We start from the raw sequence: 72,089 nt of genomic DNA on the forward strand, positions 1-72,089 counted from the left end.
TCCAATTAGCCGGAATAGTTTCATTTTTCTAGTTCATTGTTTACTCGTTAAATGTGAAATGTAAGAAATAAAATAGTTTCTCTCACCCAATTTATATGAAGTTTACTTATTCATTTAGTTAATAAATAGCCTGACCAAATTTGGATGCATGCAGAACCAAATTGAAGCAAACAGAAGAAGAGCACGAGTTGTTGAAGAAGTATTGTGAAAGTCTTAGCCAGGAGAATAGAAAACTGAGAAAAGAATTGCAGGAGCTCAGGTCTCTTATGTTAAAGTAAAATTTAATAGCTTATAAGGCTAGTTTAGACTTTCTCTTAAATAGTATATTTTTCTATCATTGTATTAACACTAATTTGCAATAAAAGAGCAGCCACACTTCATTTCTTTGTCTTCTCTTTTTTTGTTGAATATTTCACATGGTATCAAGAGCTTGGTTTCATCTATTGCATCAAATTGATATTTTCTCTTTGAACTTGCTTCATTTTACTATTAAAGAGTTTCATCAATTTTGAATCTTTAGGGCTTTTGTTTGATTTAACACTTGGAAGTTTTGTTGGCAATTTGGGTTCTTTGTTTGCTTTGGTATCCAGAAATTTGCTTGATTTTGCAATTTTAGGGTTTCACAATGTTGGGGTTTTAGGTTTATTTGACACTTTGAAATTTTCTTGTTAATTTTTTTGCAATGGCTAGTAATAGAGATGATTCTCTTCAATCCATTAGTGAGAGGTTAGATGGGAGAAACTATTTGTATTGGAGTTATGTGATGAAAAAATTTCTCAAAGGCAAAAAGATGTGGGGTTATGTTTCTAGAGTTGTGAATAAACTCACAAGTGATAAGACTCATTAAGCAACTCTATTTGAAAATTGGTAAGTTGATCATTCAAGAATAATCACTTGGATAAACAATTATGTTGAACATTTACCCAATTAGCCAAGTTTGAAACAGCGAAGGAAGTTTGTGACTGTCTTGCAAGACTGTATACTCAGGCTAATTTTGCAAAGTAATATCAATTGGAATCAAATATTAGAGCTCTTGAACATAAAGATATGAGTATTCAAGAGTTCTATTTAGATATGACAGATCTTTGGGATCAATTGGCACTTATCGAATCTTCAGAGCTATGAGCTTTTGCACCTTATATTGCTCGTAGGGAGAAACAACGGTTGGTTCGATTTTTAATGGCACTTTGTGGTGACTTTAAGGGACTTCGTGGCTCTATTTTGTATCGTACTCCACTTCCTTCAATTGATTAAGTAGTCAGTGAGTTGTTGGCAGATGGAATTCGTCTTAAGTCTCAAGCACGAAAAGGCATCCTCCCAGCACCCAGTCCTTCTGTTTTGGCAGTTCCTCCTGTATCTTTTACTCACCATGAGAATAAACCTCACACAAAAGTTGGGGTTGATGAATGCAGTTTTTGCAAACAAAAGGGTCACTGGAAGACTCAGTGTCCTAAGCTAGTAAACCATGCAGCTCAGCAACAAAGACATCAGTTCGACCCCCTCGTCATGGTAAACAACATCAATTCAGTAATCATCCGCCTCATTATGGTAATCAACCACATTTTGGCAACTAATCACAATCTAGACCATACCGTCTACCACAATTTAATGATGCTGCTACTGTACCTCCATTTGACTCGTATGATTTTGGATCCTCATCCTCCAACTCTGCACTTGTTGCCCTCTCAGAACAGTTTCAGAAGCTTCTTACCATGCAGCCACATGCCATGTCTTCCTCTTCTTCGATAGGTCAGCCACCTACTAGCACTTCAAGCATGATCTCCTCTACATGGATTTTAGATTCTGGAGCTTCGCACCATATGTCTCCGCATTCGAAAACTTTTGTTTCTTTGTGTCCTACATCATCTATTCCTGTCATGACTACTGATAGTACTCTCATGCCCTTATCAGGTGCTGGTTCTGTTGTCAGTCCTTATTTATGACTTCCTAATGTTTATCATATTCCTAAGCTTTCACTAAACCTTGTATCTGTAGGTCAATTGTGTGATTCTGGCTATTTAGTGTCTTTTTCTTCTACTTCTTGTCATGTACAAGATCCACAATCTCAGAAGTTGATTAGGACAGGCCATAGGCGGGGAGGTTTATATGTTTTGGATGAGATGAGATTACCAGTATTTGTAGCTCCTAGTGTTGATTTGTCTTCTTTTCGTTTGTCTCCTTCATCGTCTAATTTTTATTTGTGGCACTCTTGCCTTGGTCATGTTTCAGCTTCCCGTTTAAAGATTTTTAGTTTATACGGGAACCGTAAGGAATTTGCAAGTTCGTGATATTTCTGATTGTAATGGTTTTAAACTTGCAAAATTTTCTACTTTACCATTCAATAAAAGTACTTCTTCTTCTATTGCACCTTTTGACTTGATTCATTTTGATGTGTGGGGGGACCCTCTCCTATTGCTACAAAAGGAGGGTCTCGATATTATGTTTCATTTGTTGATGATCACACTCGTTTCTGTTGGGTTTTTCTTATGAAACATTGTTTTGATTACTTTGATATTTACAATCGTTTTCGAGCTTATGTAAAAACTCAACATGTTGTTGTTATTAAATGTTTTAGATGTGATCAAGGTGGTGAATATACTTCAAATAAATTATATGATTTGCTTGCTTTAGATGGAGTTGTGTATCAAACTTCTTGTATAGATACCCTCGAACAAAATGGTGTTGCTGAAAGAAAGCATAGACACATTGTTGAAACTGCTCGTTCTTTTTTGTTGTCATATTCTGTTCCTAGTCAGTTTTGGGGAGAGGCAGTTCTTACTATAGTCAACCTAATTAATAAGATTCTGTCTTCTATCACTTCAGGTTTGTCTCCTTTTGAAAAACTATACAGACATATTCCTGACTATTTTTCCTTAAGAGTCTTTGGTTCTACATGCTTTGTCCTTCGTCTTGGTATAGAGCGTACAAAACTATCGTCATGCTCTGCACTTTGTGTGTTTCTTGGTTATGGTAAAGGTCAAAAAGGCTATCGTTGTTTTGATCCAACTTCTCAAAAATTATATTTATCTCATCATGTTGTTTTTCTTGAGCATATACCTTTCTTTTTCTATTCCTGGCACTACTCATAATTTGACCAAATCAGATCTTATTCACATTGATCCTTTCTCTGAGCATACAAGTACCTCTTCTCATCAAGTTCCTTAAATTGTAGAGTCTGAATCTTCTACTACTCCTATAGTCCATTTTCCTCTTCATTACTCTTGCAGGTCTCGAGCTATTGATACTGGTACTTCACAGCCTGACCTTTCTGATGCACCTCCACCTACAGTTGTTCAAGATGCTCTTGAAATTGTGGATCCTCCTTGTTATCCTCTTCGTACTCGTAAGTCTACCAAACTACCCAATTTTGTTTATTCGTCTTATTCTACTTCCTTCACTTTGTTTTTCATTGTCTGCCTAAGCCTTTATCCTATAAAGAGGCAGCTACTGACCCCCTTTGGCAGCGTTCTATGAATGAAGAACTTTTAGCTTAGCAAAAGACAGATACTTGGGATTTGGTACATTTACCTTCTGGTAACGTACAATTGGTTCTCGTTGGGTCTACAAAATCAAGACCAAATCTGATGGGTCCGTTGAACGCTACAAAGCTAGATTGGTGGCTAAAGAGTTCTCTCAGCAGTATGGTGTGGACTATGAGGAAACTTTTGCTCCGGTTGTAATGCCCCGGTTTCCCTAATGTGGTTTAATGGCTGGATCAGTAGGCCGGGAGGGCCATAACTGTTTAATTATGCCATTAAATGAATATATGCATGTTTATGTGAATTATATTATAATATGATGTTATATGCATGCATGTGGGTCCACATTTGATTATTAGGGTGTTTTGGGAATTTGGCCCGTTGAGGGTATATATTTGTGTATTTGGGTGCATATTGTGATTTGTGAATGAGATCTCATTATTATGGAAATATATTCGAGCTATTCGGCATGAGACAGTCTTATATTATGAATTAGCAGTTTTTTCATAACGAGGATCTTTTATTAGGATATTGAGTTATGAGGATGTTATTTGATGATAAATTGGGAGTTATTGAGATCAGGAAGAAATTCAGGGAGTTTTGGCTATAATGTTTCCGGGGAGGTTTTTGGGGTCCCGAGCACTAGGTTTTATTTGAGGTTACTTAAGCTTAAAGTAGCTTGTCAGATAGAATAGTACGTTAGAAAACCTCTCGTTCTCCTCCTGTTAGTTCATTTTACCGTTCGAGGCATTTTCAAAGAAATCTCGAGTTCTAGGAGTCGAAATTAAGCGAGGATCAAGGCATAGCGATCCTAGGAAAGATTGGAAGCTTCTTGACTGAAGGATTTGACGAGAAACAACCCAATCAAAGATAATCTAAGTTTTAAGTTTTGATTTTTTAGCGTTTCTAAGCTTCGAATTGGATTTTGTGAATCGTTGAGTTTTTGGTTCATTTGAGCCTCGGGATTTGATGGTTTTGGATCATTGGGAAGCTTGGGAACTTTGATTTGTGGATTTGGAAGTGTTTGGGTATGTTTTTGGGGTGTTTGGGACGATGAAAACCAAGGTTGTGGATGGTTCTGGGTTGGGGGTCGCGACCCTGTTCTTGGGCGCCGCGACCCTAGCTCGAAGAAGCTGGTGGAGCGATTTTGCCTTGCTGGGCGCCGCGGCCCTGGGTGTAGGGTGCCGCGGCCCTTGCTCTTGAAGTGGCTGGGGGCCGCGGCTCAAGGTGTTAGGGGCAGCCCTTGGGCAGGTTTGCGCCCGTTTGAGTGTTTTGACCTCGAGAACTTAGGTTTAGGCCTTGGGATGGTTCCTACTACCCGGATTAGTGGGGATTGATGTCCCGGAGGCTAGATCTTGGTTTTGGAACCTTTGTTAATCATTTTATTGATGGTGTCCCATATTTGGTTATGACTAGGTGACCGCTAAAGGGCTAAAAGTCATATCGTTCTCAAGGGTCGTTCTTTTATTCATTCTCGCTCAAATCAGAGGTAAGAAAATTGCACCCTGTGTATATGACATGCATGATTGTTGTTGAGGCGTGTTGGTTGATAAATGTGGACATTTATTGCATATTAAATGCTAGAGGATGTTGTTTACTTGTGTACGGCACTGATTAGTCAGGGACGGCACTGGTCGCGTATCACTGACCTAAGAGTCAGAAACGGCATAAGCGTCCTGAACGCAGGGCCGAATGAAGATTAGATCTAATCGATATCAATGTTGAATGAATCTAAGGCATTACCACTGGACCGACCCTAAGGTCGATGAATCTTATAAGCGCTTGGCTAGTCTAGGACTAGTTACTCAGAGCCAGGGCCTAAGGCCTAGGTGACTGCTTGTCACATGGCTAGGGAACAGTGTTCCATGGTTATGACTATATGGTCATGAGGAAGGTTATGTTGGTGACTAGTCAACATGCACCTATCCTGTTTAAGCTAGTGAAAGGATCGCTTATCTCTAAAGCCCCGGTGACCCTATCGTCACATGGCTATTGGGTACTGAACCCACCTTAGTGACTTTTCAATTGTCACTCTTCTTGATAACTCTACAAAATAGAGTTATTTTACCACTTTTTATGTGCTAATTATTGCTTAATTCTTGAGTTTTTAATTGATTTATTAAGTTTTTAAGTAATTTTGAATTTATTAGGTTTATTTTGATTTTATATATTTTTGTGTGTTTTTATAGTTATTTTGTTATAAAATGTTGTAATTAATTATTTAAATTATTGTGTCTAGTTAGAAGTAAAAAAATGTGTGTTTTATTGAAACTAAATGTTAAATTAAATTAAATTTTAATTAATATTTTCAATGAATTGATATGATTTATTAGATAATTGAAAATATTTAATTTATGTTTATTTTGTTAGGAATTTTGGTGTATTTTTGCTCTTGAAAAGCAAGAATAATGAAGAAAAAATTGGCATTTCAAGGAAGAGAAAGTAAAAATGTGGCATTTTCTCAAAGGGGCCAACAACAATATCTCATTTGCCCAGGCCCATGGAGCCACTCCTGCACCTGCACCCAAAGGCCCATTCCAGCTGCTGGCCTAAACCACCTCACCAGGGCCACAGCTCCTTGCAGCCACGTCCAAACTCCTCCCAGCGTGACTCCCCCAGGCAGGTCTCCTTCAGCACACCAATCCACTCAGCCATCTTCCCTGCTGAGCCTTCCCAAGCATCTGTCAACCCAGCCGTTTGTCCCCTTCAGCCAAAAATCTCCACCCAGGCAGCCTCAACTCCATTCGGCCCAGCACTTCACAGCCACCAAAAGCCACAAAGCAATTTTTTCTTGAGCTCATAAAAATGCCACAATGTACTATTGTCCCCTATGTTCAAAAATGCCACTTTTTACCCCACTTTTTTACACATTTTACCCCAAAACATCATTATTACACCCTATAATTTACCCATATTTTCCACATTATAATTAATTAAATTAATTTAATCAATTTAATTATTTTAAATTGATTATTTTAATGCCCAATTTTTGGCTATAAATAAGAGAGTTTAGGGGCATATTTGAGGGAGGTTACTGTTATCCCCATTTCCTGGAAGGGCTTTGGGCCTTCGCCCTGGCCCGCGGTCAGAGGACCGGCCCAGCATATGGGCCTGGCCCAAGGTCCCTTGGTTTGAATATCGCCCAAGGGAACTGGTACGGACCAGGGACTCTAGACTGGGCCCGTCTGGAGGGGTCCGGGACGTCCCTCCGGGTTCATCTTCAGCTTGAACGGTCCCGGCGATGTCCAGAGCGCCCGGACCGTCGCGGCCTACGCGTCCCTATCCCGGAGCCTGGTAGGGTCCGGGCCCGAGGTAAATGAAGCGGGCCAAAGGTAAACGGACCTGGGTCACCTCCTCCCCAGTTGAAGGGCCAGGCGTCCATGATCCTGAAACCGCCTCATCTCGCGTGGGCATTGTCCCCCACTTTTCGACTGCAGAAAAGGTCGCCTCGGGATTGCCCACTGGTGTGTCAGGACTGCGCAGCCAAGTACCCTGACCGGTCTTGTCTCCTGAATCAGCCTCGTGACTCGAAGTGGTCAGAGCCAAAGCGCCGTTTTGTCGGGTGAAGGCTTGTGTCTCAGGTCAACCAATTGGGCCTTAGCTGGTTTGAATTTCGGGTATTGTATACCTTTTTGTATTGGGCCTCCACTAGAAAGGCCCCTTGTACCTATTTCTCTGATGGGCCCGGGTCGGATCCGGCCCAGACCCGGTGTTCCCCTCAGCGTATAAATATAAGCTGTAGAACAACGCACGAAAAAGGGGGAGAAAAAAGAAAAAAAAAAGGCAGAAACTCTGTTCAGATAGAGTTAGAAAACTCCATTGTAAAAGCTTCTTATAGCTCTAATATATAGACTCGTGGACTAAGGCTAGTTAACGCCCCAACCACGTAAAAACCTCGTGTCGATCTTCTACTTTCATTATTATTATCAGTAAATATTGCTCATTAATATAGTTGCCGAAAATCTCGGTTAACAGTTACCATACTACACATTCTACACTTTCAAGACTTCTCTATTTTCTTCTTCTTCTTTGTTGTAATTTTTCTATGTGTTTTTAGAGGAAAAATTTGGGGGTTCATCCTCCAAATTTTCCTATTTATGTTTGTAATTTTTTTGTTTGTATTTTTTATTCTAGTTATGAGTTTCTAATCTTTTTAAGATTATTAAGGTGATGATGAAATAATATGTAACTAAATAATGTTTATTTTGTATGTTGATTTCCCATTTTGTGCAACAAAGTTTATGGAATTTTCTTCTTTAAATATCTTCTTTCATCTTAAATATCATGTATTTTGGATTGTTAGCACATATTTACACTTTGTTCTTCATTAGTGAAAAAACATAATATTCTTTGTGTAAGATGTGTCATTAAATTGTACACATCCATGCTTAGAACAAAAATATTATGTTTTGCCTTATAAATAATGTTCATTGATTTATTTGTTATTTCATTAGATTGATTTACACTAAATGCTTTGAAATTATAATTTTGAAAAGTGAAGAAAAATCTTATCTTTTTAAAAGTAATTTGTGCTTAAAATTATAAATCTATTTGGAAAATGATAGTTTGATTTATTTTAACTATCACTAAAACTTGGGAATCAATGTACTTATAAATATTATTGAATTTATATTTTGTGGATTCTAATCCTTAATAATCTTATTTTACCATCTTGTTTACAATTATTAATTTAGTATTATATATTGTCTTTAATTTCTATATTATTGTATTTTATTTTATTTTCATTATTCAAAAGTCTCTTCAATCTTTGGAGCTAGGTTAGAATTTGTTAATTTTGGTTTAAAATAGTTTTCTTTTCGATTTTAGACAACTCATTTGGGTTCGATTTCGTGCATACATGAACACTATATTTCATATACGATTCATGCGCTTGCGAGTTATAAATATTTAAAACATACATGTTTTGGGTCCATCAAGTTTTTGGCGCCGTTGCCGAGGAGTTGCAAGAAAAGAAACGAATTTTATCTCAAGGTTAGTGAATTCTTCTACTAGTTATTTTAATTTTTGCACTAAAAATATATATATTTATATAAAATCTAAAAAAAAAGATAAAAAAAAATTTGGGACGGTTCTACCACCCATAAAAAAAATATTTATATTTCTATATTTGTTGTTTTTTTTAGTTGACGACACTTGTGCCTCCTATCTATCTTTTTAATTTTTATAGTTGACAACACTTGTGCCTCCTATCTATCCTTTTAATTTTTATAGTCGATGACACTTGTGTCTCCTAATTTTGTTATAATTTTGTTGTAATTTATCTTGTTGTTATTGTATTTTTTTTTTTATTTTTGCAAGTTACTAGTTGATTGTAATTTTGCCTCCTAGTCTTTTATCTTATGTTTTAGTTTATGACACTTGTGCCTCTTAATCTTTACCTTAATTTTGTTATGGTTGATGGCATGCTATGCCTCCCTACTCTTGCCTAATTTTTGATAATCTTACTTAATTTTATCTTATTTTTCTTTGTCTTTTATCATATTGTCGGGTAAGTGTTTAATATCTTAACCTTGTTTTTATTCTCTTAATTTTATTTTCTTGTTCTTTTTTCCTTAATTTTCATCTTAAAATATATATATATATATTTAGTTTGTCATCTAGTTTTTTCCATATGGATCATTTTAATTATAGTTGGAATTCTGAGTACAACTATTATGAACACTCAAATTTAAATTATGGAGAAACTAATGATATGCATGATTATGGCGAATCCTTTGATATCCCATTTTCCCCCACCTATAATCCAAATTTTTCATGGAGTCATACCCAATCTCAAATGAATCAAGGGCATGAATTCAACATGCCTATTCCAAGTCATGCCCAATCCGACCTATCATATCCCATTAAACAAGAAACGAGCCAATCTTTAGAGGATACCCTACAATAGTTCATGCAATCAACCTATCAAATCTTACTAGCCCAGTCTCAGTCAATCTCAAAAATTGAGACAATAGTAGGACACCTTGCAACTGTTATAGAGTCAGAAAAACAAGTTTATTCCAACCAACACATTCTCAATTCAAATAGTCAAATTGAAAATGAAAAGGAGAATGAAGTTATTGAAGAACTTGTAATATGCATCCAACCCCCTAATGAAACAAAAGAATTGGATGAAATAATTTTCGAGGCTCATGAGGAAAATGCAAAAGATATAATTACATCTCAAGAGTCCATAATTGAACAAATTTGTATATTTACTCAAAATGAAAAGGAGTCTAATATAGATATGCAATTTTCGTATTTTATTGATATTCCATTAAAATTACATATTTCTAATTTTCTTGTAGGTGTGATGTTATTAATTATTACTTATGGCATTTGCATCAAAGTCATAACTCACCCTACTAATGAAATTTTACACCATCGATTGGGTGTAGGTTAAAAGAAAAAAAAATTATAGTCGAGCTAAAGACTATAAACTAAAGCGCTTTGTGGGAGGCAACCCATACTTTTCATATTTCATTTTATATTTCACTTTTGTTGTGTGTTATGTTTCATGTTTTCCAAATTCCAAAAAGCTTGAAGGAAACTTCTTGCCCAAAAAGAAAAGAAGAGAAGAAAACAAAACAGTCAAATCAATGAAGCATTCATCAAAGGGAGTATTTCTTAATTTTTTCTATTTTATTAAACATCGAGGACAATGTTTCATTTAATTTTGGTGGTAATGTGTATGTATTTTTCTTTGTGTTTATGCATGTTTTTCATTTGTTGTAAAATTAAAAAAATATATATTTGTTTTTCTTTTTGTTTTTATGTGATTTTAATTTGTTATATATATTTTATTTGTTTTGTTTGAAAAAAAAAATATTGGTGATTTTCATTTTCCAATGATAAGAATTATGATTGAAATTATTCTTAGTTCTTAGGAAAATATAAATAATTATTAAGCTTTACTTTTAATTTTTAAGTTATTTTTGTTTAAATATATATTTTTCATAATAGGTCACTTTTCTATTCTATTCGATTTTGTGATATTTGGATATAGTTTATTTAAACATTAAATTCTTTAAATCTCTAAAAAGAAAAATTGAAAAATCCTAGAATTTACTTGATTATCTCTTGAGGTTTGATTTATTTTTGTTTGCATAAGCTTGTCTAAATGTTTGCATGATGATTTAATATTTTTGTGTTTGTATGTTAAGTATATATTTTGAAAACAATTTTAACTTTTCAAATTAATTACATAAGCTTTACTTTTATTTGTGATTTTCTTTCAACTATTTCCGTTATGTAATCTTTGACAAAAACATTAGACATCACCAATTAAAAAAAAAAATTGCGTGTGTTTTTAATTTTTCTTTTGCTCGAGGACTAGCAAATTATTAAGTTTGGGGGTGTGATAATTCTACAAAATAAAGTTATTTTACCACTTTTTATGTGCTAATTGTTGCTTAATTCTTGAGTTTTTAATTGATTTATTAAGTTTTTAAGTAATTTTGAATTTATTAGGTTTATTTTGATTTTATATATTTTTGTGTGTTTTTATAGTTATTTTGTTGTAAAATGTTGTAGTTAATTATTTAAATTATTGTGTCTAGTTAGAAGTAAAAAAATGTGTGTTTTATTGAAACTAAATGTTAAATTAAATTAAATTTTAATTAATATTTTCAATGAATTGATATGATTTATTAGATAATTGAAAATATTTAATTTTGATTTAATTTATGTTTATTTTGTTAGGAATTTTGGTGTATTTTTGCTCTTGAAAAGCAAGAATAATGAAGAAAAAAAATGGCAACAAAGTTTATGTTTGTAACTAAATTTTTGCTCCAAATTTTCCTATTTATGTTTGTAATTTTTTTTGTTTGTATTTTTTATTCTAGTTATGAGTTTCTATTCTTTTTAAGATTATTAAGGTGATGATGAAACAATATGTAACTAGATAATGTTTATTTTGTATGTTGATTTCCCATTTTGTGCAACAAAGTTTATGGAATTTTCTTCTTTAAATATCTTCTTTCATCTTAAATATCATGTATTTTGGATTGTTAGCGCATATTTACACTTTGTTCTTCATTAGTGAAAAAACATAATATTATTTGTGTAAGATGTGTCATTAAATTGTACACATCCATGCTTAGAACAAAAAATATTATGTTTTTCCTTATAAATAATGTTCATTGATTTATTTGTTATTTCATTAGATTAATTTACACTAAATGTTTTGAAATTATAATTTTGAAAAGTGAAGAAAAATCTTATCTTTTTAGAAGTAATTTGTGCTTAAAATTATAAATCTATTTGGAAAATGATAGTTTGATTTATTTTAACTATCACTAAAACTTGGGAATCAATGTACTTATAAATATTATTGAATTTATATTTTGTGGATTCTAATCCTTAATAATCTTATTTTACCATCTTGTTTACAATTATTAATTTAGTATTATATATTGTCTTTAATTTCTATATTATTGTCTTTTATTTTATTTTCATTATTCAAAAGTTTCTTCAATCTTCGGAGCTAGGTTAGAATTTGTTAATTTTGGTTTAAAATAGTTTTCTTTTCAATTTTAGACAACTCATTTGGGTTCGATCTCGTGCATACATGAACACTATATTTCATATACGATTCGTGCGCTTGCGAGTTATAAATATTTAAAACATACCCGTTTTGGGTCCATCAAAGGGCAATACTGCCCCTGGCTTCATATGCTCCTGGCTCCAAGCTGCGTATCTCAGCTTGCTGTCAGGATTTCCATCTCCTGGAGCGCGGCAACTCCGCTCATGGGAGGTCGGGGCTCGACACCTTAGGAAGCCTGATAGTCCTATACCGTGAAAGGCCAGAATATAGGTTATCTGGCCTAGTGACGTAACCGAGCTCCAGTAATGCTCGACCTCGAAAAATTCTTTCCTCGGCTGCGAGGTAGAGGGTTCCCCCATCAGTGAGAACTGAAGATCACCTGGTTTGAAGGCGATTGTGACTTTAAGCGTAAGATCGAGAGGGATCAGTCTAGGCTCGGTGTCCGGATCTGGATGAAGGGCGACCTTTAGTCTTTTCCTTTTCCCTTCTTCGATTTTGTCTATCTGACGTCGGAAGTGGTCTTGAGTGTCCTCTTGCTCACCTCTCAGTTCGTGCTCCCGGATTAAGCGTTGGTTGCAAGTGAATGCAGATTCCAGGCTCGAAGCTACTGGTGAGTAAGGAATTGCAAGCTTTGACCCCCACCACTTTCTCGAATTCTGTGGCATGTAACAAGAAAGCAAAAGGGTAAGGGCCAAGCGAGCCAGAAATAAAGAGATAAATAGTACCTAAGCTCGAATGATCGAGACTACAAGGCAAGCTCGACCCAAAGGAAGAGACCAATCTCAGAGCGTGTATTCCATCGAAAGGAAGGGAGGTGGATCAGTTATGAGAAATCCCGAAATATTAGGGAAAAAAGGTGGCGGTTGTCTAAAAGGTGATATTTTTGGGAATCGTGCATTCCTTAAAAAACCCTGATTTTTTACCCGATATCTTGGTGTGCAAGATATGGTTTCTAAAATTTGAAAACCCAGGAAATGAACCATTTTTGGACCTTCTTTCGCAGATACAGGGTTTGAGCCTAATGTCTATCAGTCGAAGCACCCTAATCCTAGTGCACTAAACTAGTATAAATCCTAGCACTCACGGTGTAACAGAGGCAAAATCATACAAAAAAAAAGTACATGTATAACGTAAAGAATCCATAAACCGAAAACTTACACAATGTGATCGGTGGAAACAGAGAAATAGATGATTGAATGAGCGGTTGCAAGTGCGATCTCATTGAATCAAAAGGTCCAACCGTGCTTTGTCTTCTCGGCTTGGAGAACATGCAAGAACTAGGCAAAGAAGTGTCTGGTTTTTTTCTCTCTGAGAAGTTGAACATGAAAAAAAGAATGGGGAAGAGGAAAGGGGGTATATTTATAGACCCTCAGGGATTGTAAAAGTTGAATTAATCTGAGTCATTAGCCAGATTCCGTATCAGATCCGACAGTCAGGGACAAATGACACGATGGTACCATAAAGCTGGCAGGCAAACGATCATGGGCAGAGTTTCAAGGCACTCGAGTACCTTGAGTAAGAAATACCCAGCTGACGCGTGTCCATACTCGAGTGTGTGACGGAACGGTTCCCGAAGGAAGTAGTTCAAAAGTTTCCTTCTCATAGGATTCGAACTAATACTTTTGAGGGGGCAAAATTTACACCCAAATTTCGAGACCCTCGAGATTGTGATCTCGAAAGCTGGACTCGTCATTGTGAGCTCGAAATATCTGAAACACATATGCATGGTGTCGAACCCTCGAATCAAGATGGCAACATCGAAGACATTTTTTAACCTCGAAGTTCTTTCTGAGCTCGAAAGAACTTAGCATCGGGATATACCCGATGTCAGGTGTCTGCGGATCAAGTAGCCCGAGCTTGGCATGAGTATAAGCTCGGAGTGTGACAGCCTCAGTGGTATTTACCTGCTCCGAGCTGGTCTTGGGGAAAGGTGCCTAGCTCATAACTTATCTATAGACCTGGACTGGCATGATGCTGATTGCCAACCTCGAACGACTTAGTGGGTCATCTGATGAGACACAGTCCATGCATTTGAAAGATACTTATTGTTGTAACATCCCAACATTAAAGGGATATTAACAAGTCTGTTATATGCCCCCTGGTCTTCAGGGGACGTTTTTTTGTATATAGAAGTTACAGAATTTAATATCATTATTTTCATTAATAAATAGGAGTATCTTCCCGAAATATGTGGGAACAAACTCTGAGAACCCTCTATAAATAGATAGGTCATGAACATTTGTAGGGGACGGATCTTTGATATCTTGAGATAATTTCTGGAGAATTCATCCCTGAAGGATTTCCTGAAATTTCCAAAGTCTTAATAAAATTGACTCGTGGACTAAGCAGAGTTAACTGCTGAACCACGTAAAATTCTTGTTGTTTTACTGTATTATTCATCTGCGTCATAGTTCCTATTGTTTATTTGCTCTACGTTTTAAGTTGACGAAAAATGGCGTCAACATAAACAATGTGCAAAAGAGTAAAAACAATGTACTAAATGTACATTCAATGTAAAAAAACAACAAATATGTTTTGTAGCTACAAATTACCAAAAGACCAAAAGTTCAATATGTACAATTACTAGAAAACCACCTACAACGTGTAACTATTCACATTAAATATTATAAAACCGGTTATATCCGGTGGCTTTCACAGTTGCATTAACTGTGCGATGGGACAAACTACACTATTTAGCTTCACTTTTTATCAGAAAGTGTTACGGATAAGTTTAAAATTAGCCAGTTTAATGAGTTCTTAATTAAAATTACCTCATAAATATTTTTAGTTTAGTTCTACCTATTTTTATTACAGACAATTCCAAAAATACCCTTGACCACATGGTTCTCTTCTAAAAATAGTATCCACAGATTATAGGGGTATAATATGTATATTGATTGAAATAGTGGGTATTATACTAAAACTTAAAAATTGTAGATAAAAAAAAAAAAAGACTTACCTAAAAGTGGCTACTGGATCTAATTTCTACATAGTGTTACAATGTAAGTCCAATAATAGTACAAATTGAGGCTCCCTTTGACTATTTTCTGACTGAACCGTTCCGTGAACGGAATATAATCCAAGGCTATATGTATGCATACTCATAATTCATAGTTTCAGTTCATACAAAAGGTTAACTAATAATACATAAAGATCGTAACATTTCGAGCTAAATTAGTTAAGACAGCTTCCAAGCTTTGCCACCTTTAAAGCTAAACTTTTTAAGTCTTCCAAAAAACATGACAATGATTAAGATAAACTTTCCTTCAGAACTCCATTTCCCAGAAAAGCCATAATACCTGTCTGTACAATCACCCTCTTGTTGGAGTCGTCGTTTACAGCTATAGCCAGTTGAGAAGCCAACGTTACCATATGCGCTGCAAATAAATATATATTAATTAATTGGTATATACATATTAAGCTTTCACACTCATTAAATATTGATACAAATTAAGTTCATATGAAAATGGTAAAAAGTAGGTAGAACAACTGACCTTACTACTTCAATGATAACGTTTAAGACGTTAAAGTTGAGGGGATCGTTCTTCATGTTTTTTCTCTCCGTTATAGAAATAAGAATGACAAAGATGGACAAATAAGAGAGTGGTGAGACTATGAAACACTCCAATAATAAAGTCTTTCTTCCATGACCAGTACTAGTATTATTGTCATCTGAGGAAACCTTCTTTTGATGATCTTTGTAATTTATGGGGAAGAAGGAAGTATATGGAGGAAGATACCTAAAACATCAAACATGGTATCATGTAAACCTAAAGTTTAATTATCAAAAAATTAAAACGAAGATCGATATATCTCTTAACTAAAATGAATTAATTTATAATGCAGTACAAGTCAATTTATTGGAACCCTGACCTAACTTTGTATACAATTTTTTTTAATTTTTTTATTTTCCAACAATATAGTGTACATGTACTTAATAAAAATCTACAGCAAGCTCCCCATATACCGCACCTTAATATATATATATATATATATATATATGTTTAGCACAATTCCTTTATCAAATTCATATACTGTTTTTATTCTAATAGTTATATTTCTTTATATTAATATTATATTTGCAGTTAGAAAACTAATCTTGATTTTTAGAGATTATTATATATTATTTAAAAACCTTTTTATTTATAGAACATATAAAAATAGCATATTATATTGTTTGTCAAAGAAAAAAAAAAGAACATGTTATATTCAAAATATAGTATTATATAGTATTTAATAACATAATAAATTTATTATAAGAATTTTATTTTTAGTTATGTTTATATGATCATATGAATATATATAAATATATATATATATACTTTTCTTAAGTCTAAAGGAATGAGAATTAAGAAAATGAAAAGATAAAAATAAAATATTTTTCTGTGTATTTTTATTTGTCCCAAAATTGAAGGGTGGTCTCTTTTTTTTCGACTTCTTCAAAGAGAGAAATAATTAAATTTTTTATATATATTTATGAGGTAAAGTGAAAAAAATTAATAATTAATGTAGAATTAATTATTGTAATATTATATTTAAATCTTAACTACATAATCTAATGGTTAGATACAGTCACTACTTAGAGGACCCTATACAATTTGTGCTAATATTATTATTGATTGATGAATCGAATGTATATATATTATTTATCAATAAAGATATTCATTTATATAAACTGACTTGGCCAAATCCTATCATACATAAAATAATATATTATGAGTAATTGACAGTACTCATCGTAGAGGCAACAAAAACTATCTAATGAATATATTCTCAGAGGTCTTAAGAAAACATATGCGCATTTTGCGTAATTATATATGTAGTGGGCACATAGGAACAGATGCTATACGACTCATATATTGGTAATGAAGTGACTAGCACTCACAAGTGATCTCCTATATGGTTTCAAACTAATTAAGATTCTCCATGAAAATTTTATGATCATGAATTATTGGATATATTTATTGGATCTGAATGTTGAAAAGCACAGTAGCGCTGTAGGAATATTTGAACAATATCTCATACATATATTTATACGAAGCTTTTTAGGTAAGAGTGTCACTTTTGTTCCTACAAGTTGGGCCATTTTTTTATTTTTGGTACTTAAAGAAAATATAACCAAATTTTTTTTTTATTATGATAGTTATAACAAATATCTCACTAATTTTTTAAAAACTTTTAATAATTTACATCTTTAATAATAAATCAGGCTATTAATATTTGGATCTTAATTTTGATACTATAAATTTTTCAGTATTTCCCAAAAATAATTAGAATATTTATACATCATTATATAAAAAATTTGGATTATAACTTCCTCACGTATCAAAAAATAAAAAATGATGCCTCTACCAAAATATATATTTATATTATTTATAGGATTTGGAATGTTATTCAATATCAATTAAGTCAATTGGCACTGGGATATAGAGGAACGAATATTTGTATGAAAAGAACAATGAAGAAGATCATATACATAACCTTTTCAATAAATAAAAGAAACTTAAATAAATGCAAGGAAAGAGAAATTAATACTTTCCTTGATGTTACCAGATAATAGTTTCCTATATAAAAAAGATGGATTTCGATCATGCATGTTCCACTTTCAAAAAGGTTAAAAGAAAAAGAAAAAGAAAATATTTTAATTTATAGGTGTAGCCCAAACCATTTTTGGGATAACTTATAATAACATTCGTCCAAAAAAAAAAAAAAAACTTATAATAGTATACCCAATATGCATGCATGTATTAATTAATTATATGTGTATATTATGGTGAAGACACCAAATTAAATACCATAATATAAAATTAATAGTAATAAGATGTAATTAATTGCACGTTGGTATATAATGAAATATACATAGTTAATTTAGTAATTAGGTATTTTGTTTTTGTGGAAGGAAGAGAAGATGCATGTGGTTTAATTAAACTGATCAGAACTACTCTCATTTATTTTAATTATTATAATTTTTCTCTTTTTTTTTTTCAATAATAAAATGTTTGTTATGGTTAACATATTTGTAGCAGATTTTGATAATTTTGGAGATTTTAAGTTGTAAATAAAAAGTAGAGGTCAATATTGTAATTATAAATTTGGTATATATTTAATGATTTAAAATTTGGATGAAATTTAAAGGGATTTTTTTCATAAATATACATAAAATATAAAATAATTACAAAAATATCTTAGCAAATTTTATTTACAAAAATACATTGTCACGTTATCAAAAAATATCAAATTTCTAAAGTAATATACTTGAAATAGAAAAAATTTCGAAGTCTTCAAAAGTAACATTTTGGTTACATATAACGTCAATAAGTTATTAATTAATTTTTTTTTATAAAGAAGTTTCATTCTTGTAATTTATATGTAAATATTAGTGGTGACTCAATAGTTTAATTATTTTTTAATTTTGACTATTTTTGGATAACCGAAATTTTATTTTGTGTTTGCCAAAGTAAAGAACAACCAAATATTAGAAAAAAAATTTATTGTAATTTATGTTCTCAAAAAATATATATTTATCATTAATTAATAAATAACACAATATTATATTAATATATAATTATTATTGTATAATTAATAGAAGATAAAAAATGATTTAAAATTATTATATATAAATAACATATAAAATGTCATTGTTGTGATGAGTTAAATCACTTTTTTGGTCATGACTTGGCACTCCTGTTTTTATTCTTGCTTAATTTGACTGAACACGAAAAAATATATATAAATATATAAATAAAGTGTCAGAGATTAGACGGTCATCATGATATATTTCATAATTAATTAATGGTAAAAAAAATATACATTAAGACCAATAATTTATGCAGCTTAGGTTTTGATAGGAATGAAATCATTTATTTTGAAAATGGTTTTTGATATCCTATATATATTTAAATAAAATATGTTACGCCAAGATTGTAAATAAGTTCTAAAAAGTAGCACTACGCGCGTGTAAATGTTCCAAATTTAAATGACCAACTTTAATTTGTACAAAAAGGAAATATATGGTCGAATATTTGGAGAACCATTGAAGACTTTATATGATCAATCAAAGTTATAGTATTATTAATATATAGTATAATTAAAAGCATACCAGAAAAGAAGATATATACAAGAGGTTTCTTATCCTTTTTTATTTTTTTTAATCATTTCTATTCCTTACAACAAATGGATCAATCTCGATCGATGGTCATATTTGATATATACTGGGGTGTGTTATTTATTTTATTATATTTAATATATTTGCGCTAAGTTTTCTAAGGTCGTAAATTGAATTAATGTTATATATTATATGTCAAAGTGAATTTGTGAAAAAAAAAATATGGTACAGCATTTTATTTATTTATTTATTTTTTGGAATTACACTTCAAATAAAGTGATGATGCAAATCGATACACAATCAATAACACATTTGCAAAGGCTTATATTTGACATAAATATCTTTGTCGTGTAGAGAATTAGTATTTTTCTTTTTCTTTTAATGACTTAAATTTTCGTGAACTCTGGCCTTTGCCTAATTATTTTTAGTTAAAACAAAAAGAACTTAAATATGTGTTTTATATTTTGGGACGCAAAAATCACATATTTTATTGATAGACAATAATAATAATAAAAAAAATGAATGTGTATGGCTTTTCATTAGAATAAGGTGCAACATCTTTATTTTTATATATATAAAGTACGTAGATAACTATATTTTTTGTTTTAACTGTTCCTTTTGTTAAAAATATTTAATGAAATACACATTTAAAACTAATCAAAAATAAATATTTATTAATTATATCTCTTTATATAAAAAATATGTAGATAATATAAATTTTTGGTTTTAAGAATTTTTTTTTTAACTTTAATGGAATATTCTAAATATTTAATATAATATACGTTTAAAACTAATTAAAAGTAAAAATATTTATTAATTATAATAATATAAATTTAAATATTATAAAATATGATTATTACAATAATATTTAATGCAAAACTACATATTTAATAGTTATATTAATGTAAATTTAAATATTATAAAATATCATTATAACACTAATAAATAATACATAATCTTAATTTTTATTAAAAAAATTATCATTTATATTTGAAAATATTATATATTTTTTAAAAAACCATAAACAACGTTTTGATTTAATTTTCCTTTTAATATATTATGTGATTCTTTTATATATAATATTCTTTATTTATTTGAAATTTATATGACAATCATACAAATTTAATAAAAATAATTAATAAATTTTATAAATAAAACTAAACAAACCTACATTATATATTGTTTGTATATAGTAATAAAAAAAAGTACAACTAAGAATAAAAGTTCGACAATAATAAAAATATTAAATATTTAATGTTTAGAAATAGACTTAATTTTCCTTTTTATATATATATATATATATATATATATATAAAAGAACTACATGTATAATCTTTCTTTATCTTTTTAAGATCCATTCATATCGTATAATATTATATGGTGGACCTCTTTAAAATCATCTATGCATTCATATATGTCCCTGAATGATAGGGTTATTTTAAATTTCAATCTTTGAACCTCCGATTGTTTAAAAAACTGAATAATTATGATTTATGCTAGTAGAATTATAACTAGTTGAAAATTTTAGAAACAAATCAGTATAATATATTAAGGATTGTGACTAAAATAATTTATTTATTTAATTGTTACTAAGGTTAAGTGATTAAAGTGTTTTTGTTATTTCAACTGTGCACTAGATAGGCTTTGAATACTACTCCATGCCATTATATAATGTATGTAGAATATAATATTATTGGGCACTTACAATAATAAGTGGGCTTGTGATGTTTCATAGTCCATATTATATATATGTTTTCCATTAGCCACGTTGGCACAGTTGCTCGCCCTAAGCTAAGTCTCAGTGGTTGAAGTGGATTTCTACAAGCATGCATGGGATGTGGACCTGCCACCACCACTGATCTATGCATCAACTAAATTCATATATATATATATATATATATATATATGGGAATTCTAGGTTCTCAGCGAGTGTTTACAACCCGTAAACAGTTTTCGACGCGATGTTTTTATGACCGTATATATTGTAGATATTTAGAGCATCCTGCAAATTTTTAGAAAATTCTGAATAGTTTACAGTACCGAAAACTAGGTTCAAACATGTTGTTGCACGCGTGACTAATTTTTTTTTATGCGCTTGGAAAACATGTTTGAACCTAGTTTTCGGTACTGTAAACTCTTAGAAATTTTCTGAAAATTTGCAGGATGCTCTAAATAGCTACAATATACACGGTCATAAAAAAAAGTCGTGCCGAAAACTGTTCACGGGTCAAGAAACACTGAGAGCCTTACCGATAGGGCTTAAAGTGAAACTCCTATAGAAGAATTGTTCTATATATATATGGGTAAACTCTAAAATGGTTACTACCCATAGATAGTTACATGAATGGTTACTTTAACATTAATTATTGGATTAAAATCAATTATCCATATTTATAGTTGTTAATTAATATTTCTAAAAATAAATTTTGATTTTTTTTAAATTTTTTGAAGGATTACGTGATGAAAAATGTGTATTTATTATGAAAATATAATATTGTAATTTTTTTCATTTTTTAAATATATATCAATTTTTAAATATAGCTAGTATTTTTTATTGGTTAAAAACACCATTAATTATGATAAAAAGAAAAATAACTAAATTAAAAATTAATATTGAAAAAATATATATAAGTGACTTGCTAGACTGAGTAACTTTGTTGTCACATATTGTTTGTACCAATCTATGGCTGTGTGTGTGCGCCTTCATTTATTTATTTTAAAAAGTCACCATCCATATTTAAATTCCATCTATATAAAAAGTTATAAAATAGTAACACGTTAAAATCTTAAAAGTGTTCAAATATACCATTATTATAGTGTTGTAATTATTTTGTCCGTACGTATGAAAACATAACTGTATATTATCAGTTTTTCACTTCTTTGCTGGATTAAATTATTGTCAGTCTAGCAAAATATATATAAAAATATGTATGTAGACAAAGAAAGGTATATATATATAAATATAAATCTATAAACTTACATCATGACGACGAAGAGCACCAAGATTGCTGAAGAAATAGTAGATATATCGACCACCGATTCCCCTGCATGCCTTGAATTGACAACCTGAAACAAAGCGGCCACGAATTTCTGATAGAATGTCATACCATCCATGGCTTCCGAATTCCACTCCAGAGAGCAGAATAGTATGAGTTGCACCAATATGAACCCAAATACAGTCAAGGCAAGAAGAGTTGACTGAACACTAGAGAGCAAATGGTCATAACCTATTTCCTTACAGTTTCTTAACAAGTAACCAAACTCTCTTCTCTTTGTTATCTTTCCCAAACTCCAAATTATTAAACGAAGGCACACCGGATACAAAGTGTTGCCTAGAAGGATTTGAGAAATAAGGATCAACAAGAGCCCTGAATTTCTCTTGAAAACAATCACGTTTTCGTTGGTGGGAACGAATCCACAGTTTGCGAAGGTAGAAACTATGGTGAACACGGAAAATGTTTGTGTTTTGATGCCTTTGGTGTTGAGTACTTCCCTTGCTGAGGAAAAAAGACTTATGTATGAAGAAAGCAAGGCTGAACCAACTAGATGAACTAATATGAGATACCCCAAAACGACATAACCCAAATACCTAACAGAATTATTTTTTAGAGATTCATTATTATTGTGGATGTCAAAGAGATTGTTGGAATACTCATCTTTCTCTGGACATGAATGTGAGATGCTATATAGCTCGATTTGCTCAAGTATTGACTTAGAATTTTTCATGTCATTAACGGTTATGGTGGTATCTGTATTTTGGTGTTTGGGAAATTTGGACCTTTCTATTTGGATTCCAAGCATGGAAATGAAGGCTTCTCCCCCCAATAACATTAAGATGGTGAGAATAATAAGCTGGGAATTGGACAAAACCTCCATTTCGATGGTTGACATGCTTGAAACAGTAGCTGCTGAGACAGAAGTGAAGAACAGATCTAACTCATTGGGGATGAAAGGGTGAGTACTACTAGAAGTTCTTGGCTTTGTGAAGACACTCAAAGCCAAATAACCCACCAGCGATAAGGTTAAGAAGTAACTAAGCTGAACGAAAAAAATGTTAGAACGAAAGAGTAGGTAGCTAAATAAGGTGCTGAGTGATCTTTTAGAGGGACTACCATAGAAAGGCTCAAGTTTCTTACTGAAAGAGGCAAAGTTGTTCTTCATCATCATATTATTAGTAACTGAAAGAGGCAAATTATGAAATTTAAGAAGGCCAAGGTATTAGTGCTACAATTTGAGAGTTGTTCTTTGGTGTTGGTATATTGGCGTTTAAATAATGGAGTAGCAGCTGATGCTGTTCATGAAGAGTTACCTTTAGGCACTATAACTCTTTAGTGGCATTTCCCTGTTTATGTTAATTTACCCGTTCTAATTAATGGCCAAGACAATGGCCACTTGTCATGATTTTCAGGGCAATAATTGTTGAGAAGAATATATATATATATATTATCAGATAAGATACGATATGGTAGAGGGAACATATACTTAAGGTACTGTCGTATCAGTATTTACACACGTGATCTATTAGCTATAGTCTGTGATGATGAGAACAATGTTTTGAATCTTATGATTATCATTTCTCACTTCGACTTTTTTATTCTTGACATGATATGTGAAATTCTGATTTTAATAATTAATCAATTAATTAGTAAATTAATTAAGACGTGTAATGGTAATTAAATGTTGAAACAGATTTCAGATCTGTCGGGACAGAATATGAACTTGTCACGATAGAAACTGAACACAATAACACTACAACAATTTTGATATTTAATTACAGTGATTAATTACATGTTAAAAAAAACGTAACGGTGTTAATAAATTCAAAACACTATATTTAGTAATATTTAGCATAAAAGAGATAAATAAGAGTCCTTCTCACAAAAACTAGTCAAACAAAATCCCTCACTACATACTCTTTCACGATCTGATTGATCTCTTAATTGATTTCTCAAACTTCTATATCTTTTTTATTTCCTTAATTTCTCTCATCTTCCAATTGATTTCTCAAACTTCCAATTGATTTCCTAAAATTAATGGCAGCCCTAGGCAGATGACAATGCTTCTCAACAATTTTGTTCTTCAACGATCAATGGGACTTTTCAGCAATTTTGTTCTCTGACGATTAGTGGAACATTTTGGAGAGTTCATTCTCTAGTATTATTTTCAGCAAGTACTAATCCTAAACATGAATGCATCTTCATATTCCATTTTCCTTCTCTCTCTACGCTCTAAGCTCTACCATCACGATCTCTCTCTCTCTTGCAATCTCAGCCAAGAAGTCGCTGCCGGCGCCGTTTCCCGCTAAGTCCAGATAATTTTATGATTTGTTTTCTTTTCTCAGGCTGTGTTTTTTGTTTCTTATCCATGGATTTATGCTACTGTGCGGTGGATTGGGAAAAATAATAGGTCAATCTCTTTCTCTCGCCACTTTCATCTCAATAACAAAGATGGCTTCTCCTTATTATTATTGTTTAAATTTATTCTTCCAATGCTCTTGAATTTAATTTATGATTTCCAATTTGAATTAGGGTAAACTTGTTCCACTTGATTGTTGTTCGTCATGTTTCATTACTTTTTTTATTTCAATTCAAAATAATAAGATTTATTGATAATTTTAGGATTAATTACATAAAACACTGTATGTTTAAAAAAAATTTGAAATATACGGTGAATATAAATAATTACATATATACGGTGCTTTCAAAAAAAATATACGGAGATTAGTAAAAGGAAATAAAACAAGAATACAATTCATTAATGTATCAATTTGGTCTCTAATAGGTAATGAATAACTTTTTTTTATGTCAGAAGAAGTGTGATGAAATTTTATTTTGTTGTTTACTCATAAAAAAAGAAACATCATTAATTGATGTAATTTAATTATGTTGATGTGATATAATAATATTCAATCATTTTCTTTTCAATTTTTGTATTTTTATTTATTTAAAATGAATGTATTATTAATATTAAATAAATATTTATGCTTGCATAAATTATAATATTTTCAATAAATATAATCTATTTCTATACTAGTAGTTATATATTTTTTTTAATATTTGTTACTTATATTATGTAATCAAACATTTTTGTATATATTAGTTACAAAATAAAATAGTATCTTTTAATAAGAAACTTAGTTTTATAAATTTTTTTACAAACATGTACTAAATTCACAAGTTAATTTTATAAATTTTTGTAACAATCATGTTAAATAAATTTTATAAATATTTATGTAAATGTTAGTTACAAAATTAAACTTTTTAGTTGTGAAATTAGTTTCGTTAATTGTTGTTATAAAATGTAAAATTTGTTTAAAAAAATATTGTATTTCACCACTATATATATTTATTAAAGTGTTTTATAAATAATGAATATCTTAAATTTATATTTTTAAGTTGTATAACATAAATATGAAGGTTCCTATAATTATTTGGTACAATATTGTAACAATATGGAAAAAATATAATATTTTTATGTATATTTTGGTTATGATTTCTTAACTATAAAATATTTTCGTAAATGTTAGTTACAAAAATATATTTCTTAGTTATAAAACTAGATTTGTAAACTATTGTTACAAAAATAAAAAATTTAGTTACAAATTTGTTTGTAAGTTTTATCTACAAAAAAACAAAAAAAAATCTACAATTCTATAACGGATTTTGTAAATACTATTTACAAACACGTAACAGATATTTACAAGTTTGTAACAGATATTTACTAGTTTGTAAACGTTGTTCACAAAAAATTGTATTTTACAGCTTTTATTTATGATTTTGCCACTCTGTATTTACAATTTTGCCATTCCGTGTTTTTATCCAAAAATTCCGTATTTTTGTAATGCACCGTATTTTTCAGATTTTTTTTAACTTTTAGTGCATTTTTGTAAATTTCCCATAATTTTATTGGTAAAATTAGGGCCTTTTTGGCATATAGTATGAAATTCAACTTTTTTATTCTATGTTTGCGCATTGTTAGTTGTATGATGATGTTTTGTTCTTTGTTTTCATATTGCTCATTCTCTTTATAAAAGTTTTTGATTAACAAATTTATCAACTGTAAAAATAGCATCTCATACATATATATAGAAGACAGTATAATCAATGTTTTAATTATACATTTTGTAACCAAAATATTATTCTTCTTATGATTTTGATTTCTAGTGAGTTTAGGCATATTTGTTGTATTTTCATGAGTTTTGATACGTGCCCACCATTCGTTTGTAATAATGTTTAATGAAAATATAAGTTTATTATTGTGGTTTTTTAATTCTATCTACATAATTTCTTTGTTCAAATTAGTTACAAGTTTGTTTTGAACATGAATATATTAATATTCTAACTCTTTTACCTCAGGCTCTTGCCAATAGAGAACAAGCCAACAAAAAATCGGACTTCTTTGTTCCGTATAATATTCTACCACTTGATCATGGAGGTATTCAGCAAGCAATAATACAAATAAATGAGGTTTGGTGCTGTTTGGATGATCCAATTTTTCTTTCTTTATTAGTTTTTTCAATTCTAATTAAAGACTCAAGTTAGAGTTTATGTACACATTGTTGGAACAGCACCATGGTGTTAGAATATTTAAGCATTATGATAAACTTGCCTAAATGACACAAATAAAGGCTGCAATTGCAATTGTTCGCAATGTCCATGGTTTACCTTCAGCCCAAGACTTTCAGAGGCATGGAGAATTCATTGACTTGTGTGATTTTCTTCAGTATTGCTTTGGATTCCAGGTACTTTAGATCAGCTACAATACGAGATGATCTGATAAGCTATGTGCTATTTCTTCTGCATTACTCATATTTTGATGCTTCTCTAAATTTTCAGAATGTGTTTTCTAACCAGGAAGGCAATCTTGCCAACCAGAGGGAACATCTGATTCTTCTCCTTGCCAATATTCACATTCGGAAAGCTAATAAGCAGTCTATCTTGAAGGTATTCTGATTGTTAATTAAGGTTGTAAAGCTTTGGCTTTAACTAATCCTCTTATATAAATTTGACTTTATGATATTTGCCATCACAATTAGAAGATGTTGTTGTGGATGAGTTAATGAGGAAGTTCCTCAAAAATTATAAAAACTGGTGTAAATTCCTGCCAAAAAAAAAGAAATATCTGGTAAAATACATTTCCATTGGTCATGTGATTTTGTTATCCTTTATGGCGTACTCTTATTTATGCTACATTAGAAAGAAAAAATATTAAGAAGAGGAGAAGTCTCCCTATGATTTAGTGTTGGTTTTGCAATGTGCAGGCTGCCTTACGTAAAACAAGAGGCTCAGCAATATAAACTTTTGTACATTGGGCTTTACCTTCTTATTTGGGGAGAGGCTGCAAACTTGCAGTTCATGCCAGAGTGTTTATGTTATATTTTTCACCATGTAAGCTGGAACTTCCTTGCTCTAACTATTTCCATGAACTGTAATTTGTTAATATCCACCATCAATTGTTGTCTTTTACAAGAAACTTTATTGAATATATTATTGTTATTTGATGATTTTTGTTTGGTTTAAGATGGCTTCTGAATTGCATGGTATGTTAACTAGAGTTTATTAATCCCAAAATATGGGAGAAAGTCATGCCAGCATATGGTGGACCAGAGTCTTTCCTTAACAACGTAGTTGCCCCCATATACACAGTTATACAAGAGGTAATTCTTGATTTCAATATGTATTCAAAATTACATGTTTATATTTTCTCTTGCTTTCACATCTCTAATTGCTTGTTCAAAATTTGTAGGAAGCCATGAAAAGTAAAAATGGGACAACTGACCATTCAATTTGGAGAAACTATGACGATCTCAATGAGTATTTTTGGTTAGAATGAATTTTGAGTCATAAGTTTGTCTACTTTCCAAACATTGCCAGGTTCTGTTAAAATGAAGTTGTAACATCTACCAATGCTTTTGCAGGTCTCCTTATTGTTTCCAAATAGGATGGTTGATGCGTCTGGTCCACAATTTCTTCTGTACTAAATTACCCAGAGATAAGGAGGCTTTAGAATCAAGTAAAGCTAAAGAGATAAGAGGAATAAGACGAAGAAGAGGACGAAGAAGAGGACGAGGACGAAGAATTTGGGGTACTACATTCACTAAATCACTTATATGATAATTGGAAATGTTCTTTCTTTGCATTTATTTTCTGCTTCTATATTCCCAAAAAAAATATATATATAAATGGAATTTTTCAATAAAGTCTCTGTTTTGCTGAAGTAGTAATTGATCTCTTTTGATGTAGTTCTTTAATTAAAAAGGCATTCTAAAATATGGCTTATTAATGAAGCAGATTAGACAAACATGCATGTATAGTAAGATTTTTTTTAATAAAAATTGTATGTATTTTTTTTTTCTTTTGTTTTGTACATAATCAATATGTGTGTACATATATATATATATTTATTTGTGTTTGAATTGTTTTAGATTGAGAGAACTCAGAGAGTGTTGTAAGTATTAGAATACAAGAAAGAGCATAGAGTTTTTATGTGTTGAGAGAAAGCTTGAGAGCACAACTATTGTGTAAGTGTTGGTTCTTGTTCAGTGTTAAAGAATATGTTTGAAGAGTTCTTGTTCTTAATTAGTTTCTGTACATACCGGCTGTTTGTTTAATTATTTTTCTTTAGTTTGAGTAATATGTTATACTTTTGTATCTCACTCGCACGTATTTAGAAACTAAGATTGATAAATATTATAATTTGGTCAACCGCTATTTTCTAAATCTAATATCTTAATTGCAGGTTTTGAGTTTGAGTGAGAAGCTTCACTCTGTGACCTCACAGTTTGATCAGCTGAGAGCCATATGCTTCCAAGAAGCCATTAGTAGAGTAACACCAAGAAGAAAATATAAGCCTATTACCAAACCAAGTTCAGAAAATTCATCTCAATTAAACAGTTTTGAGCCTAGAGAAGCTGATCAATTTCAACCAAGCCTCTAAAAGTCAAGCAATAGCTCTTAGATGATGAAACAAGTGCTCTTCAGGTTATTATTGTGATTGCTCACCAGTGGTGTAACTACCCAAATTTGCTAATAGGGCTTAGGGCCTTGATTAGCGTGCCTGGAGGGCAATAAATGAATTAATATGCTAATATGTGAATTTATGTGAACATATGATAAAGATGCATGTTTAGTTGAGTTAAATGTGCATGTGGGCCCCATTTGGATAGTAGGGGTATAACTGTGACAAATGCAATATGTATGTGATTTATCTGTGTAGCACGGCTCGAGACAGTCCTGGGGAGCGGTTAGCTAGAAAGTCACAACGGGGTGGAGAATCCGACTCAGGGCGAGTCGAGGGGTAATTTGGGTATTAGTTATTATATTGGGTTATCGGGGAATGGAAATAAATATTTGGAGATATATTTGAGGTTAGAATGTCTAGGAGGGAATACTGGGGAAATTTACCATTTTGCCCTCGGGGACGTTTTGGTACCCCGAGCCTTGAGGTAACCTTAAAGCTTAAGTTAAATAAAACAAAGTTTAGGAAGCTAGTGGAGACTTAGAAACCGACATTCACCTTTCCTTCCCAGCTGAAGATAGTTTCTCATCTCTCTCTCTTTCACTCTCTAAGACAAACTCAAGGGAATTAAGCTTTGGGTGGCCATTAGCCAAGAACTAAGGATTGAAGCTGAGCTTGGGATTTAGAGAATCTGCATAGAAGTATAGTTCATCAAGATAAGTTCTTAATATGTTGATTTGAGCAAATTTTGTAGCTGGTTTAAGGTTGTATATTGAAGTTGCATGTGGGCTAAGTTTGAATTGGGATTTGATTGTTAGGCTGAGTTTTGGGGGCTGGCTTTTGATAGGTTTCGATGTTAAAACTGGGCTAGAACCTTTGTGATGATTATCTAGGATTGCTAGTTTGGTTTTGGGTGAATTGGTTTGAAGAAAATGCAGGAACAGGATGAAGATTTCTGGGTTGGAGGCTAGGACCGCGGCCCTAGGAGGGGCATGCCGCGGCCCGTGTGCGCGCGCGGCCATGGGAGGCCAAGAAGCTTGAGGCGCGCCGCGGCACTTGGTGATGCGCGCCGCGGCCCGTGTGTGTTACAGGGAAGTGCTAGCCTTTGTTTCGAGGCTAGCCGTGACGCTTGTGGGTAAGGCCGCAGCTCTTAGTGTCAGTTTGAGTTTTTAAGTGTGTTTAGGTTTGGGAACTCAGTGGTTAAGGCTCGGGATGGATTTTATCACCCAGATTGATAGAATTCAAGGTCCCGGAGGTTAGAGTTATGGCTCGAAGTTATTTAATGGGTTAGAACTTGATGGATGAATATTGTTAATGTGTTGTTACTAGGGTTTCGGCAAGGCTCAAGTTAGAGGACTGTGCTCGGGGTATCGGTGCTCGGAGAGCTCGGGACGCAGGTAAGAAAACCCTTGTTCCCATAGAGCTTGTATGCAGGGCTGAGAGCAATATGTTTGAATTGCATGGCGTAGCCCTTTGATTGAATTTGTTAGTGTTCAGTATATGTTTATTATGCTATGAGTGCAATTATGTGAATGATCGGCGAGAGCCGGGAACGGTAAAGGGTCGGGAACGGTGTTGGGCACGTTGAGTGCAAGGCCGAGTACGGCATGGGGCTGGGAGCAGCGTTGAGCACGTGGAGTGTGATTTGCCAGGGCGAGACCCTAAAGGATACCTGGGATATCCTCACGGTGTAGACCGCGAACCCAGGGCCTGGTAAAGCGCCTGGGACGACTTGTCCATATGTGTTTAGCCTATTGATGGCTTGTTTATATGCTTGGTGTATGTTTTGCATATGTTATCTGTTTGTGGGTTTTCTTGCTGGGCTTCGGCTCACAGATGATCTGTGGTGCAGGTAAGGGCAATGAGAAAGTCAACCAACCTTGAGTGTAGCAAGCATGAGGTGACGTGTACATGTTTGGTCTACCTGGCTGCCATAGGCAGTGGATTTTGGGAGATGAATGTAATAAAACCTAGATTTTTTCGTTTAGCTGACTTGGTTGTATTTATATGTTGTAAATATTTTGAAACAGTATTTTGGGATCCCAAGTGTTAAACTTTTATGATTTCCAATGGAATAGAGTTATTTCCAAGGTTTTTACTCTGATTATGGCTTAATTACACTTTTGCTTTAAAAACCTCGATTAGCGAGTGATTGCATGTTTTAAACTCACTTAGTAACGGTTCTAAGGTAGTAGGGCGTTACAACTTGTGTATCTTTCTATGTTTCATCATGTTTGTCCTGTATTGTTCAATCTCCGTCTTTAGTGGTTTCTTTAAAATTGAAGCTTTTGTTGTTGCATTGCAGGTAGAGATGACTAGCCTCATAGATGCAGTTCGAGAAACAGAAACAAAGATGGTGGAAATGTCATCATTGAATCATCTTGTGGCTACACATGTTTTGCAACAAGTCAAACAAATAGAATTGGATGAAGATAGAGACATGAGACTTGGATGCTTGCAATTAATAAAGAGATAGTATTGGGCAAATGTTATAATTTATCTTTTATTAGACTCATTAGACATACTCTTTCTAAGCATGGACTTTTATTATGGTATTTTGCAATTGAAAATTTTCATTTGGGACACATGTATTGGATATATATTTTGGTTGATACAAAAAAATACATGGGTCTTTATCAAATTCTAATTACATTATTGGGACAAATAATAGATTACTTTATCAATAAAATGTAATTAAAGATAATATGATTACGTCTTGAAAATGTAATTAAAGATAATAAGATTAATCTTGAAAATGTAATTAAAGATAATTAGATTACATCTTGAAAATATAAATAAAGATAATAAGATTACATCTTGAAAATTTAATTAAATTAAAAAATGTACTTAACATAAAGAATCATAACATCTAGAAAATGTTATTATTGAAAATATATAACACCAAGACAACGTTATAATAATCTATTTAATAACATGAAAAAAATGTAATCAAATGGCAAGACTTTTAATAACATGGGCAGACTTCACACTTGCTAAAGTGTTATAAACTGCATTTGATAACACTTTTTGAGAGTTATCAAAAATGTTTTTTCTTGCATTGTAAAAAGACACTGCAAAAAATAATAAAGAACACAACAAATTTTTACAAGGTTCAAAAATCCTTTTGGATAATCTACTCCTTGGGGCCACGCTCAGAGAATAAAACCAATTAATAAAGAATCACAAGTACAAAATATTGACTTAAACAAAACAAGACTCCTTCTTGAGATTTGCCGCAACTTTGTTGTACTTCTCTTCACTAATTTGATTTTAATTGAAACACTCAGCCACTTGAACTCCCTTCAATGACCAGCGAGTGCTTGCGTCCTCCCAACACAAGGCTTGTAAAAATCCTCTCCCGAAGACTATAAGAATTGTGTTCAAATTACAACATGTATTCACTCATGAAAGTGATATAAATTCTCCACAAAAACTAAACACTCATTTTACTACAAGATCACGTGAATACTATGATCATGAATACAAACAAGGCACTCTCACTAATATTACAATTCACTCACAAACTATGCACCAAAGAGTTCACTTTTTCTCAAGGCCTTAGAAGCCTATTTATAGACTCATTATGTGTGTGAGTCTTACAACATTCTTACACAGTCTAGTCAACAGGAATTTGTGTGTGCATGTGTAATCAATTTGGTGTTTCTTTTTGGCCTTTTAAAGCTAGGGTCATTGCCCATGTTCGACAATTGTAGCCTTTTTCAAATTGTACCAATAATGGAGGCTATAACTCTTATACTGATGGTAGCCTTTTACACTGGTAGAGTATCCTCCAATATAATTGCTAATTACTTGGTACCAACTTACTCACTGTCGGCTTTCACACATCAGTATAGGTAGCTCTTTTCCAGAATGGAGCCTGAAAAAGAAACTGGATTAAGGAATGATCATACTAAAATAGACATAATGATTTGATCAAATATAAATTTGATGGTCTATAATTTTTCAAATATGGTTTTATTCCTCGTAAAGTATAAGAATTATAACATTCATTTTCCAAAAATTGAAAAAAAATATGGTCATCAAATTTCTTCCAAACAGGACAAGAGATTTACACAATCACATATGCAGGCAAGACAATCAATTATTGGAAATTTCAAATAAAACAAACCCCCAATGATTTTTTGAGGGAATCAAATCTGACCGTGTTTAAAGCTTTAGTAAAAATATCTACAATTTGTTTGTTAGTCTCAACATATTCTAAAATCAAAGTTTTATTTTCAACAAGTTCCCTGATAAAATAATGACGAATGTCAATACATTTGGAGTGAGAGTTCTGAACAGGATTTTTGGAGATATTAATATCACTTGTATTATCACAAAAAATGGTTAAAGTTTTAAGATCAAACCCATAGTCAGCCAACATTTGTTTCATCCACAAAAGTTGAGTACCACAGCTTCCAGCAGCTATGTACTCAGTCTCGGCTGTTGACAAAGAGATGGAGTTTTTTTTTTTACTATGCCAGGAAACCAAATTGTTTCCTAAGTAAAAACAACCACCACTTGTACTTTTGCGGTCATCAGTGTTTCCTGCCCAATCTGCATCAAGAATATTATGGATATAACGAATAATTCTTTTTACAGCAGTCACATGAGACTCGGGTTACCTTGGAAGCCAACACACCCTCCAACACTAAAACACTTTTCATGGGAAATTTTCAAATGTTTTCCCAATCGACGTGGTTCACATTTACCAAGAGAATATTTACTTAAATTCGGTAAATCATGAACATGACTCACACTTCCAATTTTTCTCAAATTTTCAAAAACCACATGACCATGTTTTTCATGACACAAATTAGTATCACTCCTTGTGTTTGTGTGACAACGGTATGATTGAGATAATGTGTAACAATTATAAATAGATTTATAGCCCTTCAAAACACAATTTCCATCTTGGTCAAGCACAAAACAATTATCATGAGAAAATTTTACAAACAAGTCTTGGTCACAAATTTGACTTATACTAATTAGATTAGTTTTAAGTCCATAAACCAAAAGAACATTTTGCCAACTTTGGTAGTCCTTCATAATTTAGAGTGTCACTACCAAGTACCTTACAAGACTTACCATCTCCAAAGGTGACTTCCCCATTTTTCAAAGTCTTGAGGTCAGTGAGTATGCTTTTGTTACTTGTCATATGCCTAGAACAATCACTATCAAAAAACCAAGATTTAGAAGCACATGTTCTAAGACAAGTGAAGGCAGCAAGACATTTGAATTTATTTTTTCTTCACCCAAACTTTCTTAGGTGGAGTCATTTTTTTCAAGGGCATTTGTCTCAAATTACCATGATGATTAAAGTAATTTTTTTGAAGAAAATTCATCAAGGTAAAACATTTAGGTCGAATATGACCTTTCACTCCACAAAAATGGAAAATTGGAATAAAATGACCAGTTTTTTTATTCTAGAAATTTTTGGTCTGTTTCTCATGTGTTGTGACAGATTGAGAAAATGAGGCCACAAGAGTCTGAGTAAAACCTACAGAAGGGTCAGTCGTCGAAACAACAGGAAGATTTCCATAAATAAAAATTGTTTTTCCTTTAGGTTTATATCCATTTGATCCTAACCTAGAAAAATCACAAGCTTTTTGACCTGCAAGCAGAACATCATCCAAAACCATAGATCTATGATTAAGCATTTTGACACCTTTCACAATTTTATCAACTTCATTAGACAAATGTTTGACTTCAGAATCTTTAGCAACAATCTCAATTTCATATTTTTTAACAAGAGAGTCAAGTTCTTCATTTCTCTTCATGAGAACTTTGTTATTGTTTTCCATCAAACGATTATCTGAACACACTTTCAACCATTGATCATACATGTTTTTGTATGATTCTTTCAAGGAATCCTCATCAAAATCGGATTCTTATGAATCACCATGGGAACCCTCATATGTTGAAATAATATTATTTAAACATACAAGGTTCTCATTCACCTGCACAGAAAAAGGTAACCAAGAAAAAACAGAAGTTAGGGCAAGATTAGAATTTTCTTCCTCATCACTACTTTCAGAGTTCTGGTCACTCCAAGTGGCTGCCATGACCTTCTTATTTTTCTTCAAGGTATTGGCACATTCGGATTGAATATTTCCAAAACCTTCACACTCCCTGCATTGAATACCTTTTATATTAGTAGATTCAAAAGGTTTGGAAAAATTATTACCTTTGGAGGATTTAGACATGTTTTTCTTGTTACCAATCTTTTTCATAAACTTCTTAAAGTTTTTTGATAATAAGATCATTTCATCATCATCTTCCTCATCTGAGCTTTCCATTTTCTCTTTGGAAGATTTCAAGGCAATCGATTTCTCCTTCGCAGCAATTGGTTTCTCTTGTTGGCGGATCTTTTGATTAAGTTCAAAAGTTCAAAGAGATCCCATCAATTCCTTAAATTTCAAGGTGTCAAGGTTATTTACCTCCTCAATGGCTGTGATATTGGATTGAAACCTATCAAGAAGAGATCTAACAATTTTCCTAACCAAAATAGAGTCAAACAACTTTTCTCCTAAAGCAAAATATTCATTAGCAATGTCAGACAATTCTTCATAAAACTCAATAAGGGTTTATTTTTCAGACATATGAAGATTTTCAAACCTTGTTGGCAACATTACTAGCCTAGATCGTTTAACATCAGTGATTCCTTCAAATTGAGTTTGAAGGATTTCTCAAGCATATTTGGCGAACTCACAACATGAAATCAATTTTATATAACTCTCACCAACACCATTGAAAATTACATGTAAAACTTTATTATTATTCAGTAATGGAGGGAGAGTTATAGATCCACCTTCTATAAAGAAAGACATTTCACAAGAATCAAAACAAACGAAAAACCACAAAATCTCACTAAGAGTTTAGTGACTCGCTTTGTTACCAATTGAAATTTCATTTTTAATAATTACCAAATTAATTAAACCAAGTAAATTAATCAAGGTGCGGAATGGTAATTAAATGTTGAAATAGATTTCAGATCTTTTGGGATAGAATACGAACTTGTCACGACAGAGATTGAACACACTAAAAAGATAGTGCAAAAAACAATAAAGAACACAACAAATTTTTACAAGGTTCAGAAACCCTTTTGGATAACCTACTCCTTGGGGCCATGCCCAGAGAATAAAACCAATTAATAAAGAATCACAAGTACAAAATATTGACTTAAACAAAACAAGACTCCATCTTGAGATTTGTCGCAACTTTGTTATACTTCTCTTCACTAATCTGATTCTGATTGAAATACTCAACCACTTGAACTCCCTTCAATGGCCAGCGAGTGCTTGCATCCTCCCGACACAAGGCTTGTAAAAATCATCTCCCGAAGACTATAAGAATTTTGTTCACATTACAACATGTATTCACTCATGAAAGTGGTATAAACTCACCACAAAACTAAACACTCATTTTACTACAAGATCATGTGAATACTATAATCTTGAATACAAACAAGGAACTCCCACAAATATTACAATTCGCTCACAAACCTTGCACCAAAGAGATCACTTTTTCTCAATGCCTTAGAAGCCTATTTATAGAGTCAATTTCGTGCTCAGAAAAGCTGAGAAAGAATCTCCTAATGAAAGCAAGAATATTTGAAGATATTCTTGAATAATGAAGATTTGCCATTTTTAGGTGATTCTGATACGACAGATAGAGATTTGGCGGGGACAGCTAATACCTGTGCCAGATCAAATTTCTCAAGATAGAAATAACAATTAATTAATTCAAGATTTAGTTTCATGAAGTTTATTACCTTGGGATCCCAATCTGCCTTTTCGCTATCTTGGGATCCCAATCTGTTCGAAAAGGATTAGTTTGGCTGAGTGTAATGTGTTGGTGGAAAGGATTATTCAGCGAATTCGGGTTTGGAGTTCGAGGCATCTATCTATTGCTGGTAGACTAACTCTAGTCAATGCTGTCTTGATGGCCATTCACTCTTACTGGGCTCAGATTATGATCCTTCCAAAGGCTCTTCTAGATAGAATCAATCAAATTTGTAGAACTTATCTTTGGCATGGCTCAGCTGATTATTCTGGACCTGGTTTTGTATCTTGGCAGGGTGTTTGTAAAAGGAAGGTTGAGGGAGGCCTAGGCTTAAGGAATATTGTCTACTGGAACTATGCTGCAATTGGCAAACATGTTTGGCATATTACAATGAACAAGGAGAACCTTTGGGTGAAATGGGTGCATTCGGTCTACCTCCATAATCAAGATTGGTGGCAGTACCATGCTCCTAACGATAGCAGCTGGTATTGGCGTCAAATTGTGCGGATTAAAGAAAAAATCAAAGGTGTTGTTACCAGAAACAGGTTTGAGCATAATTCTTATTCTATATCTGATATATATGCAGTGTTACTGAATAACACTCAGCCAAGATTTGTATATGCTGATCTTTGGAGTAGATTAAGTGTTCCTAAGCATAGAATTTTTATCTGGCTGTATCTTTTTCGAAGATTGAAAACTAAAGATCGTCTGAGGAAATTTGGGCTGAATATTGATTCTTGCTGTAGCATTTGTGGTGTAGAAGAGAAAACCCATAGCCATCTTTTCTTTGGCTGTTCCTTCAGTGCTCATTGTGCTCATATTTTGTTGGGATGGCTGGATATTAGAACCAGAATCTTCTCTGTGGAAGGAATTTTAAATGGATAAAAAGATCCAAGTTTAGTAGATTCAAGAAGTTAGTGAGTTGGTCCATCCTTTCTAGTCTCATCTATCATGTTTGGAAAGTTCGTAACATAGCTTATTGGGATAATGTGGTTTGGTCTGTTCAGTATACAATTAGAAGGATTAAGTTGGTTGTATATAATAGATTTCTTTATACTGGTTCTTTAGGAATGAATGTAGATGAGTTGATTTGGTTTCATAAGTTGTTTGAGTTGTAACTAGTTTTGTTTAGCTGTTCATTGCAGCTTTTGTACTCTTGGTTTTTGCAATATAACTGACTTGCTTACCAAAAAAAAAAAGTTTATTACCTTGAGCAGCACGAAAAATAAATGACAAATATTTCATAAATGATTTTGAGTAAGTACAGAATATTTGCTTTATATCACGAAGATACAACTTCTCTTTATATACATATTGTGATAAAATAAAGCTAAATAAGGAATTATATGAAAACCTTACAAACTAATTCAAGTCATTTGATATTCCGAAAATTACAATAATTAAAATTAAAATTATCTTTTAAATAAAAAGATATTTCTATAAAATTTGCCAATTTTAGGATTTACAATATGTATTTAAGGAAACCAGAGGTGAATAATTCAACGTGATTCTATAGAGGATTAATGGATTGTGTATAGGGTCACTATATCATTTTTGGATAAATTTTGATGTACAACTACTTGAAATCAATCCCATACATAGAAAATTTTAAAAGTGTTTGTAGAATTGAATAATTACAACTTTCAAAACAAAAATAGCAGTGAGCCATAACGTTTTTCAAAACATTAGTATTTCCGACTGTCAAGTCATATGTACATTATACACGATGCAGACACCAGCACTCACTACTCCAGCTTCTCTTTATTCTCAGCTATAACACATAACACACTTGATAAGTGACAATGCTTTAGTAAGTGAATCTTACAAATATAAAGGAAAAAGCACCAAAACAAAACCAGAAGGATAAGATTCTCCATTCCTGTAGCAGTAGGTAAATAAGCAAAATAGTAGATCTAACTCGAATATGGTTCCAAACCAAATATGACCTTCGGTACTATAATCAAAGAGCAACTAGCTTACCTTTGGGCTAACAAAGTCCAACACTATAGCAATCAGATCATCATACATTAACACTATAACAAAATGTAAGATCTTTGACCCTTGTACCTTACCTTCACAGAGATTTAGAATGAGCTACCAACATCCACCCTTACACCTTTAAAAGTTGGAAAAGGGTCTATAATGTCTTATGATGGGAGATGTTGAAGTTTTTGTTTATGACTATAATTGTAAGTCATAAAACTAGACATTGAAAGGAAGTGGATGGCACGTCTCCCAGGGGAAGACGTTACACGTCTGTGTATTAAAAAAAGCATGATTAGATTTAAAACTTAAAAGAACTAACAATACATATCTCTCACATTAAATCTCTCTCTTGAAAACATGCTACATCTCTCTCACACATTAATTTTTTATTTTTAAAAATAAATAAATCAATAAAAGTTAAACAAAACCCTATCACATCTCTCACTTTCTCTCTAATCCTAACAATCGCCACTCTCTCTTTCTTTTTTCTCTTCTTCTTTCTTCTTCTCTATCTCTTTCTTTCTCTTATTTTCTCTCTAACCCTAACAATCGCCCCATCCCTCACATATTTCACCCTCGGTAACAACACCCTCTCAGCCCTAACCAAGGCAACAGCTCAAAAGGCGATGACATCCTCTCACCATCCCTCACATCATTTTCTCGTTCTCGGTAAACTCTCTGTTTCTCTATCTCTATTGCTCTCTGTTACAACCCTCTCATAAATTGTGCTTATACTCTAAAGTAATAAATTTTAGAACATATGTATAACCAAAACAAACCCAAAAATCATAAATACAGAACAATCCAATTCTGTTAAAAAAAATATACACATTATTCTCTCTCAAATCCAAATGCAAAATCAACATTACAAGAACTCAACTAATAATAAGAAAAAATGAAACAGTCAGCACCACCATGACCATGACTCTATTACATTCATCACCACCCATGCAAGTCCCATCGCGCCACTACCCACACCCAAACCCATCACCTACCCAAATAGAGTGAATGAGAGAAAGAGCATCAGAGAGAGATAGAGACAGAGAAATAGAGAGTTTACCGATAACGAGAAAAAGATGTGAGGGATGGTGAGAGGCTATCATTGCCTTTTGAGTTGTTGCCTTGGTTGGGTCTGAGAGGGTGTTGTTACCGATAATGAAAGATGTGAGGGATGGGGCGATTGTTAGGGTTAAAGAGAGAGATAAGAAGAGAAAATAAGAAAAAGAAAAAAAGAGACAGAGAAGTTGAGAGAAGAAGAGAAAAAAAGAAAGAGAGAGTGGCAGTTGTTAGGATTAGAGAGAGAGTGCACAGCACTTGGTCCAAGTTCTAATTAATCTAATGGTCAAATGACCATTTTGCCCTTAGTTTTGACTTACCCTCAAAGCTAAACCAACGACATTTTGGTCATTTTTTCCTAAATCCCCACTAAACCTAAAATTAAATCATTAATCTCAATTATTCTTCCAATTAATTCCATTTTACCAATAAATCCCGGTAGTTACCAAATTACCTAAATACCCCTTGGTTCACCCCGAGTCGGTTATTTATCCCCGTTGTGAATTTTCTACTAAATTTCTCACTAGGATATACTCATGACTAATAACTCAAATATATCCACATAATAATGTGGTGTCAAACACATAACATATCAAATTACAAGTATACCCCAACAGGTCAAAATTATGAAAATGCCCATTTTTAACAAAAGCGAGTCTTTATGCACATTTAATACACGTAAACATGCATAGACAGTCATATCATAATATGGCTAATATAATTCACATAATGACATATATACTCAATTATAATCACATAATTCTAATTATGCCCACACTAACCAAGGTACTAAACCTTATTAGGAGTTTTGGGACGTTACACAAGCTCTCTCTGAGTTTAAGTCTTTAAAAAATGTAAATAAAAGTTCTTTTGGAATTTTTCCTAATATCCCCCCTTAATTTCATTTAAAAATATATTTTAAAATCCAAAAACTGCCATGGGTCACAGCCTAAACATTTTAGACCGCGACCTGAAATCAGAATTTTAAATCGTAACACATGTTATGCCTGCGACCTAGCTTTCCTCAGTCGCGGCTAGGGGTTTGGAATTTTCTGGGTTGCGACCTTGAATGTTCTTTGCCGCAACCTCAAGTCAATGTCTCTTCTCTTCAATTTCATAGCCATATTTTCCTCAACTGCAGCCACTGACGGCATTTTGATCATAACTTTCTCGATACAACTTGGAATTAAACGATTCAAAACAATTTTGAAAGGTGATAAAAAGATATACAACTATTATTTTTGGCATAATTCCCAAAACATGGTTGGAACAATATAATTGTAATTTTATATGTTCTGTGCTTAAGACCACATTATTATGTGGATATATTTGAGTTATTTGACATGAGTAGATCCTAGTGAGTATTTTAGTTGAACATTTACAATGGGGATAAATAACCGGCTCAGGGTGAGTCTAAGGGTATTTTGGTAATTTTATAACTACTAGGATTTATTGGTAAAATGGAATTAATTGGGAGAATAATTGGGATTAAAGATTTAATTTGGAGTTAATGGTGAAATTTGAGGGTTAGTGGGGATATAGGAAAAAATGACCAAAATGCCCTAGGTTTAGCTTTGAGGGTAAGTCAAAGCTAAGGGAAAAATGGTCATTTGACCATTAGATTAATCAGAACTTGGACCAAGTCCTGAGCACTTCTCCTTACACGTACAACTCTTTCTCTCCCTTCTAGTGGCTTCTCATTTGTTCCTAAACTTGGTTATTCTAGATATAAGTGGTGCCAAAAGTGTTTAGAGGGTCAATCAAGGTGGTTGGAGAGGAATGCAAGCTTCATTCTGGGATTGGGAGCTGCCAGACTTCATCTTCTTCCTAGGAACATTGGATCACAGCAGGAGGTGATAACCCTTTCACTGTTCTTCATTTTCTTTATATGTTCTTGAGGTTATGTGTGGATCTTGACTGAATTTTTGAGTTTTGAGGTTGTTGTGTTGTATTTGTGGGTAGGTTTAGCATGAGGATAAGTTTACAATCTAATTTGCAGACTCTCTTGCCTTTGATTGCCATGAATTTGAGGTTAGTTTTCAGATTGGAGGACAACTTTAGTTTGAAAAAAAAAACTCAAAGTGATTATTCAAGCATTTTTAAGTCTCTGAACGTTTTGAAGCTGTCTTTGTGTTCTTTGGCACTTGGGTAACCTATATTGGGATAAGAAACTTGGTTTGATGATTTATTGAAGTCTTAGGTCGGTTATGTGTTGTGAAAAATAATATTTGATTTTAAATACGCAATTGCACGTAATCACACAAGTAATACAGTGATAAGTAGATCGTCTCCGCAGGGATTTCAAAATTAAAAAAATAGGCAAAACAATTACTAAACAACTTAAAAGTACTAACAATCGAATGGGTTGTTTATAAGCTAACGAAATATTAAAGAGATAAAAATACTGAAAATAAACTGAACTAAACAGAGAAATTTTGAAAGAAATATATGGATTGTAAAATGGACTTGAATTATTAATTCCCCATATGTTAATTATCCTGAACAGACAGCGACAACAATATTTTAGTAAAACTCCCAAGTTAACAAGAGTTCAACAAACATTCATACAACTTTCCCAAATTTTATGATATTAATTCTTTTACCTAATTAAACATATTCCTATGCCTAATCAGATTTAAGAATACAAATTCAAGGTTCAATTCTCAAGCGTTACACAAGGCAAATAACACATCCCTATGTTACTTACTAACATAACCTAACATAGATTATGACTTATGTCATCCAAGTTCTTCCCATTACATTTAATCTTTCCAGCATTAAACATAATTAACTACCTTGTCATTGCTAGCCAAACAACAACAAGAGATTAATAATAAGCACACTTGAATGAACAAGAGATATTTCACTAAATTAAGGTGCAAGAATTGCTACACTATAACATAGGGTTCATCAACAATTCAAGCCACACAAAAATTAGTTCATAGCTGAGTTAAAAAACATTAATCTGCATTCAATACAGCCCATAAATATTCAGATCATAAATCAACTTAGAAAATATAAAATGAATTTTAGAGATAGGAGAAAGAACAAATCCAAATGATGCTTGAGCTTCTTTTTTCGTCCTCCTCCTTTCTTGGCTGATTTCTGGTTTCTCCTCCTTTCTTTCTTGCTGTTTTTCTTCCAAAAATGGCAGAGTTCCTCAATATGTGGCTGATGCTTCTCTTTGTACCTCTAGGTTTCCCAATTTGGCCATCCAAGTACAATATTGCCCCTCCTTTTTGGTATATAAGTGGGTCTCCTCTTTCTTTCATTTGACATTTACTTCCAATTTTTGACTCATGCTTTCTGTACTTGCCACCTCAGCCACTATTCCAGCTCACCCATTGAATTTTCAAGTATGCTTAGGTGTCCAAAAATAGCCTGATCAAAATGCTTCAGCAAAATCTGCTTTGTTGCTGCAAACCTGCTAATTCAGCAGACAAAATTCAACTTAGATAGTTTCACACGTTAGTTCATTCTTTGTACAAATATCTATCCATGAAACTATTGTCTTCATCCCATTAGCTATTAAAAACTACAAAAATAACTAAACTTAACTAAGATCATATACACACAAAAGTTAGTTACAAAAGCTAATAATAAACTGTCATCACCACGATTTTTTAACATTTATAAGTTCAAAACCACATGAAATAACTCTTTATTCAAGAGTTATCACACCCCCAAACTTACGACATTACTCGTCCTCGAGTGATGAATCTAAAAGATAACAAAAAGACACAAGCTAAACAACAAAATAACAAGGAAACAACAAAAACAACACAACAAAAGAGAATAAACTTTGCTTTGATAATGTTAAAAAGGGGAAGGCTCTCGGGAATTTTATTTTGAATAAGCGAAGCTGAATTTCAATATTTCACAAGCTTTAAACCAAATTCTTCAAGCATTAATGTTGCTGCCAAAATATGAATCAAGTGTTTCACCCTTTAGTGCATGCGTGGCTTTTCCTAAACATTTTCAATCACCCAAAAATTAAACTAGGCCTTGGTCCTAAAACTTAAATGATGCCTCCACAAGTTACTTAGTGATTCCCTCTCCAATAATGTAGACAAACACCACACCAAAGATCAATAGGACTTTATCAAGCTTGTAATGATAGGCTAGGGTGAAGGTATGATAAGAGAGATTAATTTTGGCTCAAATCACCCTAAGCACCTCAGTATTTCTAGGACCTAAATCAACACACACATTAATTTCCCCAAAGAACACCCCACAACAAAAAATATAACTCTTGCCACTAGCCTTTATGACTAACATACAAAGACAAAAACTAAAGAAAACTTTTCTATTATTTGAAGAGTTACACCCCCAAACTTATTTACAAACATACTTACTTTTTGTTTTCTATTTTTTTAAGGCCTTGCTTTGATGCAAGGGAGTGCACTCTTAATTTTTTTTTTTTAACTTTTAGAATGAAAATAAACAACTAGATGGCAAGAGACAAGAAAAATGAGAATACACTCTCCCCCAAACTTAAAAGTCAACATTGTCCCCAATGGTGAAAATAAGAAAAAGAATAAAATGAAAACTCTCACCCAAATGCCTCATGCACTCTCTATTCCTCTCAACGCCCCAAAATGCAACAACAAATCAATCCTAGCAAGAACAAGGTGCTAAAGGGGTATGGTTAACGAAATTGATTATATCTAGTTAGGCTAATGAGTGGCTAAGAAAGAAAAGGGACATTTAAGCTCAACATGGTGATTAAGGATAAAAATGCATAAAAGGTAGGCTTCAAAGGCTCAAACGGTCCAAGGATGGCCGAAATCATGTCATCAGTGTGGTGTTGTCTAGGATTTTGCCTCAAGAAAAATCACTAAGTAATTCTAGAAACTTAAGCTCTCACAAGAAACTAGCTCTTTCTAGGGTCTCACAAATGTTTAATCAAGCTATTCACACACTAAAAAGAAAAACACTCTCATCAATCAATTGCTAGCAACATTCACATCAAAGAATTTAGTTTAAAATGCAAGCTAGAAAGATGTTCAGCTTCTTGTAGCTTTTCAAGATCGTCATCGAGCCCCCTAGTTAAACACTAACAAAAGCAAAGAGTATCCTCAAAAGATCAACTAAACAACAAGACAAGGACACTACACTATATTCAACAAGACAAAACAGAACAAATACTAAACAATAGACTACGAAAAGTAAACAACAAGATAATCCAAAATAGAAATTAAGTACAGAATATTAAATACAGAACAAAAACTGGGTTAAAGAGTCTCCCCGCGCCTATTCCTCAAAATTGGCATCCGAAGGAATAGGGTCATCGTGAACAACCGGAGCAGTCCAACTCTCCAAAATAGAGCTAGGGAAGGCAGGAAAGGCAGCAGTAGGCTTGGTGAAGTTCCGCTAAAGGGACTTTATTAGTGTCGCATCCATTATTTGGCGTGTTTCCAGTAAGTGCGCTACTGAGTTTCAAGGGACACCACCCGCCCAAGAACTTCCCACTACTGAGTAAGGAGGTCGACGAGTGTGGGAGCAAGGGGCAGAGCTGGTTGAGGCACGATGGATGGCCCAGCTGCCGATACAAGCTCTCAGTTCTGACTAGGAATGAGGAAATCAATGTCACGACACTCAAAGAGCACATCCTCAGTGAACTCAAAAGGCACCCCAGCTCGAAGGCACAGCTGCGTGATGAGCGATGGAAATAATAACTTCCCCTTTTCCTTTTTGGCACAACTAACAATTTGCCTTGTGATCAGCTTGCCCACATCAATACTAAAACCAGCCATCATACAATATAATAGAAGTACCCGCTCCTTGGACACCGTAGTGTCATGTGTGGTAGGCAACAAACGACATTTGAGGAAATGCAACCACACTCCAGCTTTAGACAAAACAGTGGTGTACAATAAAGTAAGCACACCACTGGAAGAAACACACCATTGAGTGCCTGGAGATGCGACAAGTTGGAGTGCCTTGTAAAAATTATCTGGCATAGGGGCCATGACCGTATCATTATAAAGAGCGCACTCAAAGCTGCCCAGCCCAAATACCGAGTTAATAGCCTCACCAGAAAGTGAAATAACCTTGCCTCGAACTATCACTTCAAAATTTGCAAAGGATACTATGCTAGCGTAAAACTCATGTACCAATGGAATGATAGCATGCTCTGGTTTTTGATAGAAGGTTTCCCAATTGTGTTGCTCAATGACGTTACTGATGAAAGCTGGCACCTCAACAGTGGTAGGCAAAAATACTTTTTCGGGGAGCAATTTCTTTGTCTTAATGGACTCATACTTTTCCCTAGCTTGAGCAGAACCAAATTTCTTAGCGGGAATTGAAGGGACCAGATTTTTTATGGTCTTTGGCGTTGGTACAACAGCAGATTTGGGCTTGGGCACAAATTTTGTGGTAGATGTGGTCTTTTGTGTCTTGGGAGGAGGTGCAGCTGATGCGAGTTTGGCTGGCCGTTTGGCTTTGGAGATGGTTGGTGTTGTCTTAGTTGTTGGTTTGGTTGTGATGGGGGTAGGGTCATTAACAGTGGCTAGGGAAGGCAAAGGTAGTGGGGTAGTGTTTGGGACAGAGCGAATCTGTTTGGCTGGTGGTGGTATAGAGCTTGGGGTAGTAGATTTACTTTCGGCTGGTGGTGGGGTAGAGGTTGGTTTGGATTTCCTCCTCTGAGCTCATGTTTTAGTGGCCATATCAGGCAAAAAGGAACTAAATAAATCACAAAGCAGCAACACAGCAACTGAACCAAGCACCCACACACCAAATATAACTATTTAGTAAATGATAGCACCAGAGCAACAAGCAATACGACAGCAATAAGAAGTACACTATCAACAAGTTGCAAAGTTCTCAAAAGACAAATTGGAATGGCTTGACCGAAAGAGCTGGTGGAGGTGCTTTTGATCTATTTTGTGAGAGGAGATGGCTCGGGAAAACCAACCTCTGCGTGGTGCTTGAATGCTGAACACACCTGGGTCCGAGTGTGGTGAGCGGTTTGGTGATGAGAGGCTCTCTCTCTCTCTCTATCTCTCTCTATCTCTATCTCCTTCCTTCGGGTGGCCGTGGGCTGAAGAGATCAAAGCGGGTTGAACGAATGGCGCCTAGGTGTCGAGGGTTGTGGTACTGAGAGTGTGCAAGTAAAGGGCTGGTGAGGTTCGGGGAGATGGGTAAGGGATGATGGTGGTTTGCTGGGTTGCTTCTCGTAGATGGGTCTGGGCAGAGGCAATTTGGTGATGAGAGGCTTTTTTTCTCGAGTGGTCGTGGGCTGAAAGGGATGGAGAACAGTGGTATTGAGGGAATGGGTCGCGTGAGTGGGCTATGGCTGGTGAGGTTCGGGGATGTGGGTGGCGATGTTTCTCGGAGTTGGAAGGAAGAAAGGATGGTGGTGAAGGTGGAATTTGTGGTGATGGTGGTGATAACAATGACAGAGGCATGCATGAGCTTAGGGTAATCGGGGTTGTGGATTTTTCCTTAAAGTTAAGGGATTATGTTATATATATATATATATATATTTTTTTTTTCTTCTTTGAATGAGACCACGCCCCAAAACTTACATGCTCCAAAATTGCTAAAGTTTTGCTTCAGAAAAAAAAAATTGACGTAACCCCTCCGCTTTTTCGGAAATTTTTGTTCTCTGCTTGCTGAAGCAAAAAGTGCGCAAAACCATCAGACCCAGAACTTAATTCCAGAATAATTATTTTTTCACCTGTTAACCCCTGAAACACAATAACAAACGTAACAACACTTCCAAAAACAACATAATCACATGAAATTAAACTTACAAAATTAAAGAACTAAAAGAAATTAGAAGAACAACAACTACATATATATTTATATATATTGTATTTTTTTATATATATATATATAGTATTATATATATATTACACATATTATTTTGCACTTCTTCCTTTTTGGGTTGTCTTACAATTTGTGCCTAAATCACTTGACAACCCAAAACAACAACGACTTTAAGGATCCTCCAAAGTGATGGAGGTCTTCTCACGGTCGACCTCACCTCCCCAATAATGCTTTAAGCGCTGCCCATTCACTTTAAACTCCCTTCCGGATTGATCTTCTTGAACTTCAACTGCTCCAAAAGGATAAGATTTCACCACGGTGAATGGGCCTGACCAACGGGACTTCAATTTTCCAGGAAACAGTTTCAAGCGCGAGTTAAAGAGTAACACTTTCTGCCCCTTCTCAAAGACTCGAGCTTGAATTTTCTGATCATGCTACCTCTTAGTTTTCTCCTTATACAGCTTAGCATTTCCATAGGAAAGAAAACCTCATCTCATCTAGCTCATTTAATTGTAATTTACAAGCTTCTCCAACATCTTGGAGATCTATATTCAATTTCTTAGTGGCCCAATATGCCTTATGCTCCAATTCAATGGGAAAATGGCAAGCTTTTCTGAAAACCAAACGATACGGTGACATTCCCAAAGGGGTTTTGAAAGCCGTTCTATAGGCCCAAAGAGCATCATCCAATCACTAAGACCAATCTTTTCTACTAGGATTCACCACTTTTTCTAGGATTCATTTGATCTCCCTATTGGATATTTCTGCTTGACCATTTGTTTGAGGGTGGTAAGCTATAGCAATCTTGTGTTTCACACTATATTTGGCTAATAAAGCTACCAAAATCTAGTTCACAAAGTGGGTGCCTTAATCACTTGTAAGCGCCCTTGGAGTGCCAAAGTGAGTGAATACATGCTTATGTAAGAACTTCATGACCACCTTGGAGTCATTGGTAGGACTTGCCACTGCTTCAACCCACTTGGAGACATAGTCAACAGCCACTAAGATATACAAATTTCTGAATGATGGTGGAAATTGCCCCATGAAATCGATTCCCCAAACATCAAACAATTCCACTTCAAGGATGCAATTTAAAGGCATTTCATTCCTTGCTGGAATATTTCCAACACGTTGGCATCGATCACATCTTTTAGCAAATTCATGAGAATCCTTGAAAATAGAAGGCCAATAGTACCCCGATTGAAAAACCTTAGCAGTCGTCCTTTGCCCACAAAAATGTCCACCATAAGGAGCTGAATGGCAATGCTCTAGTATACTCGAAACTTCATCCTCAGGCACACAATGCCTCATGATTCGATCTGGACATTGCTTGTACAAATAGGGCTCATCCCAATAATAAAATCTCACATCATGAAAGAATTTATTGAGCTGCTGCCTATTCAAATCAGGTGATTGTAACCCGCTCGCCAAATAGTTGACAAAATCAGCATACCATGGTGTAGTGACTTGGTTCACAACCAACAATTGCTCATCGTGGAATGTCTCTTTAATAGGTCCTTCACGTTGCTTTTCACTTCCAACTTCAAGTCTAGATAAATGGTCAGCCACTTGGTTTTCCGTTCCTTTTCTATCCCGAATTTCCATGTCAAATTCTTGAAGAAGCAGCACCCATCGAATAAGTCTTGGCTTAGCATCCTTCTTGGCTATTAGATACCTGATCGCTGAATGATCAGTACCACCACTTTAGTCCCCACAAGATAAGCTCTAAACTTGTCAAAAGCAAACACCACCACCAAAAGTTCTTTCTCGGTGGTGGTATAGTTCAGTTGAGCATCAGCTAATGTCTTGCTTGCATAATAAATGGAATGAAACACCTTCTCTTTTCACTGCCCAAGCACTGCACCAACAGCAAAGTCACTAGCATCGCACATCAATTCAAAGGGAAGAGACCAATCCAAAGATACAATGATGGGTGCGGTAATAAGAGCTTTCTTCAAAGTCACAAATGCTTCTTGACACTCCTTAGTGAACTCAAATGCTCAATTTTGCTCAAGTAAGGAACAAAGAGGCTTGGAGATCTTTGAAAATCTTTTATAAACCTCCTATAGAAGCCTGCGTGCCCCAAAAAGCTTCTAATCCCCCTAACTGTAGTAGGTGGTGGTAATTTTTCAATGACTTCAAGCTTTGCTCTATCCACTTATATGCCCTTGTTAGAAATTCTATGGCCCAAAACAATGCCTTCTTGTACCATGAAATGGAATTTTTCCCAATTAAGTACCAAGTTTGTTTCATCACATCTCACCAATACTTGCTCCAAGTTAGCCAAACAAGTGTCAAAGGACTCACCAAATATTGAAAATTCTTCCATGAAGACTTCAAGAGACTTTTCCACCATATCTGAAAAAATCGCCATCATACAACATTGGAAAGTGGCGGGGGCATTGCACAACCCAAATGACATCCTTCTAAAGGCAAAGCTCTTGAATAGAGGGCTTAGGAGGCTTAAAATTCCCTTCCGACAAGTCCAAGGACTCAAAAGGCCTCCTAAATTTAGTAAAGGGCTGCTTTGACTCCACCCATGTAACTTGGTTTTCTTCCTCTTCACTTAAGTCTTCAAGCTCTTCAAGTGACCTCACCCCCTTTCAATATTTAAAAAGCTTCCTTGTGGAGGTCAATTCTCTTCAAGGAATTGTAGGTTCGAAAAGAGCCAAAGTAAGTTCAACCGAAAAAGGCTTAGTGGCTAAATTAAGTGAGGTCAATGCCATCAACAGGAAAGTACAAGGAAGGTGGTATGACACTTGTGCCACCATTCATATCACTTATGATAGGTCTCTCTTTAATACCTTTGAAGACACAAGTGATGGGCATGAAATTCAAATGGGCAATGAAAAAAGGTCCAAGGTTGAAGACAAGGGTACAATGGACCTCTTTTTCCAGGAAAAAGGTTCTACATACTAAAGTTCTCTATGTACCAAACATGAGTAAGAACCTTGTGAGTGGAGACTTGCTTAGCAAACCAGGCATCAAGGTGGTGCTTGAATCTGAAAATTTCATTGTAACGCCTTGCTAATTAGGGTCTGTTACCATGTGTGTTTAAAATTAGTGCTGGACTCACTAGACGAGTCATTTGGGCTAAAACACGTGATTAAGCCACTAAGGGTTCAAGTATTAAAAAATTTGGTCAAGAAGTAAACATTTTCATCAAAAAAAACTTTGGTCTTTACATGGGATCCTGAAACTCAAGTTTAAAAGTTGGTTACAACCCAAAGGTTACAAAATAAGTCGGCCTAGGCAGCAAAACAGGTCCAACCCTAGCTCCCCTGTGATATCTCGGCTATGGTGGTCGAGCAGACTGCATATGTACACCTCACCGCTATCGCTCTCTAACTCATTGCTGGCCAAGCTTCTCCTTACCCTTACCTGTACCACAAAGCACCTGTGAGCCAAAAGACTCAGCAAGAAAACATATTCAAACAATTCATAGAGCATAACAACATGCTAAGTAGTAATAACTGAAACCAAGCATGAACACTATACAAACAAGCTGCCATAGGGTCACACAAGTGTTTGTTGCACTCCCATTTATTTAGATGGAATCCAAGCCAATCAAGTGCTTAGTGCACTCCCAGGGTGGCCCAGCCATGGCGGCCTGCGCTCAACACGCATAATGCCGGTCACGACTCATAAGTCGAGTCTTGCAGATCCTCGACTTATAAGTCGAGCCTCCAAGACCCTCGACTTATAAGTCAAGCCTTGGAGACCCTTGACTTATAAGTCGTGTCGTGGAGGCCCACAAATTTAATGATTGAGCCCCTTTAAACCAAGTATGCCCTCGACTAGCGAGTCGAGCTTAACCAGATACAACAAGTAGATTCTCAACTTATAAACTGAGCTTCATGGCCATAACAAACAAGAACATAATGCATTCATCATACATATGTATATAATGCATTACAATACAAGGTCATACCTTTGGTCCAAGTACAAGCTACCAATGAACAACCCTCGAGCATGATCTCTGTTCCGAGCCCCTAGCGATGACCTAGTCACAACCACAATATAGGATCTTGTCAATAACGAGTGAATAAAGGCTTCCGGACAAAGTCCTATCCTTCAGGACATTGAATTCCACTAAATCGGGTAGTAGGATCGATCCCCAGTCCTCAAGGTTGAGTTCCCGCACTCAAAAACCCACTTGGGGTTCAAAACCCCTTAAGCACCGCAACCCCTAGCACCTGCATCGTGGCCCACCCAAGTCAAAGGCTCTAGCCTTCCCTTTTACTAAACACGCGTCGCGGCACACCCTTGGGCCAGAGCCCTTCCCTGGCCCCTGGGTTCAAGAGGGCCGCAACCGACCCCTTTGAACCAAGAATTCTTGGGTTTTCCTACAGCCAAACCCAATCAAAATCACCCCAAATCAAACCTAAAACCTCAATTCAATTCTCATAACAGATTCAACATTTTCCCAGCAACAAAATCCATCTTAAAACTTGATGGAAAACTCATCAAAAACCAAAATCAATCTTTGAACCCTCTCACATGCAAGCTCTAAATTTCCAACATAATTCAACAAAATTGATATAGAAAGATTAAGTTTAGGCCCTTACCTCTGAGATATGCTCAGCCCTGAGCTAATTCCCAAGCTCAGCCAATCTAATCCTTCAAGTCCTTAGTCTAGAATTCCTCCAAATTTCTTCAAACCTCCAAGCACCACAAGAGGGAGAAAGAACCAAGAGATAGAGAGAGAGAGCTGAAACCTTCTGTTTCTTTCTAAGTGTCTCTAGAGTCTCAGCTACCTAACACCAAGCTTAATCCTTTGCCAAAAAGTCCAAAATGCCCTCAAGACTATCTTAAATCCTCTAGTGTCATCAAGGGCAATCCCGTCAATTGCCACTTCCTGTAAAATCCTCGAGTGTTCCTATAAATCCCAAAATATCTCCAAATAATAACTATTTAGTTCCCATTACCCGATAAACCCCTGTAATGTGCTAAATTACCAAAATACCCCTAGGCTCACCCCGAGCCGGGTATTTGAACCCGTTGTGACTTTTTTGCTAACTTGATCACAAGGGTCACCTTGTGCCGAATAACCCAAATATATCCACATAATAATGTGGTCTCAATCATACACACATATTTACAATTATACCCTCAATGGGTCAAAATTACGAGAATGTCGTTCTTATAAGAAACAGGCCCACATACATATTTAATACTTCTAAACATGCAATCATAATCATATTATAATATAATTCACATAATGAAATGCTCATAACACATAAGCACACAATTAATACAGTTATTGCCTTCCATCCCCCTAATCCGGCACCAAGCTACATTAGGGAATTTGGGGCGTTACACTCATTTTGAAAAAATGAGGAATATTTGTGGGGAATAGTTATGCTTGTAATGGAATGTATAAACTTTGTACTTCAATTGATTTTGTGAACACCAATAAAGCATCTACTTCTTCTTCTTTTATGCTTGACTCAAATTATATTACTATATGGCATAATAGACTTGAACATGTAGGTTATAGTATTATCAAAAGAATAATTAAATGTGGATAGATTCATTGTGATATTGTTGAGCATTATAACTGTGAACTGTGTATAAAATTAAAAATGATTAAGAAGCATTTTCCTAATGTTGATAAAAATTCTACCTTGCTATATTGGATACATAGTGATTTATGTGAACTAAATGGTATGTTGACTTGAGGTGAAAGTATGTATTTTATTACCTTTATTGATGATTATTATAGGTTCACATATGTTTATTCGCTAAAGAATAAAGATGAAGCATTTAATGCGTTTAAAATATATAAAGTCAAAGTTCAATATCAATTGGAAAGGAAAATTAAAGTGCTTAGAAGTCATAGGGATGGTGAATACTTTTCAAATGATTTCAACTTGTTTTGTGAAGAACATGGAATAATACATAAATGTACCACCCCATACACTCCACAACAAAATGATATAGCTGAAAGGAAAAATAGCACACTTCTTGAAATGGTTAATGTTATGCTATTACATTCTAAATTGAGTTTTAATTTGTGGGGTGAAGCCTTGTTATCCTCGTATCATATTTTGAATTAGATTCCTATTAAGAAAAATAATATCTCTCCATATGATTTATGGAAATGAAAGAAACTAGATATTGTTTATCTTTAAGTGTGGAGGTGTCTTGATTATTACAAAAGTACAAATCCTAAAAGGACCAAATTTTGTCTTAGGACTATAAGATGTGTTTTGTTGGCTATGCCTCGAATAGCAAAGCTTATAGATTATTAGTCTTGGAATCTAATGTATTAATTGAATCAAGAGAGATTGAGTTCTTTGAGAACATGTTATGTGATAACAATAACTCTAAATAACCTATTAATATTGGAGAGTCTCAAGAGGAGACCTGTACAAAGGTTGATGAGCAACCTACATTTCTTAGAAGAAGCCAAAGGCTTAAATAGTTAGGATCAAATGAGAAATATTTTCAAATGGAAACATTTTATCTAGTAGAGGGAAATCTTGAAGAATTCACTTGGAAATTTCCAATAGTTCTTCAAATCAAAGATGATCCCAAAACTTTCAAAGAATCAATGTCTTCAAGAGACTCCACTTCTTGGAAGGAGGAAATAAATGATTAAATAGATTCAATTATGACTAACCACACATGAGAATTGGTTGACCTCCCACAAGGATCAAAACCAGTTGGGTGCAAATGGGTGTTTCGAAGGAAATATCATACTGATGGCACTATACAAACCTTCAAGGCTAGATTAGTAGCCAATGATTTTAAAAAATAAAAAGAAAGAATAAATTATTTTGACATATATGCACCAGTAGCAAGGACAACTTTTATTATATTTTTATTTGCCTTATCATATGTATATAACATTCATGTTCATCAAATAGATGTCAAGACGAAATTCCTAAATGGAGATCTTGAAGAGGAGGTCTATATGGAACAACTGGAGGGTTTCGTTCTCCAACGAATTGAACATGAAGTGTGTAGACGTGTTAAATTGTTATATAGTTTAAAACAAGCACCCAAAAAATGGCATGAGAAATTTGATAAATCCATTATTTTGGATGGTTTTAGACACAACAATGTAGACAAGTGTTTATATTAGGACTATGTCACACTAGTGTGTCTCTATGTTGATGATATGTTGATTTTAAGTAATGGCATGAAAATGATAATATAAACAAAGAAGTTTCTATCTTCTACTTTCAAAATGAAAGACCTTGGAGAGGTGTGTATCATTATAGGTATCAAGGTTAGAATAAACAATGGGGGTTATGCATTGAGCCAAGTCCATTTTGTTAAGAAAGATATTAGCCTCCATTTTTTCCTAAAATTCTTGAAGGATATTCCGATGAAAGTTGGATATTAGGTATAGGAGATGTTGGGAGAGAGTGAGATTACACTACCACAATGACAAGAATCTACACACAATAACACTTGATAGAGTCCAAGATAATATGGAGATAGAGATATGGAAACCCTAGTTGTAGAGAAAAAAAAGCTCCTTATTCTTCTTGTAGGCTTCAAACCCTTGTTAGAACACCACTTTTGACCTTTGATGGAGAGAATCAAAACCAAGGCTTTGTATCATTATCCAAAAAATGTATTTCCTAGCCATTCATGAATGTTTGAGGCCTTCTCTAGTAGGAATGGAAATTGGGATTGAACAAGGTTGAAATTCACAAAGGCAAGCACTTTCTTTATGAATTTCTTGGAGAAAACTTATGATCTTGAGAGATAGAGAGAGAAAGAGGTTAGAGAGAGATTTTCAATAATGATAAAGTCTATCAGAACTCTAAGAGAATCCTTTTATAGTGTAGGCACCATCATAAAGTCTAAACAATAGGGTTGGAGATTTTGAACACATCATTTGGAGATTAAAACACGTGTCTGTATGGACACGTCAAACAACACATCGCTTGTCTAAAGGTGATGTGTCACCTACTAGTAGGTGATGCGTTGCCTACTGCGACTCACCAAACCCCTAAGGTTTTAGGTGATGCATCAACTACACAATGCCACTTAGGCAGGTTTAACTTCTCAAAAGTGACCTTAAACACCCCCATATGCTCCCAAATTTTTTGGGCATCCTTAGATACCTCAATGTATCACTTTGGACTAAAAAACACAAAATTTAAATGCCTACAACAAAAATTCAAATTTAAGATATTCACTATGTGAAAACATTTAGTGTTTTACACCTAGCTTGTGTAAGACCACTTGACTTTGTATTTTAACCAATCCTAACAAGAGAAAATCTCTCAACCACCAGTTGGGTATTTACATTTGGTGGAGGTGCTATATTTTAGGGTTCCAAGAAACAAACTTGTATATCACACTCAACCATGGCAGCTAAATTTATAGCTCTAGTATCAACCGGCAAAGAGGCTGAGTGACTTAGAGATCTCGTGTAGGACATCTTCTCCAACGGGGATATAGGATCGGAAATCTCGATACATTGTGACAGTCAAGCTACTCTTGCTAGAGCAAACAACAGTGTGTATAATGGGAAGTCTACGCACATAAGTCTAAGGCATTAGTATGTGAGACAATTGATTCAAGATGGAATCATATCTATCTCATATGTTAAGACTAGTTAAAACTTAGTGGATCCATTTACAATACTTCTTGTAAGATGGTTAGTATGTTCTACATCTAGAGGAATGGGACTGAAACTCCTAAAATAAGATATTCACCAATGATGGCAACCCAACTCTAAGCATTTAAACATCAAGGGAAATAATTCAATGGGTAAGAACAAGTCATTGATAAGTGGATAATTTTCAACACTAAACAATTTTGAGTCTCGTCCAAGATGGTTAATGTTGATTGCTACCGAGTAAGGGTTAAGACTAGGGCTTTTACTAACGTTTAGTTTATTGCAACAGGCATCTCTAAAGGTAGCAAATATGTTGTAAGAACTTGGCCTATATAAGCTTAGAGGTGGTGTAGAGTCTAAGAACTTTACTTAGCTAAGATAGATAGTAGTATTATAGTAATTATAGTATTGTCTTTATAACTGTGGATTTTTGGTTCAGACCGGGATTTATTTGGACACTCGTAGTAGTACTTGTAGATTTTCTAAGTTTAACCTAAGGTTTGATTAATATGGCTGATGTTGAGGATAATATTTATTATACTATAAGGTTTAGATAAGAACCAATAGGATTTTAAGCACATGTTATGTATGGGTGATTAAGGATTAAGTATTTTGAGGATTAAATTTAATAAGGGTAAAGTTTGAATGCTCTAAGGTCAGTCAGCAGCTTTGAATACGTTTGAGGGCTTAGTCAAGGCTGTTTACTCAATTTGAATTAAGCTAAAAATGTGTAATTTCGTGTTTAAATAATCAACGAATGCCGATATATCACAGCTATAAGGGGTGATATATCGCAGCACGTAGATACGGAAAACACGAAACGATGCACGTTTGCCTCGGGCATAATGGTCCAGGCGATATATCGCCTATAGGGGGCGTTATATCGCCTCCTTCAGCATAATTTGAATGTTTTTGAATTCGTTTTCCATTCAACCATTCAACCTCTTGATAAGTCCAGCACCTTATTGAACGAGTCTTCAGCCTCTGCTGAACGATTATTCAAATTATTTTCACTTAAAAAGCCATTATTTTTATTCAAGTTAAATTAAGATCCTTTCATTCGTAAACTCTATAAATAGGACCTAGTACCCAGCTATTATTCATCTTTTGCCCTAAGTTCAGAGGCTGCAAGTTGCTAGGTGAGTGTGAGAGTGTAAACACTTGGGTTGGGAATCATAAGCTTGATCATCATAAGCTTATCAAACACTTGGGGAAGTAAGGTTTCATAGTATTTCGGTTCGAGGTTTAGATTGGTCTTACAAGTCTTCAAGGTATTTCCACACCTTAGTTCATTGGTATTATTTTCTTTAAGTTCTCATAATCTTTTACCAGCCTTCTAACCTTATTCTTATTTTGGTTAGGAAATCTAAGAACTTGCACATAAGTTTTTGGTAAGTATGTTTCTCAATGGTTTACTCCTTCCATTCCTTTCATTTCTCTTCTTCACTATACTCACTCTTTTTCAAATGGTTCTTAGGAGTGTTCCAAAGTCCCAACTCTGTCCTCTTATCCCGGTATTTTTTTTGGTAAGGAAAATAGGATAGAATCTATATGTTATATGCTTATGTTATCTTATGTTTTTTTATGTTATGAAATGTGTTATGTATGTATGTATGTAGACTTGGGCATATGACCCATATGACTAACAAGCCCCAAATAGATTATGGGCATATGACCTGCTTAGCTAGTAGGACCCCACTAATCTAATGGGCATATGACTTGTTTAGTCTATGGGACCCCAAGTAATAATGGCCATTATAGTATGTGTATGATATAAGTGTTATGTTATGTTATGTTATGTTATGTTTTTATGTTTCTTATGAAATTTATGTATATGAACTATGTGGTAGATTTTCCTTGCTGGGCATTAGGCTCATTCCTTTTTGTTTATATGTGCAGGAAAATAGCTATAGTGGCGGGTAAGGTTCGTGGATGCTTGGGGAATGTGTATCGGTGATGAATGGATTCAAGGAGTCGAGAGTTCGATTTCTAGGATGTAGTCTTTTATTTATGGTTTATGTGTATTTTTCCACACCTATTTATGTAATCTCTTTTCATTTCAATTAAGATATGTTTTCTTTTTAAAACAATGGGATCCCTTATCTTGCTTTGAGTTTATGTAAGATTAAACATTGGTTTCTACAAATATTTAATAAAGTATGATTTTTTTTCACTTGTAAGTTCTATTAAAGATTAGGGTCTATGTATAGTTTTCATTAATGGTCCAAAGTCTAGAGTAGTTGGGTCATTACAGGTGGTGCCACCTTTCATGGGAGTTAAAGTTTCTTCCTAGAAAGTTTATGAATGGATGAGCACATAACTATGTTAGTGCAAAGCGAGAAAAGTGGAAAAATAAATGATCAAGTAGAATTACGTGAGGTATCATCAATCTTATCATGGGAATACTTGGTTCAACTATTTAAGCAATCAATGATTTCGATAAAACTGTATGATATTTTCACTAAGGAAAAGTTCAAATTGAAAGACACTTTACTATATGAACATACACTATTTGAGCTAAGAAGAGAGGATTATATTTGTAACGTCCCAAAAATGCTAATAGGGTTTAGTGCCTTGATTAGCATTCCAGAAGGGCATAATTGGATATATGTGTGATTAACTGGTTAAATGCGTGACTATGTGGCATTCATGATGTATATGATGAAATGAATATATTTAGAGACATGTTTTTTAGTATTAAATATGCATGTGGGCCCATTCTTGATAATAAGGGCATACTTGTAATATTGGCCCATTGCGGGAATAAATGTTAATATATGTGAGTAAATGATTGAGACCACATTATTATGTGGATATATTCGTAGTATATGGCTTGAGGCGATCTTAGTGAGCGGATTGGCAGAATAGTCACAGCGGGTTTAATACCCGACTCGAGGCGAACCTAGAGGTATTTTGGGAAGTTTAATGTGTATTTGGGGTTTATTGAGTAATGGGTAAATATTTGGTAATTAGTTGGACATGACGGGATTAATTAGAAATGTATAGAACTACTCGAGGAATTAGAGGGAAGTGTGGCAAATGACGTTTTTGCCCTTGGTGCCATTTAAGGTTAAGGGTATGCTTAGGGGGGCAACTTGGTTTTTTACTGACTATTAGATGGGTATTGTTTTGGCTGGGACTAGAAACTTGTGGAAGCAATTAGAAAGTATCTAAGATACTCTCTTTCTATCCCTCTATTACGATTCTCTCTCTTGTGTTGGAAGGCTTGAAATGCTGAATGGAGGATCTTGATCTTTTGAGATGGGGCAGTCTGAAATTGAAGCTTAAGAATTCAGGAATTGAAGCAAGTAGACGGCAGGAAGCCTCTGAGGATTGAAGCTTTAAATTAAGGTAAGGATTTTGTTTCTGTTTTGCTGGGAACTTAGAGGATTATGATGAATTTGGCTGGGTTTTGAGTGATACTTTGTAGTTGATTTGGGATGGTAAACTTAGTAAAATTTTGTGGTGGTTAAGTGTATCTAAACTTTGTGGTTGGGAGTCCTAGACTCGTTTCTGGTATTGGATGGAGTTAGGAGTATAATTGGATTGAATTGTTGAGGTTGTGAATGGGGGGAATGCTGAGAAAACCCAGGGAATTATGGGTTTCCGGGGGCGCGCCGCGACCCAGTTCTTGGGCATCGCGATCTGCATGCCTAGAATGCCCTAGGAGGGCTGCTGATTTATAGGCACGCTGCGATCCTACGGGGGCAATTCACGGCCCGCCTCCCCCCAAATGCAGAGGCTGCGCCTCTCACTTGAGGTGCGTCGCGACCCGCCTAGAGAGTTTTAGCCTAGGTTTGTCTAAAGGCTCAAGGAGGCTCGGGGATCTAAACTTAAGCGCTCGGGACGATTTATACTACCCAGTTTAGTAGAAATCGAGGTCCAAGAGACTAGTATTTTAATCCAAAGCTTTTAAATGGTTTAGAATCTTATGGTCATTCATTATCTCTTTGTGAGTGGGTTTTACCACAAGGACTCAAGAATTAAGGATCGTGCTCGGGGCCATCACACACTTGCTGCTCAGGATTCGAGGTAAGAAAACTGCACCCAAGTTGTGGTTGGGGCGTAAACCCCTTGCATAAATATATTATGAACAAGAACATATCTATATTTGAGAATATCTAATTGGGCATGCTTATATTCGCTGCCATTGACTACTTGCTATGCATTGTGCATCTATGATTATATTTGTTTACAGGCCAGCCTAAGGGAGCCGGGGGCCGATAGCAAGCGTGCAAAATGCAGCCCGGCCTAAGGGTGTTGGGGTCGGCCATAAAGCCAGTGGACTCGTCCTAAGGGTGCCAGGCCTAGACATTATACAATAAACAAAAGCGTGGTTCAGGCTTGACTATTTGTATTGGTTTATGAGGTTGATTTATATGTTTGATTAAGTTGAGTACTTTTATTGAGATTGTTAAATATATTCTAAAGTCAGTTGAATCTGATGAATTATAATTATTGCTTTTATACTATTTCCTAGTTTTGCATGTTGTTTTAAGTTTTCTTGCTGAGCTTTGGCTCATAGGTGCTACGTGGTGCAGGTAAGGGAGTTGATAGCTGGACTAGCCATGAGTTGGAGAGCTTCAAGAGCGCTGTGTACATATGCAGCCTGCTCGATTGCCACGGTCAGAATAGCTTGGGAGGAACTAGGTTTAAACCTTGTTTTTGCTGCTTAGGATGGAAAAATTGTATTTGTTTATCTTTTACAAGTCTGTAAATTGATTTTTGGGATCCCGTGTACAAACTTAATATTTTAATGAAAAATAATCCTTTTGTTGACCAAAACTTTTATTACATGACCATGACTTTGTTTTTAATTACACATTTAAGTTCAAACGACTTGCTTAGCAGGTTAAGCACTATTTTAAACAAACAGTGTAACAGTCTTGGTTATCTAGGGAGTTACAATTTGGTATCAGATCGGTCTAGGTTTAAGGGTTCCTGAAGACTGGTTGGGTGTGTACACTCGCCGCTAAAGATAAGCTCGACTCACGGTTAGGTATCTAATGATATGATTATGTGGTTAATTGTTTAAATTGAACCTATATGCCTTATCTGCATGTTAGTATAGAGAAAACATGATGTGTATGAGTATATTTGGTAATAATGGAATTTGATCATTAAAGCACGAATGATAGAGATTGGTGTTTTGATATGTATATTGTGTGTGTGAATATTGTAATAGTTTGGACCTGCCAGTGGGATGATTCTGGATATGAATATCAGGGCTGAGGGGTTAAGTCAGTGATTACGGACTGACTTAGAATGTATGTACTCAAGATAGTAATTGGATCTGGTATTGCTAGAATGGGGGTTGTAGATGATAGTTAGGGTTGGAACCCTCCATCTGCCCATGGAATTTGCAACAGATGTGTTGCTGGTATGTGAGTAAGGCTGCTAGATCATGATAAGAAGATTATATGATTGAGACAGCAGGTTCCATCGGGGAAAAACATTGTTTCGTATGTCTTGACAGTAAGGGAACCGTTGTTGGTTTTGATTGAGAAGCATTATCCTCTAGTTTTCGAGGAAGGTTTGGGTTTGCTTAGGAACTGATCAGTAGATGGGCGTGATTGACTCCATCCTTGATTATTTGAGAATGGTAGGCCATGATAGAGTAGTTGCGCCATGCGCATGCGGCAGGAGGATGCCCTGATGTGGTGGGGAATAGTACCCTAGACCCGGAATGTTTCCATGATGGGTTGAGAGGAATTCAAACAGTGACTTGATAAAAGAGACTACTGTGATGTAGTTTGAACTGCGAAGACTAATGAGTTTATGAAATTGGTTCAGAATGGTAAGACAATGACAAGATATGTTAATGAATATGATGGGTTGGTCAATCTGCTTTGAGGTTTGGTACCAGCAGATGTAGCTCGGAAAGAACGATATATTTAAGGACTGAACTCTGGAATGGCCCAAAGCATCAGGGTTGCTCCAGTGCATGAGATTTTCATCTATGCTAGGGCAGGAGGGAGAGCCTTGTTATTAAAGATATAAGAGATGGGATATGAAGTGAGAGTGCCTTGGGACAGGAAGCTCAGGCAATAGTATTCCCTTTTGAGGGATTGGGTAGGGGCAAATGCCTAGTGACCAGAAAAGAAAGACCCCTGATAGTTCTACTACTCCTAGTTTTGACAGGAAGGGTTATAGTTTACAGGATAGCCACCAGGACGGCAATGAGGCCTGGTAAAGTTATTTAGTATGCGCCAAATGCGGGAGATGTCATTTCGGAGGACAACAAGTGAAGACAGGTTTTCTACATGGAATAGTTAAGTATGTTAGGGCGGATTGCCCAAGATTGGAGAAGGGAGGACTAGTCCACCTTGTTACAATCAGAGCCCGAGGCTAGTCCCTCGGAGGTGATTAGTTGACTAGTTAGTCCTCGTCCTTTGTTATATAATGAGCTGGAAGAGTTCGGTGTTACGTATCTCCCAGAAAAGACTCAGATATGAAGTGCATGCTTCAAGGTTGTTATACGATGGGGCTTGAAATATTAGTGCCTGCTGGGGAAGAATTGGAATACTAATGGTAAAAGGGTTTACGGTAAAAGTGATTGAGCTCGTCATATGAAAGTTTTGATATGAGCCTGAGTAGGAACTGATTTGTTAAATAAGGGACAACCATGGACTGCAAGAGATGGTAATAATGTATGTATTTGAAGGGAAGGACCCAGTTGCGTCTATAGGATGCTTAGATATTGTGGTAGGTACCACTTAGAATATATTAGTTAAACCAGATGGAAATTGGATTAGCCAGTAAGGTTTCAGATGGGTGCACAAAAAATCGTTGAGTACGCTACAACTTAAGGTACGGATAGAATCAGTATCATGGACATCGTGAAGAATGATATTAGATTAGTAGAAATAATTAATGGTTTAGTTAAAGAATTATTTTATTTGAGGATGGATCAGACGGAGCATCGCATCGTGGGACACATCGACTGTTAAGGATGAAGGGTTCAATTGCCTAGTTGTAAGAAGGGACAATGTTCTCAGTAATTGATCTTCGATCTAGTTATTACCAGCTAAGGATCAAGGAAAGAGAGATTCTAGGATTTACTTCTTGCACCAAGTAGGATGTAATGGATTATTAGTGAAAGTTCTTTACTAACCAATGCTTCAACGACACGGATAAGTTCGACAAGCAGAGAGTACAGGAATGACATGGATGAGTCATATTCAGATTGGTTAGGAATGTGTTGGTCTATTCCTAGTTGGAATTAGAACGTGAACAACTACTACAACGATAATACTAAGACTGATGAGGCAGGGTTTCAGGTAAGACTCTAGAAAGTGTAAGCTTCGATTTCTCCAAAGGTATTCAAGGTCACGTTATAGGAGGTGATGGGATCATGTATGAAGGAATTCAGTCAGAAGCCACAAAGGATTTACTGAAGAGCGCTTGAGGGGTGAGAATTACGGTGAGACCGGTAAGACACACCAGCTATTACTTGAAGCATCTTCGAAGATAGCTATACCAAAGATTGAGATAACACAAGAGCCTAAAGTTTGTCTAAATGGATAGTTTCGTACTGGATCCTCAGAAGATAAAATAAGGATTGGTTAGCACCCTATGGTATTAGAATCCATAAGTAATGGACGAATGCAGAAGGAAAACATGATGGATATTGTCTTTGCTTAAGACATGAAACTATAAGGCAATGCATCAAAGGCTAAGACGCACCCAGGTATGGACTTAAAGGATGGTTGTTCGTGCTTCACGGTAGATAAAAGAATAAGAACACGAATGTTATATACAGAGCATTAAGTTGACAGTAATGATAGATATCCACGGTTAGGATGTAATGCTGGCACCCACGGAATGGAAGTGAATGTATTAGCGCAAAGGATTTGAGTGGTTGGTCATCTGTAAAGGAATAACCTTGAAACCAAGACCTAGTAGAAATTAATGGGTGATTCATATTGGAAACCCTTGATTGCATAAGGGAAAATTAGGATGGAAGTTGACCTCCTAAGTTGGAAAGATCTGTGCCAATTGGATAAAATGCTGTGGATTACATTAAAGTCAGACAGAGTAACGATCAAGATTGATAATGTATCTACGTTTGATAGTGGACAAATATATCTCTATGGACAATGAAATTTAGAGCGAAGATCTTGTAGGAATAATTCTGAATCCTACTATTTTAGTGTGAATGAATTAAGATATGAAGATCGAATGAGTGATCCGATGGAACCTGGTGTTGAGGTGGAGATTCAAGATGAATATTGTACTACCTCCTTATGGATATTGTAACCAGGAAGTTTAAAATGGATGTTACAATCTAAAATCCATATGTTGAAAGGTAAAAATGTATAGTAGTTGACCGTAAGAGTGGACCACATTAAATGGCAAGTAAGAAGGTTGGACACGAAAGGTTGTGACTCAACAGATTGAGTTAATACACTTTGGTTCGTGTGAACAGGTGACACAATAAGGCATTTGGACAACAGGAGACTGTATGTCCCCATGGAATACCGAAGTTGATAGTATCGGGTTGAGACCCTTTATGTTCCAAGTTCTAGAAAAGGATATAAAAGACAGAGAGTATAAGATTGAAACCTAGAATTATTGGTTACCTTCAGATAGACTGGCAATCTGAAGAAGTGACTCAGATTTTGAAGAATTATACCTCGAATGTGCAAGTGTTTGGGGCATTGAGATAAGTAAAGTCCCTTGATTGAATTGACATAATGGTGGATGCATAAGATATAGTAAGATAGAGAGCAAGAAGTACTTGTTCCAAGTAATGAAATGAAAGACAGAGAATATTGTGGTGCAGTATTGGTTCGGGGAAACCAATGAAGTCATTAAGATTGTAAGGGCAGAAGTGTCTGCCTATCTAAAAGGACATAAGAGTTCGCAAATTTTAAATATGGGAACATGAAGTTCCAGGGCGGGAGACTTTTATTTCTCTGAATATTGTAGACAAGAAAGGATAAGATATTTTGGGGAAGAAAAAAGAGTTTTGACTCCCAATTTAATAAGACTTCTGAGATCTTATCAAGGACTAGTCCAAGGGCCTACAGCTTAGCCTTACTCTAGTATGGGTGGAGGCTTATGAATATTACTGGTGCCAATGTCAAGGAAAGAAATGTAAGATGTCATCGATGATGAGGTAAAGAAACCCTAGGAATCCAGCGAGAGTTACTGCGCATAGAAAAGTTAATAGAATTATGATAAGAAGATAAGGTCTTATGGAATAAGATTGTCACTGAGATGGGAGTGTTACTGAAGGATAAGAGGTAAAGAACTGGACTCTGTGATTACAGCTAGATTCACGGGATTTGTATTCCAAAGTGTTTGAATAAATTTCGAGGAAGAAATTTCATTAATGAGGAGATAGTTGTAATGTCCCAATAATGCTAATAGGGTTTAGTGCCTAGATTAGCGTGTCGAAATGGCATAATTGGATATATGTGTGATTGACTAGTTAAATGCATGACTATGTGGCATGCATGATGTATATGTTGAAATGAATATATTTAGATGCATGTGGGCCCATTCTTGATAATAAGGGCATACTTGTAATATTGGCCTATTGCGGGCATAAATGTTAATATATGTGAGTAAATGATTAATACCACATTATTATGTGGATATATTCGCAATATATGGCTCGAGGCGATCCTAGTGAGCGGATTGTCGGAATAGTCACAGCAGGGTTTAATACCCAGCTCGGGGCGAGCCTAGGGGTATTTTTGGAAGTTTAATGTGTATTTGGGGTTTATTGAGTAATGGGTAAATATTTGGTAATTGGTTGGACATGACAGGATTAATTAGGAATTTATAGAACTACTCAAGGAATTAGCGGGAAGTGTGGCAAATGACGCTTTTGCCCTTGGGGCCATTTAAGGTTAAGGGTATGCTTAGGGGGGCAATTTGGTCTTTTACTGACTATTGGATGGGTCTTGTTTTGGCTGGGACTAGAAACTTTTGGAAGCAATCAGAAAGTATCTAAGAGACTCTCTTTCTCTCCCTCTATTACGATTCTCTCTATCACTCTCTCTCTCTCTCTCTCTCTCTTATGTTGGAAGGCTTGAAGTGCTGAAGGGAGGATCTTGATCTTTTGAGATGGGGCAGTCTAAAATTGAAGCATAAGAATTCAGGAATTGAAGCAGGTAAAGAGTAGGAAGTCTTTGAGGATTGAAGATTTAAATTGAGGTAAGGATTTTGTTTCTGTTTTGCTGGGAACTTAGAGGATTATGATGAATTTGGCTGGGTTTTGAGTGATACTTTGTAGTTGATTTGCGGTGGTAAACTTAGTAGAATTTTGTGGTGGTTAAGTGTATCTAAACTTTGTGGTTGGGAGTCCTAGACTCGTTTCTGGTATTGGATGGAGTTGGGAGTATAATTGGATTGAATTGTTGAGGTTGTGAATGGGGGGAATGTTGAGAAAACCCAGGGAATTCTAGGTTCGTGGGGGCGCGCTGCGACCCAGTTCTTGGGTGTCGTGGCCCACGTGCCCAGAATGCCCTAGGAGGGCTGCTGATTTATAGGCACGCCACGACCCTAGGGGGGTAAGTCGCAGCTCGCTTCCCCCCAGATGCAGAGGTTGTGCCTCTGACTTGAGGCGCGTCGTGATCCTCAGAGCCAGGTCACGACCCGCCTAGAGAGTTTTAGCCTAGGTTTGTCTAAAGGCTCAGGGAGGCTCAGGGATCTAAACTTAAGCGCTCGGGATGATTTCTACTACCCAGTTTAATAGAAATCGAGGTCCCGAAGGCTATTATTTTAATCCAAAGCTTTTAAATGGTTTAGAATCTTATGGTCATTCATTATTGCTTTGTGACTAGGTTTTATTGCAAGGGCTCACGAATTAAGGATCGTTCTTGGGGCCATCACATGCTTGCTGCTCGAGATCCATGGTAAGAATACTACACCCAAGTTGTGGTTAGGGCTTAAACCCCTTGCATGAATATATTATGAACATAAACATATCTATAGTTGAGAATATCTGATTGGGCATGCTTGTATGCGCTGCCATTGATTACTTGCAATGCATTGTGCATCTATGATTATATTTGTTTACAGGACGGCCTAAGGGTGCCGAGCACCGATAGCAAGCATGCAAAATGCAGCCCGGCCAAAGGGTGCCGGGGTCGGCCATAAAGCCACTAGACTCGGCGTAAGGGCGCCAGGCCTGGACATTATACTATAAACAGACGTGTGGTTCACACTTGATTATTTGTATTGGTTTATGAGGTTGATTTATATGTTTGATTAAGTTGAGTACTTTTATTGAGATTGCTGCATATATTCTATTGTCAGTTGAATATGGTGAATTATAATTATTGATTTTATACTGTTGCCTAGTTGTGCATGCTGGTTTAAGTTTTCTTGCTGAGCTTTTGCTCACAGGCGCTACGTGGTGCAGGTAAGGGATTTGATAGTTGGACCAGCCATGAGTTGGATTGCTTCATGGGCGGTGTGTACATATGCAGCCTGCTCGATCGCCACAGTCAGAATAGCTTGGGAGGAACTAGGGTTAAACCCTGTTTTTGCTGCTTAGGACGGCTAAATTGTATCTGTTTATTTTACAAGTTTGTAAACTGATTTTCGGGATTCCGTGTACAAACTTAATATTTTAAAGAAAAATAATCCTTTTGTTGACCAAAACTTTTATTACTTGACCTTGACTTAGTTTTTAACTACATATTTAAGTTCAAACGACTTGCTTAGCAGGTTAAGCACTATTTTCAACACACAGTGTAACAGTCTTGGTTATCCATGGCATTACAATACTTAACCGAATGGGGGAATACTGACATTGGTTAAATATAATCGTTAAGTAGTCTTACACTTAACAGTTTTTCACTTAAGTTGAAGTGAAAATATGAGTTTTTGTTCCAGCCATTCATAAGTTATTTTGTGGGCCTAAAGTGAAATATTGAGGTATTTAAGTTTACCCCAAAAGTTTGGAATCATTTGGAGGTATTTAAGGGTGATTTTGGGCACCCTAGGTAGTAATGAGGTGACACATCATAACCTAGGTGGTGACATGTCACCACAAAGAGCATGTCACCTAAGGCTTTCAAGGAAATTCTATTTTTGGCTCCCAAATGATGTATTTAAAAACTCTAATCCTATTGGTTAAATTTAACGATGGTGCCTGCTCTATCAAATGGGTCTTTCAGAGCTGAGAAGTTTTGATCACACTTTTCAACTCTCTCAAACCCCTCTCTCTCTAGCTCTCAAAGATATTAAATTTTCTCCAAGAAATGTATTAAGAAAGTGTTTGTCTTGAGAATTTCAAAGGCTTATTCAATCATAAAACTCTTTCTTCTTAGAAAAGGCCTTCAGCATCGATGGTGGGTTAGGAAATAAAGAATTTAGATGGCAATACTCCTCTTCTTCTCGTCATAGATTGGATTTAGTTTTATAGTTTGCACATATTTTCTTCCTGAATTTTTTGGATCTCTACAATGTAAGTTTCATTCTGAATCTATCTAGATAGTCTTTGGATTAGTTAAGTGCATAGTGAAAATTGATCATGCACAAATAGGTGCAAGACCATTAAGATTTCTCTAAAGTCAACATGAGCGGGTTGACTTTTGTTCTAGGCTTTTAATTTTTTTGGGACCAATATGTTTCTTTGGAGTATATAAGGGTACCCAAATGTTTGGTGGTATTTGGAGATGTTTTGGGTCAATGTACAGGATGACAAGTCAGAGGCAGTGGTGTTGCATGGCTTGTTGAGAGGCAATACATCCCGAAAGGGGATATATTGCCTACATAAGGGTGACATATCGTCTGCCAAGCAACACATCACCTGTAGGCAAGCGATGCATCGCATGGGTCGTCCGTACAGAACCATATAGTTATGTGTTTTGGCTCCAAAACTCATTTAAAAATGCTATAATCTCATTGGTTAACACTAATGATGGTTCCTACACTATTAAGAGGTTCATATGAGATTTTGGTGAATAGATCACTCTCCACTTTCTCTCTCTAAAATCCCCTCTCTCTCTCTCTAACTCGTCAAGATAGTAGTTTTCTCTAAGATCTTCATCAAGAAATCTTGACTTGTTTGAAGATCAAGGCTTGTTATTCACAATCTCATTCCAAGATTGTGTCAAGCCTTTTTGCAATCTCCATTGTTTTTCATATAAAATCATAACTTCTATAATTTTATGTAACTAGGGTTTTCACCACAAATGTTATTTCTTCCCCCTATTCTAATTTGTGTTCTCTTCCATCAAGTCTAGTTATATTGTGATTAACTCTCATAAATTGCAATACACATTTGTGTTATAAGAAATATTCCCAACAGATAGGTAGTGTAAGTTCACTCTCCCCCAACATAGAGAAATTTAACTTGTGAGGGAATCACTTCCTCAGTTTATATAAGAGGGAATGCCATCCTCTTTTGCCATTTTTGTCAAATAAGACCTCATGTCATATTAATATCTACATCTAACAACATACATTCCCAAAGAATGCATCCTACAGAAAACAACCTTAAACCATACCACTATCAAACAAGTACTTTCCACACATTCTAAGTTACTATGATTGCAGAAGAACTTCCTTTGCCTTGAGCCCTTGAAATAAAGTAATGCAATGGAGAAAGAGAGAGAAAAAGATTGGGCACTAGACTCCTATAAAGCACATAACAATTTTTTAGATTTACGTATATATATATATATAAATATATATCATGAAACTCTTAAAACCTCATAAAGCCTTTCCCCGTCTAAACCATAATATTTTTACGTTTAAATTCACATAAAACCTAGGTAGTATGATTCTATAAACCAAAATATACTCAAAGATAATCAAGCATGGTACCTGCAAAGCCTTAATGTATTATCATACCTCAAACCCTGCTTAACATGCAAGTATAGATTATAGCCTTTAATTCCCATGAAATAGAAGATCTAAATGTAATATCCAGTGTAAATATTTTTTATTTAATAAATAATTTTGATTAAATGTTTAATGAATTTATGTTTGATAATCAAAATAATAAAGAGAATATTATTTTAATTATAAAAAGGTTAAGTGTTTCATATAGATAGTCTTTGAAGACTTTAGACTAAAAATAAATATAAGTGTGAATATTTATTTTAAGAGTATAGTATCGGGGTGTATTTTATTACTAGAGCCCTAGAATAATTTCAACAAAATTATTGGGCTATCGTAGATTATTTTTGGGAGATCTTAGACTATGACTTCACGTGCTGGAGATACACATTAATCATATAAATATTTTGGACTACGGTTTATGTCGTAGCCGAATATATGGTACAATATTAATTCTTTAGAGTATTGTTTAAGCTTAGGATTATTTAATGGACTTTTAATACTAATTTATGAAATAAAGGTAAAGAAATGGTGATCATGGATGCCCAAATATGTCATTAAGTGGATTAAGTGAGTATTAAGCATAAAATACCAAAGGGTGGCATATGTAGTTTATGCCACTTAAGGAAATGGAAGGAAAGATTTGTTTCAAAATGGAGAGTAGTTACCAAGAGTTATAGGTTGCTGAGTAGGTTATTACCACTACATTTAAAGCAACCCCTGTTTCAGGTCATTTTTCAACTTATCGGCCACGTCAGCAAACGACGAAACATTGCAGGAAGCAAGGCAGGCTCTCAGGAGGGTCCTCAAAGCGGTGATCTTTCGACATCATACTAGCGAACCCCCATCTCCTCAGTTCCTAAGACGAGGCCTTGATATCTCCTACAGGCCCCCGATGATTGGCTTCTTGGGGGTTTTGAAGATAGTTATCTTTATGACAACTCCTCTGGTGCCGAGAACTCCCCGTAAGGGCTTTGAGAGATTCTCAGAGATCAGGGTACCATTTATCTCGGAGGTGGTCCCCAACCCCTTTTCTGTTGGAGATTTCATGACCACCTACTTTTTAATCTATATCACCGCCCCTACAGGCATGTAATAATGTAGCACGTATAACATATCTTTTTGTATCCTGAATACTCCCCAAAGACAGAGGGATGATTTGTACCGTAATAAGGGTTGATAGCCTATCATTCACCCTCGAGGTCGACTATAAATAAGATCTGAGGGGGTCATTTGTAAAGGATTCCTGAAACCCTGTTTTCTAGACTACTATACAATCTTGGAGCAAGACGATCCTCTGCCCAAGTTGTAACCCTATAAGGCCTTGCTATTCCGGCAAGTTCTCTGCAATACAAGTGACTCGTGGACTACCCCTCATTAATGGCCGAACCACGTAAAAAATCCCACAGCTCTTCATTTTTTTACTATCTATTTCTACTGTTTATCGAGTTGACATAAATTCTAGTCAACAACCCCATTTTAAAAATTAAAGAGAAAAGAAAGAGAGAGAACTAGAGAGAATAGAAAAGGAAGAACACTTGGTTCTCTATAGTGTTCGGCCTAGACAATCTAAAAACAAGGGTAATGTTTATTCATTTCTCATTGTGGTTTCAGTCATAGTATGATGTCTTAGAGGTTCTTAGTTTTGTTTGTAGAAATTAGAAAGCAAGAGGAGAAGAAGAACACCAAAGGGGTCGGCCATTGAGGTGACAACAACTTCTTGAGTTCTTCAATTTGATTTGATGAATTATCTTGTTAGATTAGTGTTTTGATTATTGTAAATCATAAGAAATGATGAATCCTTGAAGCTTAAGGATTAGATCTTGAAGTTTTGGGTAGTTATCAATAGAGAGATGGGGTGGCTATGATTTAGAAAGCACTCTGCTGGCGTTAATGGAGTGTGGCACCCCTTTAGGGCTTTGGTGGGTAGAATGTAATAATTGTGTAAAGTTTTATTTTATTTTAATTAATTCTTTTCATTAAATGCTAAATGAATTTATGTTTGATAATTGA

At 34.8% G+C, this 72,089-nt stretch overlaps 2 protein-coding genes across 23 annotated transcripts; one reads left to right on the plus strand and one right to left on the minus strand.

Moving 5' to 3' along the window:
• Positions 1-14,979: 14,979 nt before the first annotated feature.
• Positions 14,980-23,408, minus strand: LOC133800337 (sodium transporter HKT1). The gene is made up of 3 exons (XM_062238297.1): positions 22,110-23,408; positions 15,519-15,764; positions 14,980-15,401 (listed from the first exon to the last, which is right to left on the minus strand). The coding sequence occupies exons 1-3, from the start codon at positions 23,294-23,296 to the stop codon at positions 15,203-15,205; spliced, it is 1,632 nt and encodes a 543-aa protein (XP_062094281.1). The 5' UTR covers positions 23,297-23,408; the 3' UTR covers positions 14,980-15,202.
• Positions 23,409-23,996: 588 nt separating this feature from the next.
• LOC133800346 (putative callose synthase 8) lies at positions 23,997-31,733 on the plus strand. 22 transcript variants are annotated; one of them, XR_009876460.1, is made up of 10 exons: positions 23,997-24,535; positions 26,485-26,870; positions 26,983-27,072; positions 27,390-27,516; positions 27,682-27,785; positions 27,875-27,951; positions 28,047-28,213; positions 28,868-30,483; positions 30,939-31,046; positions 31,392-31,733. XR_009876460.1 is itself a non-coding variant. In XM_062238313.1 (8 exons), exons 4-8 carry the CDS (start codon positions 27,498-27,500, stop codon positions 31,403-31,405), a joined length of 351 nt encoding a protein of 116 aa, XP_062094297.1. In that variant the 5' UTR covers positions 23,997-24,535; positions 26,485-26,870; positions 26,983-27,072; positions 27,390-27,497; the 3' UTR covers positions 31,406-31,733. The 22 variants fall into 22 exon arrangements, 3 of the variants coding, with proteins under 3 accessions (XP_062094297.1, XP_062094289.1, XP_062094293.1); XR_009876465.1 differs by lacking the exon at positions 30,939-31,046 and having other exon boundaries at positions 28,868-30,221; positions 30,416-30,483; XR_009876466.1 differs by having other exon boundaries at positions 28,868-29,109.
• Positions 31,734-72,089: the final 40,356 nt, after the last annotated feature.

This window comes from Humulus lupulus, chromosome 1 (genome assembly GCF_963169125.1).
Source record: "Humulus lupulus chromosome 1, drHumLupu1.1, whole genome shotgun sequence".
In the NCBI taxonomy this organism is placed as follows: Eukaryota; Viridiplantae; Streptophyta; class Magnoliopsida; order Rosales; family Cannabaceae; genus Humulus; species Humulus lupulus.

Bases quoted from the DNA above. Each gene is read 5' to 3' on its own strand.
- LOC133800337 (XM_062238297.1), bottom strand. From the start codon at position 23,296: ATGATGATGAAGAACAACTTTGCCTCTTTCAGTAAGAAACTTGAGCCT. The intron at 15,765-22,109 runs GTAAGTTTATAG...TTGATGTTTTAG, and splicing joins GTGCTCTTCGTCGTCATGAT to GTATCTTCCTCCATATACTT. The intron at 15,402-15,518 runs GTCAGTTGTTCT...ATTTATTTGCAG, and splicing joins GTTATCATTGAAGTAGTAAG to CGCATATGGTAACGTTGGCT.
- LOC133800346 (XM_062238305.1), top strand. From the start codon at position 26,742: ATGACACAAATAAAGGCTGCAATTGCAATTGTTCGCAATGTCCATGGT. The intron at 26,871-26,964 runs GTACTTTAGATC...CTAAATTTTCAG, and splicing joins AGTATTGCTTTGGATTCCAG to AATGTGTTTTCTAACCAGGA. The intron at 27,073-27,160 runs GTATTCTGATTG...TTGCCATCACAA, and splicing joins ATAAGCAGTCTATCTTGAAG to TTAGAAGATGTTGTTGTGGA.